Source organism: Aethalodelphis obliquidens, unplaced genomic scaffold (assembly GCF_003676395.1).
Source record: "Aethalodelphis obliquidens isolate GAN/ISIS:26980383/991018 unplaced genomic scaffold, ASM367639v1 scaffold85, whole genome shotgun sequence".
In the NCBI taxonomy this organism is placed as follows: Eukaryota; Metazoa; Chordata; class Mammalia; order Artiodactyla; family Delphinidae; genus Aethalodelphis; species Aethalodelphis obliquidens.
The window spans coordinates 2,448,785-2,520,873 of record NW_020838029.1 but is presented as its reverse complement, the minus strand read 5'-3'; the positions used below and the strand labels follow the sequence as shown (position 1 = coordinate 2,520,873).

Here is a 72,089-nt window from a genome sequence, read left to right as displayed (position 1 = left end):
CTTTCTGTCCTGGCTGATCTCCCCACTGGTAAGGGGACTTCCCATGGTGTGGGAACTTTTCCTCTTTAACAGCTCCCCCCAAGGAGTGAAGGTCTGATCCTGCTTCCTTTTATTTCCCTTTCATCCTACCTGGTTATGTGGAGATCTGTCTTGTCCTTTGAAGAGTTTGAGGTCTTCTGTCAGCATTCAGCACGTACTCTGTGAGAATTGTTTCATATGTAGATGTATTTTTGATGTATTTGTGGGAGGAGGTGAGTTCCACATCTTTCTACTCCACCATCTTGATTCCCTCCCTTGGTGGTCTTTTTGAGGATAGCCATTCAAACAGGTGTGAGGGGATAGTTATTGTAGTTTTGATTTTCATTTCCCTGGTGGTTAGTGTTGTTGAGTATCTTTTCATGTGCCTATTGGCCATCTGCATGATGTCTTTGGAAAAATGTCTATCTGGGTTTTCTGCCTATTTTTAAATTGTTTTTTTTAATGTCAAGTTGTATGAGATATTTATACATGTTGGATATGACCCCCCTAACAGTCATATCATTTGCAAATACTTTCTCCCATTCAGTAGGTCATCTTTCATTTTGTTGATGGTTTCCTTTGCTGTGTAAAAGCTTTTAAATTTAATTAAGTCCATTTGTTTATTTTTGCTTTCTATTTCCTTTGTTTTATGTGACAGATCCAAAAAATAAATTGCTACAATTTATGTCAAAGAGTGTTTCATCTGTTTTCTTCTAGGAATTTTATGGTTTCTGATCTTACACTTAGGTCTTTAATCCATTTATTAAAGTTTATTAATACATGGATTATTAGCTTTTTTTGCTACCCTTGTTTTCTTTTCATTTTCATTTGCGTGGAATACCTTTTTCCATTGCCTCACTTTCAGTCTGTTTGTGTCTTTAGATCTGAAGTGAGTCTCTTGTAGGCAGCGTATATATGGGTCTTGTTTTTGTATACATTCAGCCACACTCTGTCTTTTGATTGGAGCATTTAGCCTATTTTTTTAACATCTTTATTGGAATATATTCAATCTATGATCTTGTTCTCTATTATCTAAAGGGGGGAAATATATGGTAACCACATAGGGCATTTTCATGGTAATGAAATGTGAAAATTCACATAAAGCAATTAGTATAATCTTTAATATTTAGTAAATTTCCAATATGTCTGAGCTTAAAAATATGCATATAACTGTTCTATATTATTATCACATAAACATGGACAAGGAATACATTAAAGGTGTAGATCAGGTTTATAAAGAGAATTATCAGGCTGGTATATGAAGAAAGGAAAGAGGAAAAGGTAACTAAAAAGACAACTATACCAGAAAAACAATAGATACAATATGAAACATTTATGAATTATAAAATTATGATATAGTTATGATTATCAATACTTCTTTGGTTTGTTGAGTCAACCAATCCCTAACTAGTCAGATTATTTTCTGCTTAAGTCAGTCAGAGCTGGGTTTTTTGCTAGCAAGTGAGAATCTTGACTGATATATAAATTCTTGCCTTCTTACACCTATCAAATTTTGCATTATTTTATGATAAATACAATTTTATTCACTATGGACAGTTTTTAAATTCCTAGACTGCAATAGCTAGAGTTTAGATGTCACTTATTAAAATGTGTGTATATATTTATATACATATTTACCTTTTCCTGTTTATTGAGATTTAAGCTTAAGATCTCTTCTAAATACAGTTTAGAAGAATATTCTATCATTTACTTTTTATTTTCCTATCACTTCAGTGAGAGTCAAACAAATTAACAAGACAAGCTTTGACATATATAATCAAGATTTTTAAAAGTTTTTAAACCAGAAGTAATAATTTCCATTAATCAATAAAACAGTTAACTACTCCAAACTAGTAACTTAATTTAGTAATTAACTTAATAGCATAAGAAAAAACTAAAGAGATTTAAAAATTATTTTTAAAATAATCATGTTAAATTTATAACAAAGTTTTCTGAGTAAATGACAAATGTGGACCACCTATCTTATGTGAGCTCAAGAATTATAACAATCTGTGGGTCATGTTATGAGAGATTCTTATTACATAGTGTAATGTGAATTGTTAAAATTCATTTAAAGTGCACTGAATTTAGCCTCTTGTAATTGAAATAATGTCAGAAAGTTTCTATCAAATCCATACCTATCAAGTGATTTTAATAATGGTAACCATAGCTCTATTCCAGGCAATAATTAGATGTCCTTCAGTTTATTTTCTTAATTTCTGGATAAATGATTTCAGCATTGCAACTTCCTTTGAGAGACAATTGTAGATTAAGACATGATTGGGGATGTGAGTGCAGAGAGGCAGTCTCTACAATGTCTAACAATCCACTTCCCATACAACTACACACAAAAATGCAAGCACAGGTTTAAGACAAGTTTTCTAGCCCCATACTTCTTCAAATAGCTTGTTATCACTAATTTATAGGAATTTTAAAGTAGCCATAGTTGAATTTGTGTGGTGAAATATAACATGTATAATGGCAATACATGTTAAACCAAAATTTTCATAAACTTCCAAAATAACTTCATATCATTTCTATTTTTTACAGTTGTTTAACTTTTTATTTTATATTGAAGTATAGCCAATTAGCAATGTGTGATAGTTTCAGGTGCATAGCAAAGCAACTCAGCCATATATGTATATGTAACCATTCTCACCCAGACTCCCCTCCCATGCAGTCTGCCACATAACATTGAGCAGAGTTCCCTGTGCTATACAGAAGGTCCTTTTTGGTTACCCTTTTTAAATATAGCAGTGTGTACATGTCAACCTCAAACTCCCTAACTATCCCTTCCCGCCATTCTTCTGCCCCGGTTACCATAAGTTCATTCTCTAAGTCTGGGAGTCCATTTCTGTTTCATAAATACATTCATTTGTATCATTTCTTTTTAGATTCAGCATATAAGCAATATCATATGATATTTCTCTTTCTCTGTCTGACTTACTTCACTCAGTATGACAATCTCTAGGTCTATCCATGTTGCTGCAAATGGCATTATTTCATTATTTTTTATTGCTGAGTAATATTCCATTGTATATATGTACCACACATTCTTTATCCATTCTCTGTTGATGGACATTTAAGTTGCCTCCATGCCTTGGCTATTGTAAACAGTGCTACAATGCACATTGTGGTGCATGTATCCTTTTAGACCATGTTTTTCTCCAGATATATGGCCAGGAGTGGGACTGCAGGGTCATATGGTAGCTCTATTTATAGTTTTCTAAAGAACCTCATACTGCTCTCCATAGTGGCTGTACCAATTTACATTCCCACCAACAGTGTAGGAAGCTTCACCCTCTCCAGCATTTATTGTTTGTGGATATTTTGATGATAGCCATTTAGACTGGCATGAGGTGATATCTAATTGTAGTTTTGATTTGCATTTCTCTAACCTTTAGCGATGTTGAACATCTTTTCATATGCCTCTTGGCCATCCTTGTGTCTTCCATGGAAAAATGTCTATTGATGTCTTCTGCCCATTTGTTGATTGGGTTGTTTGTTTTAATATTAAGCCACATGAGCTGTTTGTAGAATTTGGATACTAATCCTTTGTCTGTCACATCATTTGTAAATGTTTTCTCCCAATCTGCGGGTTGTCTTTTCCTTTTGTTTATGGTTTCCTTTGCTGTGCAAAAGCTTTTGAATTTAACTAGGTCCCATTTGTTTATTTTTGTTTTTATTTCCATTACACTGGGAGGTGGATCAGAAAAGATATTGCTGGGATTTATGTCAGAAATTGTTCTACCTATGTTTTTCTCTTGGAGTTTTATAGTGTATGGTCTAACATTTAGGTCTTCAATCCATTTTGAGCTTATTTTTGTGTATAGTGTTAAAGAATTATCTAATTTCATTTTTTACATGTAGTTGTCCAGTTATCCCAGCACTATTGGTTGAAGAGACTATCTTTCCACCATTGCATAGTCTTGCCACGTTTTTCATAGGTTAATTAACCATAGGTGCATGGGTTTATTTATGAGCTTTCTACCCTGTTCCATTGACCTATAGTTCTATTTTTGTGCAAGTGCCATACTGTTTGATGAGTATAACTTTGTAGTATAGTCTGAAGTCAGGGAGCCTGATTCATCCATCTCCATTTCTCTTTCTCAAGATGGCTGTGGCTATTCAGAATCTTTTGAGTCTCCATGCAAATTTTAAGATTTTTTGTTCTAGTTCTGTGAAAATATTGATAATTTGACAGGAATTGCATTGAATCTGTAGATTGCCTTGGGTAGTATAGTCATTTTTACAATATTTATTCTTCCAATCCAAAAACATGGTATATCTTTCCATCTGTTTGTGTCTTCTTCTATCATCAGCATCTTATACTTTTGTGCATATATTGAGATGATAATATTGTTTTTATTTTTCAGTTTGTTAATGTGGTGTATCGCATTAATGTATTTACATATATTGAAGAATCTTGAATCCCTGTAATAAATTCCACTTGATCATGGTGTATAATCCTTTTAATGTATTGTTGGATTCCAATTGCTAGTATTTTGTTGAAGATTATTGCATCTATGTTCATCAGTGATATTGGCCTGTAATTTCCTTTTTTATTGGTATCTTTGTCTGGTTTTGGTATCAGGGTGATTGTGGCCTCATAGAATGAGTTTTGGAGTTTTCCTTCCTCTGTAATTTTTGGGAACAGTTTCAGAAGGATTAGTGTTAGCTTTTCTCTAAATGTTTGATAGAATTCGCCTGTGAAGCCAACAGGTCCTGGACTTTTGCTTGTTGGGAATTTTTAAATTACAGTTTCAATTACAATGCTTGTGATTGGTCAGTTCCTATTTTCTAATTCTTCCTTGTTCAGTCTTGGGAGACCATACTTTTCTAAGAATTTGTCCATTTCTTCCATGTTGTCCATTTTATTGGCATACATTTGCATATAGTAGTCTCTCATGATCCTTTGTATTTCTGTGGTGTCAGTTGTCACTTTTCCTTTTTCATTTCTAATTTTATTCATTTGAGTCCTCTCCCTTTTTTCTTGATGAGTCTGGCTAACGGTTTATCAATTTTGTTTATCTTTTCAAAGAACCAACATTTAGTTTCATTGATCTTTGTTATTGTCTTTTTTGTCTCTATTTCATTTATTTCTGCTGTGATTTTTATGATTTATTTCCTTCTACTAAATTTTTGTTTTGTTTGTTCTTCTTTCTCTAGTTTCTTTAGATGTCTGTTTAGGTTCTTTATTTGAGATTTTTCTTGTTTCCTGAGGTAGGAGTGCTATAAACTTTCCTCTTAGAACTTCTTTTGTTGTATCCCATAAGTTTTGAATGATTTTGCTTTCATTTTCATTTGACACTAGGTATTTTTTTTAATTTCCTCTTTGATTTCTTCAGTGATCCATTTGTTGTTTAGTAGCATATTTTTTAGCCTCCACATGTTTTTGTTTTTTATAGTATTTTTTTTCTTGTAGTTTATTTCTAATCTCACAGTGTTGTGGTCAGAAAAGATGCTTGATATCATTTCAATTTTCTAAAAATACAGAGGCTTACTTTTTGGCCAGTATGTGGTTAATCGTGGAGAATGTTCCATGTGCACTTGAGAAGAATGTGTATTCTTCCACTTTTGGATGCAGTGCTCTATAAATATCAATTAAGTCCAGCTGGTCTAATGTGTCATTTAAAGCCTGTGTTTCCTTGTTGATTTTCTCTCTGGATGATCTGTCCATTGATGAAAATGGGGTGTTAAAATCTCCCACTATTATTGTGTTACTATTGATTGCTCACTTTATGGCTGTTAGTATTTGCCTTATATATTGAGGTGCTCCTATGTTGTGTGCATATATGTTTACAATTGTTATATCTTCTTCTTGGATTGATCCCTTGATTCTTATGTAGTATCCTTCTTTGTCTCTAATAGTCTTTATTTTTAAGTCTATTTTGTCTTATATGAGTATGTCTACTCCAGCTTTCTTTTGATTTCCATTTCTATGGAATACCTTCTTCTATCCCCTCACTTTCAGTCTGTATGTCTCCCTAGGTCTGATGTTGGTCTCTTGTACACAGAATATATATGGGTCTTGTTTTGTTATCCTTTCAGCTAGTCTTTGTCTTTTGGTTGGCACATTTAATACATTTAAGGTAATTATCGATATGTGTGTTCCTATTGCCATTTTCTTAATTGTTTTGGGTTTGTTTTTGTAAGTCTTTTTTATTTCCTTCTTCTTTTGTTCTCTTCTCTTTTGGTTTCATGACCATCTTTAATGTTGTGTTTGTGTTGCTTTTTTTCTGTTTGTGTGTGTCTATGCATTATAGTTTTCCGGTTTGCTGTTCCCAGGAGGTTTTGATATAGCAGTCTATATGTGTACTAGGTTGTTTTAAGTTGCTGATCTCTTTCTTGCCTAGAGGAGTTCCTTTATAGTTTGTGGCAACACTGCTGTGGTGGTGCTGAATTTTCTTAGCTTTTGCTTGTCTGTAAATCTTTTGGTTTCTCCATCAAGTCTGAATGAGTACATTTCTGGGTGGAATATTCTTGGTTATAGTTTCTTCCCTTTCATCACTTTAAGTATATCATGCCACTCCCTTCTGGCCTACAGTGTTTCAGCTGCAAAATCAGCTGATAACCTTATGGGAGTTCCTTTGTATGTTATTTGTTGTTTTTCCCTTGTTGCTTTTAATATCTTTCCTTTGCCTTTTATTTTTGTTAATTTGATTACTATGTGTCTTGGCATTTTCCTTCTTGGTTTTATCCTGCCTGGGACTCTCTGTGCTTCCTGGAATTAGGTGGTTATTTCCTTTCCCATGTTAGGGAAGTTTTTGACTATTATATCTTCAAATATTTTCTCCATTCCTTTCTCTCTCTCTTCTCCTTCTGAGACTCCTATAATATGAATGTTGGTGCATTTAATGTTGTCACAGAAGTCTCTTAGGCTGTCTTCATTTCTTCTCATTCTTTTTTCTTTATTCTGTTCCATGGCAGTAATTTCCACCTTTCTGTCTTCCAGGTCACTTATTCGTTCTTCTGCCTCAGTTATTCTGGTATTGATTCCTTCTAGTGTATTTTTCATTTCTGTTGTTGTATTCTTCATCTCTGTTTGTTTGTTTTTTAATTATTCTAGGTGTGTTTAAAACATTTCTTGCATCTTCTTGATCCTTGCCTCCATTCTTTTTCCAAGGTCCTGGATCATCTTCATGATCATTATTCCAAATTCTTTTTCTGGAAGGTTGCTTATCTACACTTCAATTAGTTGTTTTTCTTGGGTTTTATATTGTTCCTTCATCTGGGACATAACCCTCTGCCTTTTCATTTTATCTATCTCTCCGTGATTGTGGTTTTCATTCTGAAGGCTGCAGGATTGTAGCTCTTCTTGCTTCTGCTTTCTGCCCTCTTGTGGATAAGGCTGTTTAAGAGGCTTGTGCAAGCTTCCTGATGGATGGGACTGGTGGTGGGTAGAGCTGAGTGTTGCTCTGTTGAGCAAAGCTGAGTAAAACTGTAATCTGCTTGTCTGCTGATGGATGGGTATGAGTTCCTTCCCTGTTGGTTGTTTAGCCTAAGGTGACCCAGCACTGGAGCCTACAGGCTCTTTGGTGGGGCTATTGTTGGACTCTGGGAGGACTCATGCCAATGAGTACTTCCCAGAACTTCTGCTGCCAGTGTTCTTTTCCCTGCGGTGAGCCACAGCTACCCCACACCTCTGCAGGAGACCCTCCCACACTATTAGGTAGGTCTGGTTCAGTCTCCTATAGGGTAACTGCTCCTTCTTCCTTCCTCCTCTTGCACAAGTCCTTAAATCAAATCCCACTGACATTCAAAGTCCAATTCTCTAGGGATTCCTCCTCCTGTTGCCAGACCTCCAGGTTGGTAAACCTGATGAGAGGCTCAGAACCTTCACTCCAGTAGGTGGACTTCTGTGGTATAATTGTTCTTCAGTTTGTGAGTTTCCCATCCAGTGGTTATAGGATTTGGTTTTATCATGATTGCACTCTTCCTACCATCTCATTGTGGCTTTTCCTTTGTCTTTGGATGTGGGGTTTCTTTTGTGGTGAGTTCCAGTGTCTTCCTGTTAATGATTTTTCAGCAGTCAGTTGTGATTCTGGTGTTCTTACAGAGGAGGCGAACGCATGTTCTTCTACTCTGCCATCTTGAACCAGTCTCCTACAGTTGCTTTTAATTACCACTCAACGTTGATTGCAATTATCATCTCCTTCCACTGGTAATGTCATCCTTCTTGCAGCTCCTCAAAGGCATCCTTCTCTTCTTAGCTGCAGTTCCTTTTCACATGTTCTCTCCAAACTGAAATGCTTTATCACTCTTCACATGTCTCGTTCCTGCTCCTCATCTGGTCCCAGCTGAAATGTTACAACAGGAGAGAGGCACTTCTTGATACCCTGTCTTAATCGGCACAAACTGCTGTAACAAAATAGCACTGGCTGGGCGGCTTAAACAACAGATATTTATTTTCTCAGAGTTCTGGAGATTAGGAGTCTGAGATCAGGGTGCCAGCATGGTTGGGTTCCAGTGAGGGCTCTCTTCCTGTCTTGCAGGCTGCCACCTTCTGGGATGTGCCCTTACGTGGCAAAGAGAGAGAGACCTCTTATTTCTATTTATAGCTTCAGAGGAGGTAATGGAAAGTATTAAAAATGCAAGAGTAAATTCAGAGTATTGTCCAAAGTAATAAAAATAATTCTCGCACATCTGTATTATCTTTCTTCTTTGGGGAGAATTTTATGGCTCAACTATGTCTGTTAGCAAAGAAGTTTAGGGGGATCGAGGGAAGATGGCGGAAGAGTAAGATGCGGAGATCACCTTCCTCCTCACAGATACATCAGAAATACATCTACACGTGGAACAACTCCTACAGAACACCCACTGAACGCTGGCAGAAGACCTCAGATCTCCCAAAAGGTGCAGAGGAGAGGGGATTAAAAGCACTGATTAAAGGAGCTCAAGAGACCGGCATGAGCCACAGCTAACAGCGTGGACCCCAGAGACTGGCATGAGATGTTAAGGCTGTTGCTGCCACCACAAAGAAGCCTGTGTGCAAACACAGGTCACTATACACACTGCCTCTCCCAGGAGCCTGTGCCGCCTGCCACTGCCATGGTCCCTGATCCAGGGACAATTTCCCCAGGAGAACGCACGGCATGCCTCAGGCTGGTGCAATGTCCCGCCGGCCTCTGCCACTGCAGGCTCACCCTGCATCTGTACCCCTCATTCCCCTGGCCTGAGTGAGCCAGAGACCCCGAATCAGCTGTTCTTTAACCCCATCCTGTCTGAAGGAAGAACAGATGCCCCCCGGTGACCTACACGCAGAGGCAGGTCTAAATCCAAAACTGAGTCCCAGGAGCTGTGCGAGCAAAGAAGAGAAAGGGAAATTTCCCCAGCAGCATCAGGAGCAGAGGAAAAAATCTCCACAATCAACTTGAAGTACCCTGAATCAGAGGAATACCAGAATAGACAACGAATCATCCCAGGTTGAAGAGGTGGACTTTGAGAGCAAGATTTATTATTTTTTCCCCTTTTCCTCATTTTGTGAGTGTGTATGTGTATGCTTCTGTGTGAGATTTTGTCTATATAGATTTTCTTTCACCATTTGTCCTAGGGTTCTGTGCATCCTTTTATTATTTTTTTTTTACTTAAAAAATTTCTTTTCTTAGTAATTATTTTTTATTTTAATAACTTTATCTTTCATTATTTTATTTATTTTTTCCTCTTTCTTTCCTTCTTTCTAATTTTCTCCCTTTTATTCTGAGCTGTGTGGATGAAAGACTCTTGTTGCAGCAGCCAGGAGTAAGTGCTGTGCCTCTGAGGTGGGAGAGCCAACTTCAGGACACTGGTCCACAAGAATCCTCCCAGATCCACATAATATGCAAACAACTGGCAAGACAGGAACACAACCCCAATTATTAGCAGAGAGGATGCCTAAAATAATAATAAGGCCACAGACACCGCAAAACACACCACCATACGTGCACCTGCCCAAGAGAAAGACAAGATCCAGCCACATCCACCAGAACACAGGCACTAGTCCCTCAACGAAGAAGACTACACAAACCACTGAACCAATATTAGCCACTGTGGACAGACACCAAACACAACACGAACTACGAACCTCCAGCCTGCCAAAAGGAGACACCAAACACAGTAAGGTAAGCAAAATGAGAAGACAGAAAGACACACAGCAGATGAAGGAGCAAGATAAAAACACACCAGACCAAAAAATGAAGAGGAAATAGGCAGTCTACCTGAAAAAGTATTCAGAATAATGACAGTAAAGATGATCCAAAATCTTGGAAATAGAATCGAGAAAATGCAAGAAACATTTAACAAGGACCTAGAAGAACTAAAGAGGAAACAAACAATGATGAATAACACAATAAATGAAAGTAAAAATATTCTGGAAGGGGGCTTGCCTGGTGGCACAGTGGTTGACAGTCCACCTGCTGATGCAGGGGACACGGGTTCATGCCCAGGTCCGGGAAGAACCCACATACCATGGAGCGGCTGGGCCCATAAGCAATGGCCACTGAGCCTACGCATCCAGAGCCTGTGCTCTGCACTGGGAGAGACCACAACAGTGAGAGGCCGTGTACCGCAAAAAAAAAAAAAAAGGGATCAATAACAGAATAACAGAGGCAGAAGAACGGATAAGTGACCTGAAAGATAAAATAGTGGAAAAAACTACTGCAGAGAAGAATAAAGAAAAAAGAATGAAAAGAACTGAGGACAGTCACAGAGACCTCTGGGACAATATTAAACACACCAACATTCTAATTATAGGGGTCCCAGGAGAAGACGAGAAAAAGAAAGGGACTGAGAAAATATGTGAAAAGACTATAGTTGAAAACTTCCCTAATATGGGAAAGGAAAGAGTTAATCAAGTCCAGGAAGCACAGAGAGTCTCCTACAGGATAAATCCAAAGAGATACATGCCACACACATGTTAATCAAACTGTCAAAAATTAAATACAAAGAAAACATATTAAAAGCAGCAAGGAGAAAACAGCAAATAACACAAAAGGGAATCCCCATGAGGTTAACAGCTGATCTTTCAGCAGAAACTCTGCAAGCGAGAAGGGAGAGGCAGGACGTATTTAAAGTGATGAAGGAGAAAAATCCGCAACCAAGGTTACTCTACCCAGCAAGGGTCTCATTCAGATTTGATGGAAAAATTAAAATCTTCACAAAAAAGCAAAACCTGAGAGTTAAGACCAACAAACCAGCTTTACAACAAATGCTAAAGGAATTTCTCTAGGCAATATACACAAGACAAGGAAAAGACCTACAAAAACAAACTGAAAACAATTAAGAAAATGGAAATAGGAGCATACATACCGATAATTACCTTAAATATAAATGGATTAAATGCTCCCGCCAAAAGACACAGACTGGTCGAATGGATACAAAAACATGACCCACATATATGCTGTCTACAAGAGACCTACTTCAGACCTAGGGACACTTACAAACTGAAAGTGAGGGGATGGAAAAAGATATTCCATGAAAATGGAAACCAAAAGAAAGCAGGAGTAGCAATTCTCATATCAGACATAATAGACTTTAAAATAAAGACTATAACAAGAGAAAAAGAAGAACACTACATAATGATTAAGGGATTGATCCAAGGAGAAGATATAACAATTGTAAATATTTATGTACACATCATAGGAGCACCTCAATACATAAGGCAAATACTATAAGCTATAAAAGGGGAAATAGACGGTAACACATTCATAGTAGGGGACTTTAGCACCCCACTTACACCAATGGACAGCTCATCCAAAATGAAAATAAATAAGGAAACACAAGCTTTAAATGATACATTAAACAAGATGGACTTAATTGATATTTATAGGACATTCCATCCAAAAACAACAGAATACACATTTTTCTCAAGTGCTTATACAACATTCTCCAGGATAGATCATATCTTGGGTCACAAATCAAGCCTTGGTGAATATAAGAAAATTGAAATTGTATCAAGTATCTTTTCCGACCACAATGCTATGAGCCTAGATGTCAGTAACAGGAAAAGATCTGTAAAAAATAAAAACACATGGAGGCTAAACAATACACTACTTGATAACGAAGTGATCACTGAAGAAATCAAAGAGGAAATCAAAAATACCTAGAAACAAATCACAATGGAGACAAGACCACCCAAATCCTATGGGATGCAGCAAAAGCACTGCTATGAGGGAAGTTTATAGCAAAAAAATCCTACCTTAAGAAAGAGGAAACATGTCAAATAAACAACCTAACATTGCACCTAAAGCAATTAGAGAAAGAAGAACAAAAAAAACCCCAAAGTTAGCAGAAGGAAAGAAATCATAAAGATCAGATCAGAAATAAATGAAAAAAAAATGAAGGAAACAATACCAAAGATCAATAAAACTAAAAGTTGGTTCTTTGTGAAGATAAATAAAATAGATAAACCATTAGCCAGACTCATCAAGAAAAGAAGGGAGAAGATTCAAATCAATAGAATTATAAATGAAAAAGGAGAAGTAACAACTGACACTGCAGAAATACAAAAGATCATGAGAGATTACTACAAGCAACTCTATGCCAATAAAATGGACAACTTGGAAGAAATGGACAAATTCTTAGAAATGCACAACCTGCCAAGCATGAAACAGGAAGAAATAGAAAGTATGAAAAGACCAATCACAGGCACTGAAATTGAGACTGTGATTAAAAATCTTCCAACAAACAAAAGCCCAGGACCAGATGGCTTCACAGGCGAAATCTATCAAACATTAGGGAAGAGCTAACACCTATCCTTCTCAAAGTCTTCCAAAATATAGCAGAGGGAGGAACACCCCCAAACTCATTCTCGAGGCCACCATCACCCAGATAGCAAAACCAGACAAGGATGTCCCAAAGAAAGAAAGCTACAGGCCAATATCACTGATGAACAAAGATACAAAAATACTCAACAAAATACTAGCAAACAGAATCCAACAGCAAATTAAGAGGATCATACACCATGATCAAGTGGGGTTTATTCCAGGAATGCAAGGATTCTTCAATATATGCAAATCAATCAACGTGATACACCGTATTAAAAAGTTGAAGGAGAAAAGCCATATGAGCCTCTCAATAGAGGCAGAGAAAGCTTTTGACAAAATTCAACACCCATTTATGATAAAAAAAAAACCCTGCAGAAATTAGGCACAGAGGGAAATTTCCTCAACATAATAAAGGACATATATGACAAACCCACAGCCAACATCATCCTCAATGGTCAAAAACTGAAACCATTTCCACTAATATCAGGAAGAAGATAAAGTTGTCCACTCTCAGCACTCTTATTCAACATAGTTTTGGAAGTCTTAGCTACAGCCATCAGAGAAGAAAAGGAAATAAAAGGAATCCAATCGGAAAAGAAGTAAAGCTGTCACTGTTTGCAGATGACATGATATTATACATAGAAAATCTTAAAGATGCTACAAGAAAACTACTAGAGCTAATCAATGAATTCAGTAAAATAGCAAGATACAAAATTAATGCACAGAAATCTCTGGCATTCCTATACACTCATGATGAAAATCCTGAAAGTGAAATTAAGAAAACACTCCCATTTACCATTGCAAAAAAAAGAATAAAATATCTAGGAATAAACCTACCAAAGGAGACAAAAGACCTGTATGCAGAAAATTATAAGACACTGATGAAAGAAATTAAATATGATACAAATAGATGGAGAGATATACCATGTTCTTGGATTGGAAGAATCAACATTGTGAAAATGACTCTACTACCCAAAGCAATCTACAGATTCAATGCAATCCCTATCAAACTACCACTGACATTTTTCACAGAGCTAGAACAAAAAATTTTGCAATTTGTATGGAAACACAAAAGACCCCGAAGAGCCAAAGCAACCTTGAGAACGAAAAATGGAGCTGGAGTGATCAGGCTCCCTGTCTTCAGAGTTTACTATAAAGTTACAGTAATCAAGACAGTATGGTGCTGGCACAAAAACAGAAATATAGATCAATGGAACCGGATAGAAAGCCCAGAGACAAACCCACGCACATATGGTCACCTTATATTTGATAAAGGAGGCAGGACTGTACAGTGGAGAAAGGACAGCCTCTTCAATAAGTGGTGCTGGAAAAACTGGACACGTACATGTAAATGTATGAGATTAGAACACTCCTTAATACCATACACATAAATAAGCCCAAAATGGATTATAGACCTAAATGTAAGGCCAGAAGCTTTCAAATTCTTAGAGAAAAGCATAGGCAGAACACAAGATCCTTTTTGACCCACCTCCTAGAGAAATGGAAATGAAAACAAAAATAAACAAATGGGACCTAATGAAACTTCAAAGCTTCTGCACAGCTAATGAAACCATAAACAAGACTAAAAGAGAACCCTCAGAATGGGAGAAAATATTTGCAAATGAATCAACTGACAAAGGATTAATCTCCAAAATTTACAAGCAGCTCAATAACAAAAAAACACACAACCGAATCCAAAAATTGGCAGAAGACGTAAATAGACATTTCTCCAAAGAAGATATACAGATTGCCAACAAACGCATGAAAGAATGCTCAACATCATTACTCATTAGAGAAATGCAAATCAAAAATACAATGAGATATCATCTCACACCAGTCAGAGTGGGCATCAACAAAAATCCAGAAACAATAAATGCTGGAGAGGGTGTGGAAAAAAGGGAACACTCTTGCACTGCTGGTGAGAGTGTGAATTGGTAGAGCCACCTTGGAGAACAGTATGGAGGTTCCTTAAAAAACTACAAGTATAACTACCATATGACCCAGCAATCCCACTGCTGGGCATAAACCCTGAGAAAACCATTATTCAAAAACAGTCATGTACCAAATTATTAATTGCAGCTCTTTTTACAATAGCCAGGAGATGGAAGCAACCTAAGTGTCCATCATCAGATGAATGGATAAAGAAGATGTGGCACATATATACAATGGAACATTACTCAGCCATGAAAAGAAATGAAACTGAGTTATTTATAGTGAGGTGGATGGACCTAGAGTCTGTTATACAGAGTGATGTAAGTCAGAAAGAGAGAGACAAATACCGTATGCTAACACATATATATGGAATCTAAGAAAAAAAATGTCATGAAGAACCGAGGGGTAAGACAGTAATAAAGACACAGACCTACTAGAGAATGGACTTGAGGATATGGGGAGGGGGAAGGGTAAGCTGTGACAAAATGAGAGAGTGGCATGGACATATATACACTACCAAACGTAAAATAGATAGCTAGTGGGAAGCAGCCACATAGCACAGGGAGATCAGCTCGGTGCTTTGTGACCACCTAGAGGGGTGGGATAGGGAGGGTGGGAGGGAGGGAGATGCAAGAGGGAAGAGATTTGGGAACATATGTATATGTATAACTGATTCACTTTGTTATAAAGCAGAAACTAGCACACCATTGTAAAGCAATTATACTCCAATAAAGATGTAAAAAAAAAGAAAAGTAGTTTAAATATATGTCCATTTTTAAGAACCTCTTCAGTTGTTGGAAGCAGTTGGAAAGAGACTGAAATATATCAGGGGGTTAAGGGTTGAATGAGGTTTTAGTGTGGGGAACACAGAGTGTTAACATATTACTGAAAATAGTGAATGAACCTGGTGCATTTATTCATTGTTTTATGCCTGGAAATATGAGGGGCCACCTTAAAAATCATAAAATAAATAACATCAAACATAATAAACAACTTAGGAATGAATTTAGCCAATAAAACTTCAAGTCTTGTAAACTGAAATTTACAAAATTGAAAGAAATTAAAGACCAAAACACATAGAAATATATCTTTTGTTCACAGATTAAAACACTTAATATTGTTAAAATTCCAATACTCACCAAATTCTTCTATGGAGTCAATGAATTTCCTATCATAGTCCTAGCTCTTTATTATGATTTTGATTACTCTGGTTATTTTAGTGATTATTTTGGTTATTTAAAAAGATGTCTCTGGGCTTCCCTGGTGGTGTAGCGGTTGAGAGTCCACCTGCCGATGCAGGGGACACGGGTTTGTGCCCCGGTCCGGGAAGATCCCACATGCCGCAGAGCGGCTGGGCCTGTGATCCATGGCCTGCACATCCAGAGCCTGTGCTCGCTCCTCAACGGGAGAGGCCACAACAGTGAGAGGCCTGCATACCGCAAAAAAGAAAAAAAAAAGATATCTATGGACTAGTACAGTACTATAATCACCTAAAATTCTTTTCCAAAATTCAGATGTTCTGACCTCATCCAATATCTACTCTATGAAAATCTGTGAAAATGTATCTCAAGCATAGATATGGAGGTTGTTCTGATATCTTAGCATAACCTATTGTCTATCAGGGAAGACAATCACTGAGGACATAATTATAAGTACATTGAATGTTACAAAAAAGAAGCAATGAGTGAACCTATTCCAGCTGGCATGTATTGGATGTGAAGTTAGAAAACTACAGTTTTGGACTAACAATGTTATTTCTCAGACAATATGATACTTAGCAGCAATATATTCTTCCTCATGTTCATCATTATTATCATTCTTGTCATCTTCCTCAAATCTTTCTTTTCCAATTCAGTCCTTGATTCCACTACTCTCCCCGGTTAAGGCCCTCACTATCTCACTATCCATCATCTTGATGACTGCAACTGTCTCCTTGTTTGGGTCCCTCTAATTCATTTTCCACATCTTCCATGGGATTGTTTTCTATTCTTAAACAAAATTTAGGTCTTATTACTCCTCTGCTTAAACTTCAAAAGTTGTTTCCTATTATTCTTAGGATAGAGGGAGCAAGGTTTCCAACATGATATACAAGAGCCTTCATGAGCTGGGGTTACTGAAAAAGACAAAAATTTCAAAAGCTCAAGTAGCTTGTGAATTCTGAGAATGAGTAAGTGTATTACTTCTTCAGGATGTCTCCTGATATTTCCACCCATCCCCAACACATACCAACTCTGTACTCATTTTAGTACTCAGTACACTTGTAATTACTTGTCTGATATCAATCTTGCTGATAACTGTAAGTTCCATTAAGCCAGAGACCCTGTCTATTTTTTTCCTCCTTTATTCCCAATGCCTACGTTAGTATTTTGTCCTTTAATATTTATTTTTTGCTTAAATTTGTGAATGTGTATATTATCTCATTTAAACACTATGAAGTAATTATCACAATTTATAAGTGAAATAACTGAAGGTTAGAGGAATTAAGTAACTTGGCCAAAGGCTCAAATGCAAGTATTTCTTACTCTGGAGCTCAAGTGCTTAACCCCTAAACTAAAGTTTCTAGCCAGAGTGTCATAAATGAGTTTCAGGTCTAATAAGATATTTCTCTGTATGGCTAAGGATACTTAGCCCTTGGGGAGGCCTAGAGGGTTCTGTGCCAAACAAATACCCTTGGGCTTGTTGCCTCTGGCTTAATTTATTTACTTCAATGTGCCATTCATATATCTTATTTTCTATGAATTCATACTGTTAAAAAGATTGAAGAGGGTTGCCTACTATAATAAAATAAGCAAACTTTAGCAAAAAGTAAAATTTTAGCCTATATAAAAATTTACCTTTCATTTCATTATATATATATATATATATATATATATACTTTGGCCTGTTTATGTTCTAGATTGAGATCCTTAGGGGCAGAGAATATTTGTTATATATTTTAAGATTCCTCTTAGTACCTACAACATAGCCTGGCTATAATTCAATTAGAATACTTGTTGGAAGACATGTTAGAATTACAGACATGAAAAGAGCTTTAGCAATTATGAAGTCCAGTGTTTATCAAGTTTTCAACACACTAATGTGCAATTGGTACAAATAAGAGTCATCTTTGTAAGATAAATTACAGTTTTTAAATTAAAATATAATATAATTTAAAATTAAGAATAAGTAACAGTGAGAAAGGTGAAAATTTTTATAGTCTTAAACCGAAGTGTCTATAGTTGGTTTGATGATGGATAGCTTGATTTATAGGTCAGATTCTACAATTTTTCTTTGTTTCTGACAAATTAGAAAACACAAACTCACCATCACAATTTACCAAGAAAACAGCATCAATTACTTAGTGACTATTTTAGATATTTCTGAAGATTTTATTGAGCATAAACTCAGACTTAACTCTCAGGGACTCAGATGAAAGTTGAATGTTTCAACATAGAACATAGAGGTGAGTGGTGCCCTAATTCATTATTTTCTGAAAATAATTTCTTCATGTTTTATTGTAGCACTTGGAAGGGATTTGACCATACTCATTTATTTTTCTAATAAGTGATGAAAACCATCAAGTAGTATGTGACAGTAAATATCTTGCTGATGGAGCTACTTGGATACTAGTTTACCCTTCTTAAGAAAACCCGATATCTCATCTTCAACACTAAAAGTTGTTATCTTTTGGACTGAAAGTGACACATTTAATCTATTCAAAATACTGGGTATTTTCCTGGGCTATACCAGTTAAGAAATTCACTTGATATCATTAAAATTACCATTATTAATGCCATGTTTTTAATCTCATCTTTAATTGTAAAATTTTTGTGAGAAATTTTTTTTCCTCGGCAGCTAGCGTACTTCAATGTGGAAAATCAGACTCTTCTAACTGCTGTTCATTTATTCACACAGCAAATTGACAAGACATACACTCAATGGTCATAATTTGAACATGTTTACAATTTTCACCATTCACTATGTCATTCAAAGCTGAATCAGAAATAAGAGGTAAGTAGCTGACTACCAAATATTCTCTGTGAATAAAGCAGTTTGCCTACTGGCATTCAAAGGAAACCCTCTTGTGTGCTTCCTTGCTACAAAAAGTTGGCTCTCTATAAATACTAATATCAGCAACATTTTCAGTCTGTACAAGAGCTCACTAAAAACTAACAAACAAAATAAAATCAGTAACTGAATAAACCCCAACAATAAAAAAAATATCTTCTTACTCTGCATTAGGTTTTCAATCACAAACAAAATGTCATACTGCACTTCTGTATCATATATGCATCAACTTATACTAAGAATTGATCCAGACTCTGCACACCAGTAGATTTGTTCAATTATAAAGAAGAATAATGCAAAAGCACACAGAAGATTGTGAGTGATCTTCCATATCACATGCCATCATCCAACAGTGACCAAATTTTAAAGAGGGTTTGCCATGTACTCATTCTGCTTTCTCTTTGAGACTATTATCTTATATTAACATTGCAGCTGTTTTTTTTTTTCCTGGTAATAGTATCATCTATTATTGTTATGTATATTTCATCTTTGAATAATCTCTTTTTACTTTTTTTTTCTTTTTTTTTAACATCCTTATTGGAGTATAATTGCTTTCCAATGGTGTGTTAGTTTCTGCTTTATAAGAAAGTGACTCAGTTATACATATACATATGTTCCCAAATCTCTTCCCTCTTGCATCTCCCTCTCTCCCACCCTCCCTATCCCACCCCTCTAGGTGGTCACAAACCACCGAATTGATCTCCCTGTGCTATGAGGCTGCTTCCCACTAGCTATCTATTTTACGTTTGGTAGTATATATATGTCCATGCCACTCTCTCATTTTGTCACAGCTTCCCCTTCCCCTCCCCCATATCCTCAAGTCCATTCTCTAGTAGGTCTGTGTCTTTATTCCCATCTTACCTCTAGGTTCTTCACGACCTTTTTTTTTATTATTAGATTCCATATATATGTGTTAGCATACAGTATTTGTTTTTCTCTTTCTGACTTACTTCACGCTGTATGACAGACTCTAGGTACATCCACCTCACTACAAATAATACTCAGCCATAAAAAGAAACTAAATTGAGTGTCCTTTACCTTATGATCTCTAAATTTACAGAAAAAATGTACTTCAAGGTAATGTTTTGCATGTGTTTTGGGAATATGTGATTGGTTTACTAGGGAGATTATAGTGCTTTATTTGAAAATTGTGCAAAATCTTGTATGGCTTCATGCCACCACTTTACAAAATTTTATAACTACACACTGAGAAATGAGAAAGAATGTATTACCAGTTCAATAAAATACAATTTTTGGATATCCATATAGTTTTCTGGTCACACTTTTCTTTTACAACTGCTTGAGTGGTATCAATACACATATACTTTTTCCAAACAGTACAGTTTTCAGTTTTAGATTTATATTGTAGTCCTGTTTATTATTTACACTCAAGTCATTATACTGAGTTGTAAATTTATGTTACTATCTGTGTTCTTACTTGTATAATTTTCCTATTGCTATTGTAACAAATTATCACAAAATTGTTAGATTAAAAGAACACAAATGTTTGTTTGGAGAGATATGTTTTGGAGATCAAAAGTCTGAACTGAGTCTTACGAGGCTAAAATCAAGATGCTGGCAGTGTTAAATTTCTTTCTGGAGTATCTAGGGGAAAATCTGTTCCCTTGCCCTTTGCAGTTTCTAGAAGTCACTCACATTCCTTGGCTCATAACTGTCCATTTTCAGAGCCAGCAGCATCAGGCCAAGTCCTTCTCACACTACCAACTCTCTTGTTCTACTTCTGCCTCCATCTTCCACTTATAAGAGCCCTTGTGATTACATTGGATCCACATAGATGATTTAGGATAATCTCTCAAAGTCAGCGAATTAACAACTTTAAGTCCAACTGGGACTTAAACTTAATTTGACCTTGAAACATTAGGAAGGAAATATTGAGTTCTAAGTGTAGAACAGAATTTTTTTTCATTGAGGAAGGACTGTTCCAGTCCTAAGAAATAGTATTTTCTGTCTCAAGACTAACAGTGGGAAAACATTAAAGAGTTTTTAGCAGGGAGGCAGGGAGGTGACATGACCATCTTTGTGCTATGCAACAATTGTTCTGGCAGCAGTGTGAAGAATGTTTTGGAAGGGGCCAAAGGTAGAAGCAAGGAGACCAGGCAAGAGATGACAATAGCTTAGACTAGGGTGCTGGTGAAGGTGAGAAGTGGAGGACACAGTAGTGGAGTCTAGAAATAAACCCATATTTGACAACTCATATTTTACAGCTAATATTTGACAAGAATACTCAGTGGGATAAAAATTGTTGCTTCAGTAAATGGTGTTGGGAAAACTGGGCATGCAAAAGAATGAAACTGGACATTACACCACTCACTCAAACTACCTTGAAATGGATCAAAGACTTAAATATAATACCAGAAACCATTAAAATCATGGAAGAAACATAGGGAAAAAGCTTCCTGACATTGCTCTTGGCAATGACTTTATGAATGTGACACTGAAAGCACAAGAAAAGGAAAACTAAACAAGTGTGTCGACATTAAATGGAAAATCTCCTGCACAACAAAAGAAACAATCAACAAAATGAAAAGGCAACCTACAGAATGGGAGAAAATATTTGCCATCTATCTATCTGATAAGGAATTTATATTCAAAATATAAAATAACTCATGCAACTCAATAGTCAATAAATAATCTGATTAAAAACTAGACAGAAGACCTGAATAGACATTTTTTTCCCATAGAACATCTACAAATAGCTACCAAGTACATGAAAAGGTACTCAACATTACTAATCATCAGGGAAATGCAAATCAAAACTGTAATGATATATCCCTTCACACTTGTTAGAATGGTTATTATCAAAAAGAGAGTAGTTAACAAGTGTTGGCAAGGATGTGGAGAAAAGAGTACCCTTGTACACTCTTGGTGAGAATGTAAATTGGTACAGACATTATGGAAAAGAGTACAGATGTTCATCAAGAACTTAAAAATAGAATTGCCATATGATTCAGCAATTCCACATCTGGGTATATATCCAAAGGAAATAAAACCACTATCTTGAAGAGATATCTGCAACCACATGTTCACTGCAGCATTATTTATAATAGTCAAGACATAGAAATGACCTATGTCTGTTATGAATTAATGGATAAAGGATATGTGAGATATATATATAAAAAACACTAATTAAATACATATTAATATAAATTATATATTTAATATAAATTAAATATATATTTAAATTTAATAAACAAAACTCCATTAGAGTTGGGAGACCAGAAAGGGAAGCTCTCATACACTGAAAAGATAAAAGAACCCAACAGGAAGAAGAAAGACTTTTTTTTCCTGGCAAGGACTCAGCCAAAGAAAAGCCACAGACTTTTTGTTTACTACAGCCCTCCCAACATTTCTTCCTCTCTATAAAAATGTTCTCCATTCCTTTGGGGTTTTTTTGTTTTGTTTTTTTTACATCTTTATTGGAGTATAATTGCTTTACAATGGTGTGCTAGTTTCTGCTTTATAACAAAGTGAATCAGTTATACATATACATATGTTCCCATATCTCTTCCCTCTTCTGTCTCCCACCCTCCCACCCTCCCTATCCCACCCCTGTAGGTGGTCACAAAGCACCGAGTTGATCTCCCTGTGCTATGCGGCTTCTTCCCACTAGCTACCTATTTTAAGTTTGGAAGTGTATATATGTCCATGCCACTCTCTCACTTTGTCACAGCTTATCCTTTCCCCTCCCCATATCCTCAGGTCCATTCTCTGGTAGGTCTTTGTCTTTATTCCTGTCTTACCCCTAGGTTCTTCATGACATTTTTTTTCTTAGATTCCATATATATGTGTTAGCATATGGTATTTGTCTTTCTCTTTCTGACTTACTTCACTCTGTATGACAGACTCTAGGTCCATCCACCTAATTACAAATAACTCAATTTCGTTTCTTTTTATGGCTGAGTAATATTCCATTGTATATATGTGCCACATCTTCTTTATCCATTCATCTGATGATGGACACTTAGGTTGTATCCATCTCCTGGATATTGTAAATAGAGCTGCAATGAACATTTTGTTACATAACTCTTTTTTTTTTAACATCTTTATTGGGGTATAATTGCTTTACAATGGTGTGTTAGTTTCTGCTTTATAACAAAGTGAATCAGTTATACATATACATATGTTCCCATATGTCTTCCCTCTTGTGTCTCCCTCCCTCCCACCCTCCCTATCCCACCCCTCCAGGCTGTCACAAAGCACCGAGCCAATATCCCTGTGCCATGCGGCTGCTTCCCACTAGCTATCTACCCTACGTTTGTTAGCGTATATATGTCCATGACTCTCTCTCGCCCCGTCACAGCTCACCCTTCCCCCTCCCCATATCCTCAAGTCCGTTCTCCAGTAGATCTGCGTCTTTATTCCTGTCTTAACCCTAGGTTCTTCCTGACATTTTTTTTCTTATATTCCATATATATGTGTTAGCATACGGTATTTGTCTTTCTCTTCCTGACTTACTTCACTCTGTATGAAAGACTCTAGGTCTATCCACCTCATTACAAATAGCGCAATTTCGTTTCCTTTTATGGCTGAGTAATATTCCATTGTATATATGTGCCACATCTTCTTTATCCATTCATCCGATGATGGACACTTAGGTTGTTTCCATCTCCGGGCTATTGTAAATAGAGCTGCAATGAACATTTTGGTACATGACTCTTTTTGAATTTTGGTTTTCTCAGGGTATATGCCCAGTAGTGGGATTTCTGGGTCATATGGTAGTTCTATTTGTAGTTTTTTAAGGAACTTCCATACTGTTCTCCACAGTGGCTGTATCAATTTACATTCCCACCAACAGTGTAAGAGGCTTCCCTTTTCTCCACACCCTCTCCAGCATTTATTGTTTCTACCTTCAAATCACCCATACTAATTTTCTCACGAAACTTCCACTTTTCTCTCAAACTCTCCCCATTCCCTTTTCCTCTGAACTTGTCGAAACCTAGTCCTTTAAAATTAAAACTTTGGAGGATCCAGAGGCTAAACCCTTCATTTCTTATACTCTCTCTCCCAGTAGTGGGATTGCTGGGTCATATGGTAGTTCTATTTGTAGTTTTTTAAGGAACCTCCATACTGTTCTCCATAGTGGCTCTACCAATTCACACTCCCACCAGCAGTGCAAGAGTGTTCCCTTTTCTCTACACTGTCTCCAGCATTTATTGTTTCTAGATTTTTTGATGATGGCCATTCTGACTGGTGTGAGATGATATCTCATTGAAGTTTTCATTTGCATTTCTCTAATGATTAATGATATTGAGCTTTCTTTCATGTGTTTGTTGGCACTCTGTATATCTTCGTTGGAGAAATGTCTATTTAGGTCTTCTGCCCATTTTCGGACTGGGTTGTTTGTTTTTTTGTTATTGAGCTGCATGAGCTGCTTGTAAATTTTGGAGATTAATCCTTTGTCAGTTGCTTCATTTGCAAATATTTTATCTCATTCTGAGGGTTGTGTTTTGGTCTTGCTTATGGTTTCCTTTGCTGTGCATAAGCTTTTAAGATTCATTAGGTCCCATTTGTTTATTTTTGTTTTTATTTCCATTTCTCTAAGAGGTGGGTCAAAAAGGACATTGCTGTGATTTATGTCATAGAGTGCTCTGCTTAGGTTTTCCTCTAAGAGTTTGACAGTGTCTGGTCTTACATTTAGGTCTTTAATCTGCTTTGAGTTTACTTTTGTTTATGGTGTTAGGGAGTGCTCTAATTTCATACTTTTACATGTAGCTGTCCAGTTTTCCCAGCACCACTTATTGAAGAGGCTGTCCTTTCTCCACTGTACAGTCCTGCCTCCTTTATCGAAGATAAGGTGACCATATGTGCGTGGGTTTGTCTCTGGGCTTTCTATACCATTCCGATGATCTATTTTTCTGTTTTTGTGCCAGTACCATACTGTCTTGATTACTGTAGCTTTGTAGTATAGTCTGCAGTCAGGGAGCCTGATCCCTCCAGCTCCATTTTTCATTATCAAGATTGCTTTGGCTATTCAGGCTCTTTTGTGTTTCCATACAAATTGTGAATATTTTTGTTCTAGTTCTGTGAAAAATGTCAGTGGTAGTTTGATAGGGATTGCATTGAATCTGTAGATTGCTTTGGGTAGTAGAGTCATTTTCACAATGTTAATTCTTCCAATCCAAGAACATGGTATATCTCTCCATCTATTTGTATCATCTTTAATTTCTTTCATCAGTGTCTTATAATTTTCTACATACAGGTCTTTTGTCTCCTTAGGTAGGTTTATTCCTAGATATTTTATTCTTTTTGTTGCAATGGTAAATGGGAGTGTTTTCTTAATTTCACTTTCAGATTTTTCATCATGAGTGTATAGGAATGCCAGAGATTTCTGTGCATTAATTTTGTAGGACTTGTGCATGACTCACCATGGTTGCAGACTCCCCAATTGAAATTCTCTGCTGATCCCAAATATCTGAGAAATATCTGGCATTCTGTTTCAGGTTAACATATTTGGTGGCCTGTACAGAGACCAGAGAAAACTCCTGAGAGCTCTGGGTCTGTTGAGCAAACAGGTGCTGTACCCACACTCTGGAGTTTAAAGGTGTGTCTTTGTCCTGGATGTGAGTTCATGACCTCTTTGTGTTTGAAGCTCTCCAGGCTTTATTTGGGATCTATTTAAATGTTTTGGCTTTCTTATCAAGGCCTTGTTTTCTGTATGCAACTATTCATTTGGCACTTTGGTCTGATTTGAGATCAGACTATTTCACTGAAACTGGCTAGTCTTCATCCTATTCCCTTTGGAACAGGGGATGCTTCTCCTGAAGCTGGCTAACTTTGTACCCATTTGTTTAAAAACAGTGTTTGTTTCTCTGAAATGGTGCCAAGTTTTTCAGCCTTCAGCCTATTTCTTGGGAAAGGCTATTCTCCGGAGACTGGCTAAAAAACAAAGCCTTCTCTCTGGCTCTTCTGGTACCAAGCTATCTCCTTAAAACTGGCTGAGATTGGCTTGCAAGCTGTTTGAATTAAGCTATTTGTGCTATAAGCTGTTAAAGTTGCTTGAAAATTGTTCTTTAGAGGAAAAACCTCTAGGAAGTGGGTTCCCAGTTATCTAAGTATCTTGAGGGTGTCCCCTACAGGAACTCTAGCCAATTTTATGTTTAAAAAAAGATCCTTCCTTATGCCCACTTCTAACTAAATAGACTGACTTGACGAACATCAATTTAGAGTATCAATGACCTTTATGGGGAAATTTTGAAATCCCCAATTTACTTTTCTTAAAACTGAATTGGACTAGAATGGCTCAAAAATTTCCAGAACTGAGAGGAATATATTTTTTGATTGGTATTTTAGAGATTTCCCAGCATTATTAGGAATCGAAAATTGGTTGTCTGCAAAATAAGTTTTAAGATTACCTGAGGAAACAAACGATTAACGAAAGGTAAAATGGCCCCCAAAGCCTCAGGTTCTCCTTCCTTTGCTGATTTGTCCCAGGCTCTGCCTCCAACTCAACTTGACTCTCTCCTTTAGCTTCTTCTGACCAGACTCCTCCTCCCCATCTTCCTCCTTTCCTTCTACACTGTCTATGCCTCCGCTATACCTTCAAATCACCCATACTAATTTTCTCACGAAACTTCCACTTTTCTCTCAAACTCTCCCCATTCCCTTTTCCTCTGAACTTGTCGAAACCTAGTCCTTTAAAATTAAAACTTTGGAGGATCCAGAGGCTAAACCCTTCATTTCTTATACTCTCTATACTGAACTGAGAGCTGTAGACAACCAAAGATCCTGACAGATTTGCTGAGGAATTTAATAGAGTCATTCAAACTTATCCACCTTGTTTCTCTGACTTAGATAGTTCATATGCTTGTTGGCAAATGCCAGGCCCAGCATTGGATGAAAACCACTAATTGAGAAAATCTTAAAAGGACTCTAGAATTACAACTGGGAAACCAGTCTGCTGACTTATATGATCAGGCCCAGACAATCACTATGTGACACTATCAAGCAATTCCTAGGGCTTTTCAAAGCCTCTTGAATGGAACAAAATTCAGGGTTGCACACAAAAATATGACAAACCTGTACATGAATTTTGTGTTTGACTTCAGATTGTTTTTATTTAAAAAAAATTTTGACAACCTCCTTTTTTAAAAATTTCATACAATTTTTAAAGGTTACACTGCATTTATAGTTATTACAAAATATTGGCCATATTCCCAGTGTTGTACAATACATACTTGTAGCCTAGCTTACACCCAATAGTTTGTACCTCCCAATCCTGCACCCAGTTATTGCCTTATGCAAAGTGAAATAAGTCAGAGAAAGATAAATACTGTATGATATCACTTATATGTAGAATCTATAAAATACAATAAACTAGTGAACATAACAAAAGAAGAAGCAGACTCACAGATATAGAGAACAAACTAGTGTTCACCGGGGGGAGATTTCAGATTTTTTTTTTACTGAAGTTTTATTTTATTTTTTAACATCTTTATTGGAGTATAATTGCTTTACATTGTTGTGTTAGTTTCTGCTGTACAACAAAGTGAATCCGCTATACGTATACATATATCCCCATAAAACTTCCCTCTTGCGTCTCCCTCTCTCCCTCCCTATCTCACCTCTCTAGGTGGTCACAAAGCACCGAGCTGATCTCCCTGTGCTATGTGGCTGCTTCCCACTAGCTATCTATTTTACATTTGGCAGTGTATATATGTCCATGCCACTCTCTCAATTCGCCCACCTTACACTTCCCCCTCCCTGTGCCCTCAAGTCCATTCTGAAGACGTGAGAATAATGTTTGCTTTGGGTTTGTCATATATGGCCTTTATTATGTTGAGGTAGGTTCTCTCTATGCCCAGTTTCTGGAGAAGTTTTTTTTTCATCATAAATGTGTGTTCAATTTTGTTGAGAGCTTTTTCTGCATCTATTGAGATGATCATATGGTTTTTGTTCTTCAATTAGTTGATGTGGTGTATCACACTGATTGATTTGAAAATATTGAAAATTCCTTGCAACCCTGGGATAAATTCGACTTGATGATGGTGTATGATCCTTTTAATGTGTCGTTGGATACTGTTCACTAGTGTTATGTCAAGGATTTTTGCATCTACATTCATCAGAGAAATTGGCCTGTAATTTTTTTTTTTTTTGGTGACATCTTTATCTGGTTTTGTTATCAGGGTAATAGTGGCCTCAAGAGTGTTTCTCTCTCTGAAATTTTTTGGAAGAGCTTGAGGAGAATAGGTGATAGCTCTTCTCTAAACGTTTGATAAAATTTACTGGTAAAGCCATCTGATCCTGGACTTTTATTTGTTGGAAGATTTTTAATCACAGTTTCAATTTCAGTACTTGTGATTTGTCTGTTCATATTTTCTATTTCTTCCTGGTTCAGTATTGGAAGGTTGTACTTTTCTAAGAATTTGTCCATTTCTTCCAGGTTGTCCAATTGATTGGTGTGTAGTTGCCTGTAAGAGTCTCTTATAATCCTTTGTATTTCTGTGGTGTCAGTTGTAATTTCTTTTTCGTTTCTAATTTTATTGATTTGAGTCCTCTCCCTTTTTTTCTTGATGATTCTGGCTAAAGGTGTATCAATTTTTTTTTTATCTTCTCAAAGAACCAGCTTTTAGTTTTATTGAACTTTGCTATTGTTTTCTTTGTTTCTATTTCATTTATTTCTGCTCTGATCTTTATGACTTCTTTCCTTCTACTAACTTTGGGTTTTGTTTGTTCTTATTTCTCTAGTTCCTTTTGGTGTAAGGATAGGTTGTTTATTTGAGATTTTTCTTGTTTCTCGAGGTAAGATTGTATTGCTATAAACTTCCCTCTTAGAATGGCATTTGCTGCATCCCATAGGTCTTGGGTTGTTGTGTTTTCATTGTCAGTTGTTTCTAGTTATTTTTTTATTTCCTCTTTGATTCCTTCAGTGATCTCTTGCTTATTGGGTAATGTATTGTTTAGCCTCCATGTGTTTATATTTTTTATAGATTTTTTCCTGTAATTGATATCTAGTCTCATAGCACTGTGGTCGGAAAAGATATTTGATACAATTTCAATTTTTTAAAAATTTACCAAGGATTGGTTTGTGACCTAAGATATGACCTATGCTGGAGAATGTTCCATGAGCATTTGAGAATAAATTATATTCTGTTGTTTTTGGATGGAATGTTCTACATATCAATTAAGTCCTTCTTCTTTAATGTATCATTTAAAGCTTGTGTTTACTTATTTATTTTCATTTTGGATGATCTGTCCATTGGTAAAAGTCGGGTATTAAAGTCCCCTACTATTATTGTGTTACTGTCGATTTCCCCTTTTATGGCTGTTAGCATTTTCCTTATGTATTGAGGTGTTCCTACGTTGGGTGTATAAATATTTACAATTGTTATATCTTCTTCTTGGATTGATCCCTTGATCATTATGTAGTGTCCTTCTTTGTCTCTTGTAATAGTCTTCATTTGAAAATCTATTTTTCTGATATGAGAATTACTACTCCATCTTTCTTTTGATTTCCTTTTGCATGGAATATCTTTTCCATCCCCTCACTTTTAGTTTGTATGTCCCTAGGTGTGATCTTTTCGGGTCTTTTGTAGACAGCATATATACAGGTCTTGCTTTTGTATCCATTCAGCCGTCTATGTCCTTTGGTTGGAGCATTTAATCCATTTACATTTAAGGTAATTATCAATATATATGCTCCTATTACCATTTTCTTAATTGTTTAGGGTGTGTTATTGTAGGTCTTTTCCTTCTGTTGTGTTTTCTGCCTGGAGAAGTTCCTTTAGCATGTTGTAAAGCTGGTTTGGTGGTGCTGAATTCTCTTAGCTTTTGCTTGCCTGTAAAGGTTTTAATTTCTCCATCAAATAGCCCCGGAGATGGAAACAACCTAAGTGCCCGTCATCGGATGAATGGATAAAGAAGATGTGGCACATATATACAATGGAATATTACTCAGCCATAAAAAGAAACGAAATTGAGCTATTTGTAATGAGGTGGATAGACCTAGAGTCTGTCATACAGAGTGAAGTAAGTCAGAAAGAAAAAGACAAATACCATATGCTAACACATATATATGGAATTTAAGAAAAAAATGTCATGAGGAATAAAGACGCAGACCTCTTAGAGAACGGACTTGAGGTTATGGGGAGGGGGAAGGGTGAGCTGTGACAGGGCGAGAGAGAGTCATGGGCATATACACACTAACAAACGCAGTAAGGTCGATAGCTAGTGGGAAGCAGCCGCATGGCACAGGGATATTGGCTTGGTGCTTTGTGACAGCCTGGAGGGGTGGGATGGGGAGGGTGGGAGCGAGGGAGACGCAACAGGGAAGACATATGGGAACATATGTTTATGTATGACTGATTCACTTTGTTATAAAGCAGAAACTAACACACCATTGTAAAGCAATTATACCCCAATAAAGATGTTAAAAAAAATAAAATAAAATAACATATTTATAAGTTCCCCCCAAAAAAAAAATCTGAATGAGATCCTTGCTGGGTAGAGTAATCTTGGTTGTAGATTTTTCTCTTTCATCACTTAAAAAATGTCCTACCACTTCCATCTGGTTTGAAGAGTTTTTGCTGAAAGGTCAGCTGTTAACCTTATGGGGATTCCCTTGTGTGTTATTTGTTCTTTTTCCCTTGCTGCTTTTAATATTTTTTCTTTGTATTTAATTTTTGATAGTTTGATTAATATGTGTCTTGGTGTGTCTCTCCTTGGATTTATCCTTTATGGTACTCTCTTTGCTTCCTGAACTTGATTAACTATTTCCTTTCCCATATTAGGAAATTTTTCAACTATAATTTCTTCAAGTATTTTCACAGTCCGGCTCTTTTCCTCTTCTTCTTCTGAGACCCCTATAATTCGAATGTTGATGCATGTAATGTTGTCCCAGAGTCTTTGAGATTTTCCTCAATCTTTTCATTCTTTTTTCTTTATTCTGCTCTGTGTTAGTTATTTCTATTATTTTATCTTCCAGGTCACTTATCCATTCTTCTGCCTTAGTTATTCTGCTATTGATTCCTTCTAGAAAATTTCTAATTTCATTTATTGTGTTGTTCATCATTGTTCCTTTGCTTTTTCGTTCTTCTAGTTCATCGTTAAATGTTTCTTGTATTTTATCCATTCTATTTCCAAGGTTTTGGATCATGTTTACTATCATTACTCTGAGTTTTCTTTCAGTTAGACTACCTATTTCCTCTTCATTTGTTTGGTCTGGTGGGTTTTTATCTTGCTCCTTCATCTGCTGCATATTTCTCTGTCTCCTCATGTTGTTTGACTTACTGTGTTTGGGGTCTCCTTTTCCGAGGCTGCAAGTTCTTACTTCCCATTGTTTTTGGTGTCTGCCTCCAGTGGGTAAAGTTGGTTCAGTGGGTTGTGTATGCTTCCTGGTGGAGAGGACTGGTGCCTGTGTTCTGGAGGATGAGGCTGGATCTTGTCTTTCTGGTGGGCAGGACCACGTCTGGTCATTTGTTTTGTGGTGTCTGTGAGCTTAGTATGATTTGAGGCAGCCTCTCTTCTAATGGGTGGGGTTGTGTTCCTGTCTCGCTAGTTGCTTGCTATGGGTTGTCCAGCATTGGAGGTTGTTGGTCGTTATGTGGATATGAGTCTTAATGTTGAGACAGAGACCTCTGGGAGAGCTCTTGCTGCTTGATATTACATGAGGCCAGGAGGTCTCTGGTGGCCCAGTGTCCTGACTCAACTCTCCCACCTCAGAGGCTCAGGCCTGACACCTGGCTGGAGGACCAAGACCCTCTCAGCCACACAGGCAAATTCTCAAACCTGGACAAGAGAAGTGCTGGAAGTAATTCATATGCCTGTAGCTTTGCTTAACCAGGTTAATACATCCTGTGTGGAGGCCATTCTCCGAAACGATGGACAACTGAGGAGAAGAGGAAAGTCACTCACCCAACAGATAATAAGTCCTGAATACATACTTGTTGGCAAAGTTCTTAGTCTTCAACTCCAGCAAGCAAAAGCTAAACAAAACCAAAACTTCCTAGTTTCTGCTATTATTGGAAAAGCGATTGTCACAAATGTAAACACTTTGGGTACCTTTGTCACTCTAACCAGCCTTTCCAAAGTTCTCCCACTTCTCAACAATGCGACTCCAAGGAACTACAGTGGTTTATCCCAATTCTCCCTGTTAATTAGTTTAGGAAATATTGGGTTGGTCAAAAAGTTCATTTGGATTTTTCCATATGATGTTATAGAAATATGTATACCTGAAACAAATAGACTGCTATATATTTTTCCAGCAAAGATGAATTTTTTCAGGATTAGAAGAGAATTAATTGCACTTCAGGAATCTGCAACAATGGCAAGCAGTGTGCAAGTCTCTGAATGGCAAGGGAAAGAGAATGATTTTACAGATAGGAAAATGAGGTTGGGGAGGGCTATAGTAAACAAAAGAGTCCATGGCTTTTCATTGGCTTAGTCCTTGCTAAGAAAGAAAGGGAATCTTTCCTCTTCCTGTTGGGCTTTTTTATCTTAGCAGGGTGTGAGAGCTCCCCTTTCTCTTCCTCCAACTCTATTTAATGGAGGCACTTTTAATTAATTTTTGTTACGTTTTCCTCTTTTGATCAATATCTTTCTTTGAAAGCACCACTTTTTTTGGTTTCAGCAGTTTTCTCTTCCTCAGGGTCAGGAAAGTCCTTTTCTGGGTGTAGTGTCTCATGTCAGAGGGAAAATGCACAAATTGGTAACCTAGTAATATTATACTCGAATAACAAACAGGGGTAGGAGGGAAAACTCTCAGGAACTTTTATCTAAAATTCATGTTATCAAGATCATAGACATTGTAGATCATTTGAAGTATTATGTCACCATCAAAGTTTTGGTGACCAACTCCAACAGGCCTGGTCCCAGATATCCTGGGAAAACTGTCTCATCAGATATTGTCTGCCTCTATTCTGGGAAATCTTTACTTTCAGGTCACCAGATGATGTGCAGGTCCAGACAGCGTTCAACACTTTCTTTACGTGTGTCAGTTGAGTCCAAGAGTTTATTCCTTGGAGTTTGGCAGCAAAAGGGTTGGTTAGCAATACTTGATAGAGGCCTTTCCAGTGAGGTTGAAGATAATTCTTCTGAAGGAGTCCTTTCCAATAGATAAAATCTCCAGGTTGCAAGGTGTGATGCTTAAGGTGCTTGTCTCCCAAGGATGAACAGTAAGAATATTTATCTCACTATTTTTAATAGAAGAAATTAGGCCTTTGCAATATTAGAGTATCTTTCCTTTTATAAGTTGTGGGTCAAAAGAAGCAGGAGCCAAATGCATTTGGCACCCTTTAACTATCTCAAAGAGGGAGAATTAATGAGTTCCAAAAGGAGTGGATCCGAGATTTAGAAGGAATGGCAATGATTTTTGCTAAGGTATTTGGAGGGCCTCTGTAAATTTTGCCAATTGAGTCTTAATAATACTGTTAGTTCATTCAACTAAACCAGAGGATTTAGGGTGTAAGCACAGTGAAAGTTTTGTAAAACCAGCCAAACAACACTGACTTGCCAAAGCACCTGGCCAGTAAAATGTGTCTCAATTTGAATTTTGAGAGGAGTTCCCCAGGTAAGTATAATCTTTTTCAAAGCATTTAAGCCACGGAAGAGGTAGTAACCTGTCGGTAAGGGAAAGCATCAGCACAGTGTGAAAATGTACAGACCATGACTAAAACATATTTATATACATTACATGGAAGAAGTTGTATGATATACATTCGCCAGAACTCAACTTGTCCATTCAGCAGTTTAACATGTCTGGGAGAAGTACAAACAGGCTTCTCTCGATTCTGCTATATATATACACATATATATATGTACACACACACACACACACACACACATATATATATATAGTATATATGTTTGTTTCAGGTATGCATGTAATTCAGCCATAAAAGAGAGTGAAATCCTGCCTTTTTTTAACAACATGGATAAAATTTGTTGGCCTTATGCTACATGAAATAATTCAGACAGAGGAAGACAAATACTGTATGATTTCACTTACATATGGAATTTTTAAAAGCTTAATTTAAAGAAACATAAAGTAGATTGTTTGTTGTCATGGGAAAGGGTTGGAGGGTAAGGAATATGGCGATATGTCTGTCAAAGGATACAAACTTCCAGTTATAAGATGAATAAGTTCTGGGGATCTGATGTACAGCATGGTGACTATAGCCCACCCTAAGGAAGGCAACCTTAAGTATTTGTCCTGAAAAGAGAAAACAAATGTTACATTAGGTCTGTACCATTGAAGTTAGTATCTCCAAGTGTCTAATGGAAAAACTGGAAGTAAACTAGTGAGGGGAGAGGTGGCATATAAGGGCTCAATAGGGACTTAGAGATGACAACCATGCCTCCCTTTCTCCCACTGCAGGCAGTAGCCTAAAGCAGACAACAGCTGGAGGAAAGGAGAACTTAATTTTGAATGAAGTCACAGCTCTTTATTATTATGCTGGAAAGAGCATATTAAATATTAAATGAGACTATTATTGTAACTAAAATTGAATGAGGCTTTTTATTACCTAAGAATCAGCAGATAAGCTATGGAACCTGCACAAGGTTTCAATACCAGAGAAAGAACTACCCTGACACAATAGGTTCAAATGGGCAGAGGGAATAAAGACTTGGTTTGTTTTCAGATTGCACTGTGAGAATTCCTCTTGTCCAATATAACAGAAATTTCTGTGAATTATGGGTATCATGAAACACAAAAATAGCTGCAAAAATGTAAATTTAACAAACATAAATGATATGGTTGTTTAAAGATATTGGCAGATTTGTTAATACTCCTTCCATGAAGAGGTTGAGTCTGTCCCTTCTCATTGAATATGAAAGGGAACTCTGTAACCAAAATGTCCAAAGGAATATGTTGGAAATGACACTGTACATGTATCCAGTCCCAACTCTTAAGAGAGTAGCAGGTTCCACTTACTGTCTCTTGGATTGCTTGGACTGGAACCCTGAGCTGCCTTGTGTATTAGTTTTCTAGGTTTGCCATAGCAAAGTACGACAAACTGGGTGGTTTTAAAGAAACAGAAATTTATCATTTCACTGTTCTGAAGAGCAAAAGTCCCCAGTCAAGGTTTTGACAAGCCCATGCTCTCTCTAAAGGTTTTAGGGTAGAATAGGTTCCATGACTTTTTCTTAGTTTCTGGGGTTGCCAGAAATCTTTGGTGTTCCTTGGCCTGTAGACGCATCATTCCAATCTCTGCCTCCTTCATCACATGGAGATTATACCCGTGTGTCTGAGTTTCTGTGCCTCTTCTTCTCTTCTTATAAAGACACCAGCCATTAGATTAGGGTCCACTCAATTCCAGAATGTCTTTTTCTTAACTAATTACATCTGAAACTACCTTATTTCCAATTAAAGTTGCATTCTGAGGGCCTTGAGATTAGGACTTCAATATAACTTTTGGGGGTACAGAATTCAACTCATAATACCACAATCATTTCTTTTTTAACATCTTTACTGAAGTATAGTTGCTTTACAATTGTGTGTTCATTTCTGCTTTATAACAAAGTGAATCAGCTATACATATACTTATATCCCCATATTTCCTCCCTCTTGCATCTCCCTCCCACCCTCCCTATCCAACCCCTCTATGTGGTCACAAAGCACTGAGCTGATCTCCCTGTGCTATGTGGCTGCTTCCCACTAACTATCAGTTTTACATTTGGTAGTGTATATATGTCCATGCCACTCTTTCACTTTGTCCCAGCTCACCCTCCCCCCGTCCTGTGTCCTCAAGTCCATTCTTTAGTAGGTCTGTGGCTTTATTCTCATCCTGCCCTTAGGTTCTTCATAATCATTCATCTGTACCATTTTTCTAGATTCCACATATATGCATTAATATACGATATTTGTTTTTCTCTTTCTGACTTACTTCACTCTTTATGACAGTCTCTAGGTCCATCCATGTCTCTACAAATGACCCAATTTCATTTCTTTTTATGGCTGAGTAATATTCCATTGTATATATGTGCCACATCTTCTTTATCCATTTCTCTGTTGATGGACATTTAGGTTCCTTCCATGTCCTGGCTATTGTAAATAGTGTTGCAATGAACATTGTGGTGCATGTATCCTTTCGAATTATGGTTTTATCTAGATATATGCCCAAGAGTGAGATTGCCAGATCATATGGTAGCCCTATTTTCAGTTTTTTAAGGAATCTCCATACTGTTCCAAAACATGGAAAACTTTAAATCTGAGGGCACTTTCAAGAAGAGTGGAGATTGGGGTGAAAGGCAATTAAGAGGATTCATGGACATAATTAAGATACAGACTAGAATGTAGGTCAGATAGCTTATGGTAGAGAACCAGGGAATAAAGCAGGTGGGAGAAATCCTGCCAAGATCAAGGCAAACATCAAACTCTGGCCTCAGAAAACAATTCCAAGAAAGGAACTACAATTTGAATTGTTTAGTTTGTAGAAAAATTTATGCCCCAAGATAGTGTCAGAAACAATAGGGCAATCCTCCAGCAACTAGTGCAGCATAGCTGCAGGAGGTGGTCAGGGTAAGAGTAGAAAAGAACCCTACAAGTACCACTGTCATCCCAGACTGACAGTGCACATACTCAAAGCTGTGTAACTCTGAGGAGCAACATCAGAGACTTAATACTGTGGGGAGAAATAGAGCTCACTTAAATAACTCAGTCACTGAATTAATAACAAAGAAGATAATGAAAACAAATCCTAGAAGGAGGAGCAGTGCCCAGAGGTGCTACAATATATTGTTTAAAATGTCCAATTTCTGAACAAAAAGTATAAAGTATGAAGAGAAACAGAAAGTATGTGCTACACTCCAGTAAAAAGCAGGCAACAAAAACTACCTGGGAGAGAAATCCAATGTTGGATTTAACGTGAAAAGATTTTAAAGCAGTCATTATAAATATATTCACAGAACTAAAGAAAAGCATCATTAAAGAAGTTAAGAAAGGTCACATGACAATGTTGCATAAAATAGAGAATATCACTAAGTGAAATTTTGAAGAAGAACCCAGTGGAAATTCTGGAGTGAAAACTAAAATAACTGCAACAACAACAACAACAAACTAGTTCAATGGAGTAGATTTGAACTAGCAGAAGAAAGAATCAGGAAACTTGAAGATATATCAATAGAGATTACATGATCTAAATAATAAAGAGAAAAACAATGAAGAAAAAACTGAACAAAGCCTCAGATAAATGTGGGACACCATTACAGAAACCAACATATGTGCAATGGGTATACGAGAATGAGAAAAAAGATAGAAAGGAAAAGAAAACATATCAAAAAACAATAATTCTAGTGGTAGAGGCCTTTCTCAAGAAACAAGAAAAATCTCAAATAAACAACCTAACCTACCACCTAAAAGAATTAAGAAAAAGAAGAAGAAACAAAATACAAAGTCAGCAGAAGGAAGGAAATAGTAAAGATCAGAGAGAAGATAAATAAAATTGAGATTAAAAACATAGAAAACATCAATTAAAAAATAGTTGTTTTTTTTTAAGGATAAAGTGAACAAACCTCTAGCCAGGCTCATCAAGAAGAAAAGAGAGAAGAGCCAAATAAACAAAATAAGAAATTAAATGGGAGAAATAACAAGTGATACCACAGAAATACAAAAAATTATAAGAAAATATTATGAACAGTTAACAAATTGGAAAACATAGAGGAAATGGACACATTTCTAGAAACATGCAGCCTGCCAAAATTGAGTCAAGAAAAAACAGATAATTTGAACAGAGTGATCACTAGAAGTGAAACGAAGTCTGTAATAAAAAAAAAAATTCCCTGCAAAAAAAAGTCCAGGACCAAATGACTTCACTGGGGATTTCTACCAAACATACAATGAAGAACTTATACCTATTTTCTCAGAACATTCCACAATATTGAAGAGGAGAGAACACTCCTAAAGTAATTATATGAAGCCACCATAACCCTGATAACAAAACCAGACAAAGACAAAAAATAAAGATTACAGGTCAATACCTTTCATGAATATGGATGCAAAAATTATTGACAAAATATTAGCAAACCAAATCCAATAATACATAAAAAAAGATCATACACCATGATCAAGTTGGATTCATTCCAGGGTCATGAGGATGGTTCAACATACGTAAATCAAACAATGTGATACTTCGCATTAACAGAAGAAAAGACAAAAAACACATGACCATCTCAATAGATGCAGAAAAAGCATTTGATAAAATTCAATATCCATTCATGATAATAACTCTCACCAAAGTGGGTATAGAAGGAACATATCTCAACACAACAAAAGTCATTTATGACAAACCCACAGCCAATAAAATACTCAACAGTGAAAAGCTGAAAGTCTTCCTGCTAAATTCTGGAACAAGACAAGGGTGTCCACTCTCACCACTTCTTTCAACATAGTATTAGAAGTTCTAGCAATAGCAACCAGACAAGAAAAAGGAATAAGAGGTATCCAAATCAGAAAGGAAAAGGTAAAACAATCATTATATGCAAACGACATGATACTCTATATAGAAAACCCTAAGATTCCACACAAAAACTATTAGAACTAATAAATGACTTCAGCAAGGTAGCAGGGTAAAAATGTAATTTACAGAAATCTGTTGCAGTTTTTACACTAACAATGAAATATCAGAAAGAGAAAAAAATTTTTTAAATCAATCCCATATAAAATTATGTCAAAAAATAAAATAGCTAGGAATAAACCAAACCAAGGATGTGAAAGACTTATACCTTGAGAACTATAAAATATTGATAAAGGAAATTGAAGATGATTCAAAGAAATGGAAAGATATCCCATGCCCTTGGATGGGAAGAATTGATATTGTTAAAATGGCCATACTACACAAAGCAATCCGCAGATTAAATGCAATCCTTATCAAATTACCCATGACACTTTTCACATAACTAGAACAAACAATCCTAAAATTTATATGGAACCACAAAATACACAGAATTGCCAAAGCCATTTTGAGGAAAAAAGAAAAAAAAGCTAGAGGCATAAACATCCCAGACTTCTTACAATACTACAAAGATACAGTAATAGAAACAGCATGGTATTGTCTCAAAAACAGAAATATAGACCAATGGAAAAGAATAGAGAGGCCATAAATAAACCCATATGCCTACAGTCAATTAATCTTAGACAAAGGAGGCAAGAATATAAAATGGAGAAAATACAGTCTCTTCAACAAGTGGTGTTGGGAAAGCTGGACAACCACATGGTAAATCAATGAAATCAGAACACTCCCTCACCATATACAAAAATAAACTCAAAATAGTTTATAGATATAAATATAAGACATGACATTATAAAACTCCTAGAAGAGAACATAGGCAAGACATTCTCTGATATAAATGGAAGCAATATTTTTTAGATTAGTCTCCTAAGGCAAAAGAAATAAAAGCAAACATAAACAAATGGGACATAGTCAAACCTAAAAGCTTTTGCACAGCAAAGAAAGCCATAAACAAAATGAAAAGACAAGATATGTACTGGGAGAAAATATTTGCCAATGATGCAACTGACAAGTGATTAATATCCAAAATATACAAACAGTTCATACAACTCAATATCAAAAGAAAATTTAATAAATTACCCAATTGAAAAATGGGCAGAAGACCAAAATAAACATTTCGCCAAAGAAGACATACAGATGACCAACAGGCACAAGGAGAGATGCTCAACATTGCTAATTATTAGAGAAATGAAAATCAAAACTACAATGAGGTATCACTTCACACCAGTCAGAATGGTTATCTTCAAAAGGCCTACAAATAATAAATGCTGGAGAGGGTGTGGAGAAAAGGGAACCCTTATACACTGTTTGTGGGAATGTAAATTTGTGCAGCCACTATGGAAGAAAGTATGGAGGTTCTTTAAAATATTAAAAATAGAGCTACCTTATGATCCATCAATCCCATTCCTGAGCATATATGTAGAAAATATGAAAACTCTGATTTGAAAAGATAGATGCACACCGATGTTCATATCAGCATTATTTATAATAGTCATGACATGGAAACAACCTTCATGTTCATCAAGAGATGAATGGATAAAGAAGATATGGTATACATATATACCATATACATATACAATGGAATATTACTCAGCCTTAAATAAGAATGAAATATGGCCATTTGTAGCAACATGGATGGACATATAGAATATCATACTAAGTGAAGTAAGTCAGACAAAGACAAATATTAATCACTTATATGTGAATCTGAAAAAATAATACAAATGAATTTATTTACACAATAAAAACAAACATAGAAAACAAACATATTTACCAAAGGGGAAAGGTTGGGGAGGGATAAATTAGAAGTATGGGATTAACAGATACACACTACTATATATAAAATAGATAGAAGTTGAGCTCTCAGCAGAAACAATGAAGGCCAGAAGACAGTGAGATAACATATCCTTTGAGCAGTGTTTAAAGAAATAAACTATCAACCAAAAATCCTATATCCAGCAAAACTATTCTTCAAAAATTAAGGCAAAATTCAGACTTCCACAGATAAACAAAAACTGAGATAATTTGTTGCTTGCAGACCTGCCTTACATGAAATACTAAAGAATGTTCCAAAGGCTGAAAACTAGTGACCCTAGATGGTAATTTGAATCCATATGAATAAAAATTAACAGTAGGGCTTCCCTGGTGGCGCAGTGGTTGAGAGTCTGCCTGCTGATGCAGGGGACATGGGTTCGTGCCCCAGTCTGGGAGGATCCCACATGCTATGGAGTGGGTGGGCCCGTGACCCATGGCTGCTGAGCCTGCACATCTGGAGCCTGTGCTCCACAATGGGACAGGCCACAACAGTGAGAAGACCGCATGCTGTAAAAACAAACAAAAAAAATTAACAGTAAAAGTAATCATATAATCATAAAAAACACTACAAATGCATATTCTTCTCTCATTTTTCTCTCTTCACTGATTTTAAAAAGCAATTGTATAAAATATGTATAGAACACATTCTTGGACCTATAACTATAGAAAAGTAATGTATGGGTAATGCATTTGCCAATAATAGAATAAAGGAAGTATATGGAAGAAAAACTGTAGTGGGCTAAAAAAGTGACAACAGATATAATAAAATAATAATTACAGAATATACTGTTGGGTTTGTTACATTAATAGATGCAAAAATTATAAAAATAATACTCTAAAACTGGTTAAGAAAGATTAGAGCAGTGCAGGAATTACATTTCTATATATGTATTACTAGAATTATACAAGTATAAATCTGAAGCTGATTCTGATAAGTTAAGATGTATATGATAAACCCTAGGGCAATAACTAAAAGTAAACTTGAAAATGTAGTGAGAATTATTAATGTAATTAACATGCTACTTTAGAAAATATTATTCAATGCAAAACAAAGCAGTAAGGAAGGAATAAAGGAACAAATAAGACATAAACAACAAAAAGTAAAATGTCACACAGAATTCCAAATATATTAAAAATAAATATGAATGTATTAAACAATCCAAACAAAAGATAAAGACTGTCAGACTGGAAAAAAAAGTTTCAACTATGTATTGTATACAGAACACTTACTTTAGATTCAAAGGCAAACAAACTGAAATTAAAAGAATAGGAATATATGTACCATACAAACAGCAACCATGGAAAAGTTGGAGAGACTATGTTAATGTCAGATGAAATAAAATTTAAAAAAATGTTACTAGAGATAAATTAAGCTATTTTATAATGATGAGTGTCAACCTATCAGGAATATATACAATTATAAACATATATGCACTAAATAAGAGCACACCAAAATACATGAAACAATAATTGACAGAAATGAAGAGAGGAATAGACAATCTAGCTATAATATTTGGAAACTTCAGTACTCTACTTTCAATAAATTATAAAACAGCTAGACAAGGTGAACAAGAAAATAGAATACTTGAATAACACTATAAAGCAATTAGACCTAACACATCTCTAGAATACTCCACCCAGGAGCCCAACTACAACGGAGTACACATTCTTTTTAAGTGCACATGAAACACTCTCAGAAATAGAGCGTATGCTAGACAATAAGCCCTCAATAAATTTGAAAGCATAACATAATACAAAGTATCTTCTCTGATCCAAATGGAAAGAAATTAGAAGTCAATAATTGGGAAAAACTGGGGAAATTCACAAAGGTTTGGGAAACTAAATAACAAACACCTAAACAACAAATGGGTTAAAGAACAAATCAAAAAGAAAATGAGAAAATACTTCGAGATGAATGAAAAAGAAAGCACTACATACCAAAACTTACGGGATATAGTTAAAGCAGTGATGAGAGGGAAAATTATATCTGCAACTGCCTATATTAAGAAAGAAGAAAGACCCCAAATTAATAAGCTAACCTTCCACCTTAAGTCATTGGAAAAATAACAGCAAACTAAACCTAAAGCAAGCAGAAGGAATGAAATAACAATGATTTAAGTGGAAATTGATAAGATTAAAAAATGGAAAAACAATAGAGAAAATCAATGAAACCAAAAGGTGCTACTTTTTTTAAACATCTTTATTGGAGTATAATTGCTTTAAAATGGAGTGTTAGTTTCTGCTTTATAACAAAGTGAATCAGTTATACATATACATATGTCCCCCTACTTCTTCCCTCTTGCATCTCCCTTCCTCCCACCCTCCCTATCCCACCCCTCTACGTGGTCACAAAGCACCGAGCTGATCTCCCTGTGCTACGTGGCTGCTTCCCACTAGCTATCCAGTTTATGTTTGGTAGTGTATATATGTCCATGCCACTCTCTCACTTTGTCCCAGCTTACCCTTCCCCCTCCCCGTATCCTGAAGTAAATTCTCTAGTAGGTCTGCAACTTTATTCCCGTCTTGCCCCTAGGTTTTTTATGACCATTATTTTTTTTTAGATTCCATATATATGTGTTAGCATACGGTATTTGTTTTTGTCCTTCTGACTTACTTCACTCTGTATGACAGACTCTAGGTCCATCCACCTCACTACAAATAACTCAGTTTCATTCCTTTTTATGGCTGAGTAATATTCCATTGTATATATGTGACACATCTTCTTTATTCATTCATCTGTTGATGGACACTTCAGTTGTTTCCATGTCCTGGCTATTGTAAATAGAGCTTCAATGAACATTTTGGTACATGACTCTTTTTGAATTATGGTTTTCTCAGGGTATACGCCCAGTAGTGGGATTGCTGGGTCATATGGTAGTTCTATTTTTAGTTTCTTAAGGAACGTCCATACTGTTCTCCATAGTGGCTGTATCAATTTACTTTCCCGCCAACAGTGCATGATGGTTCCCTTTTCTCCACACCCTCTCCAGCATGTATTGTTTCTAGATTTTTTGATGATGGCCATTCTGACTGGTGTGAGATGATATCTCATTGTAGTTTTGATTTGCATTTCTCTAATGATTAATGATGTTGAGCATTCTTTCATGTGTCTGTTGGAAATCTGTATATCTTCTTTGGAGAAATGTCTATTTATGTCTTCTGCCCATTTTTGGATTGGATTGTTTGTTTTTTTGTTATTGAGCTGCATGAGCTGCTTGTAAATTTTGGAGATTAATCCTTTGTCAGTTGCTTCATTTTCAAATATTTTCTACCATTCTGAGGGTTGTCTTTTCATCTTCTTTATGGTTTCCTTTGCTATGCAAAAGCTTTTAAGTTTCATTAGGTCACATTTTTTTATTTTTGTTTTTATTTCCATTTCTCTAGGAGGTGGGTCAAAAAGGATCTTGCTATGATTCATATCATCAAGTTTTCTGCCTATGTTTTCCTCTAAGATTTTGATGGTGTCTGGCCTTACATTTAGGTCTTTAATCCATTTTGAGTTTATTTTTGTGTATGGTGTTTGGGAGTGTTCTAATTTCTTTATTTTACATGTAGCTGTCCAGTTTTCCCAGCACCACTTATTGAAGTGGCTGTCTTTTCTCCACTGTATATTCTTGCCTCCTTTATCAAAAATAAGGTGATAATATGTGTGTGGGTTTATCTCTGGGGTTTAAAAAACTGACAAAACTTTTTACCAACAAAATTTACAAACCTTTAGTTAGTCTGATCAAGGAAAAAAGAACATTCAAATGGCTGGAATCAGAAATGAAAGAGGGAAATTACTACCAATGTTATAGAAATAAAAAGGATTTTAAAGGAATAATATGAACAAATATCTGCCAACAAATCATATAACTTATATGAAATGCAGAAATTCCTAGAAAGACCCAACTACTAAAACTGACTCAGGAAGATGTAGACAATCTGAATAGACCTATATGAGTGAGTATATTAAAGCAGTAATTTTAAAAAGTACCCACAAAGAAAAGTTATGGCCCAGATGTTTTAACCTCTGAATTATTCCATATTTATTCAATGAAGAATTAATATCAATATTTACAAGTTCTTCCAAGAAATAGCAGATGAAAGGTTACTTCTCAACTCATTTTATGAGGCTAGTATTACTCTCATACCAAAAGCAGACAAAGACATCACAACAAAAGAAAACTATTAGCCAGTATCTCTTATAAAGATAGATTCAAAAATCCTCAACAAAGTGCTATCCAGTTGAATCTAGCAACATAAGAAGTGAATTATACACCATGATCAAATGGGATTTATCCCAGGATGCAAGTTTATTTTAACATCTGAAAATCAATTAAAGCAATCATCATATCAATAGAACAAAAACCAAAAATCTAATGATAATCTCGGGACTTCCCTTGTGGTCCAGTGCATAAGATTCCACACTCCCAAAGCAAGGGGTCTGGCTTCCATCCCTTGTCGGGGAGCTAGATTCCACATGCATGCCACTACTAGGAGTGCACATGCTACAACTACACATGCCACAACAAAAATCCCGCATGCTGCAACTGAGACCCAGCACAGCCAAAATAAATAAATAAATAAATAAATAAATAAATAAATATTTAAATAAAATGATAATCTCAATAGACACATTAATGCATTTGACAAAATCCAACATCCTTTCATGATAAAAACACTCATCAAAATAGGAGTAGAAGAGAGCTTCCTCAAGCTTGTAAAGAACATCTACAAAAGCCCACAAGTAACATTATACTTAATGATAAAAATAAACTGGATGCTTTTTTCCTTAAGATCAGAATATTTACTCTTGCTACTTCTATTCAACATTGTACTGGAAGTTCTAGCCAGGCAAATTAAGCAAAAGAAAGAAATAAAACATACAAATTGGAAAGGAAGAATTAAACTATATTTTCAGAAACATGATTGTATATATAGAAAAATTTAAGGAATCAACTAAAAATAATATTAGAACTAATAAACAAGTTCAGAAAGTTTCAGGATACAAGATCAATAAACAAAATTTGGTTATATTTATATTGCAATAGAACATCCAAACATAAAAGAAAAAGAAAAATATTACTCACGATGGTGTCAAAAAGAATAAAATACTTAGGAATAAATTTAAAATTATAAATTTATTAATTTCAGAGCATTACTCTGAAAACTACAAAACATTCTTGAAAGAAATTAAATAATATCAAATAAATGGAAAAATAATGTGTGTCCATAGAACAGAAGACTTAACATTGTTAAGATGGCAACATTTCCTAAACTAATCTACAGTTTCAACACAATCATTATCAGATTCACAGCTGAGTTATTTGTATAAATTGACAAGGTGATTCTAAAATTCATATGGAATTGCAGGAACTCGAAATAGCCAAAATAGTCTTGAAAATGAGAATGAAGTAAAAGCAATCACACGTCCTGATTTCACAACTTACTACAAGGCAATTATAATCAAGACAGTGTGGAAGTGACAAACGGATAGACATATTGATTGATGGAATAGAATTGAGAGTCCAGAAATAAATTGATACATCTATGGTCAACTGATTTTCAACAAGGGTGCCAAGACGGGAAAGAATCTTTTCAACAAATGGTGGTGGGAAAAATGGGCAGTCACATGTAAACAGATGACATTGGAACTCAAAATGGATCAAAGACCTAAATGTAAATTCAAAACCTATAAGACTCTTAGAAGAAAAAATAGGGGTAAATCTTCATGACTTCGGATTTGGCAAAGGGTTCTTAGATACGACACCAAAGCATGATGATACCAAAGCACTAGTCACAAAAGAAAAAAGAGATTAATTGAATTTTTTATTGGCGTACATTTGATTTAAAATGTTGTGTTAGTTTCAGGTATACGGCAAAGAGATTCAGTTATACATGTACATATATTCATTCTTTTTGGATTCTTTTCCCATATAGGTTATCAGAGATAATTTAATTGTATCAAAATTTAAAACTTTTGTGTTTCAAAACACATCATCAAGAAAATGAAAAGACAACCCAAAGAATGGAAGAAAATATTTTTAAACCATATATCTGATAAGGAACTTGTGTCTATAATATATAAATATTTTAGGTTGATTTCAGCCTATTGATAGTGATACTACCTACTAGAAATTCCTGGGGGCACTCACCTGGGCCCATACTACTTGTGGGCAAGACCTCACAGACACTTCCCAGATCAAAACCAATGTTGTGGCTGGACCTGCCCTTGTGGTTCTTATGACTGCTAAACACACCTCAGCACAAACCATCAGGAAACTTTGAAAAAAATGAGGTTTATTACTCACAGGTTCTGCAAGGTACACAGCACACATGGGGCCACACAGCATGGTCATGGGGAGAGAGAGAGAGAGAGAAACCTGGCATTCTGCCTTTATTAGGGTCAGGAGTGAGGTGAGTAGGGTTTTACAGGTTCACTCTTGGTGCATTTAAAACATTAGAGTGGGAATTAAAGCATGACAAGAGAAAAGCAAGCAGACAGTCAAACAGTCAGTTATCTAGATCAACTAGAGAATTCTAAAATGGGGGGAATGTCTTGGGTAGGGTGGAACTGATTTTCAATAAGTTGTGTAGACAATGTGTTTATTCAAGATGGATGTCTTTGAAGTGGATGCCTAGACAATCAAAAGCTTAATGTCAGGCACTTACAATAAAAAAGCTAATTGTCACATGTTTACAAATACAATAAGGAACTCTTACAACTCAGTAATAGAAAGATAAATAACCAAATTAAAAAATGGGTGAAAGATCTGAATATACATTTCTCCAAAGATATATCAGTGGCCAATAAATACACGAATAGATGCACAACATCATTAGTCACCTGGTAAATACAAATTAAACTGTAACAAGATACCACTTCACACCCACTAGAATGAATAGAATAATCAAAAACTCAGAAATAAGAAATGTTGGCTAGGTTGTAGAGAAATTGGAACTCTCATACACTGTTGGTGGAAATATAAATAGTACAGCCACTTTGGAAAATAGTCTGGCAGCCCCTCAAATGGTTAAACATAGAGATACCACATGACTCATTAATTCCACTCCTAGGTCTATAACCAAAAGAAATGAAAATATATGTCCAGACAGAAATTTGTTAGTAGCAAAATTATTCATAATAGACAACAGGTGGAAACAACCCAAATGACCATCAACTAATGAATAAAGAAAATGTGGCATATCTGTACAATGGAATATTATTCAGTCATAAAAAGGAATGGAGTACTAATACATGCTATAACATAGATAAATCTTAAAAACATGTTAAGTGAAAGAAGTCAGTCACAGAAGAGCTCATACTGTATAATTTCATTCATATGAAACTCTAAAATAAGGAAATCTATAGAGACAGAAAATAGATTAGTGGTTGCTTATGGATGTAGGCTGTAAGTGTAGGTGCCAATTGAGCAACAGTTAAAGAGTGCAGCATTTCTTCTTGAGATGATGAAAATGTTCTAAAATTGACTGTGGTGATGGTTGTATATATCTGTGAATATATTAAAAAAACATTGAATTGTATATTTTAAATGGATGAATTGTATGGTATGTAAATTATGTTTCTACAAAGATGTTTAAAATAAATAATTAATTAATAATTGAATAGATTTAGATAATTGGAGATGAATATAAGTTCAACCCCTCACCAAATAACACAAAATCTGAATTAATATGTTATGCATGAATGAGGTATTTTATTATCATTATAAAGCTATGAATCAACAAATACCAACTAATTTAACATTAACTACCTAAGTGCCTAGAGATAAGAGTCCTAAAAATGGATCTGAGCCCAGTTGGAGTGGTTAGGAGACCTAGTTTCAAGAACTAATCACTGTTAAAACAATAAGCCCATGGGTAGAAAACACATTATAAGTGTATGGTTTGTGAATGATCAAAGGACCACAGAACAAATGTGAAGACAATAACAAATGAGGCAAGAAACCAAGATTGAAGAAGTTAGGGCTGTTTACATCAAGTCCACTAGATAGTTTGTCTAAGCTAGTGGTTCTTTACCCTGGCTGCACATGGGAATCATCAGGGGAGCTTTTAAGTCAGAATCTCTGGAATGGGGCCTGAGCCTTGGCCTTTTTAAAGTTTCCTGTGTGAGTCTAATGGACTTCCAGAGTGGAAAACTACTGGGTTAGGCCAAGAAAAACTGAATATGACCAAGAGAGAAGAGACCAAGGGAGGAATGCCCACCTGGAGGATTGATCCATTTAGGTCCTTTGGTGAGTTCTGGAGGTTGTAGGGAGTCAAACACCTGGGTGTGGAAAGTAGGGTTATTCTAAAACCTAAGATGTCAGATCTAAAATGCCCCTTAAATGATTCTCAAATCTAACTCCTGCTCCCTCTTCTCCACGCAGTATATATGTGATACATATATACAGAGAAGGGAAAGGACTTGCCTGTGGAGACAGTGAATCACTGACAGATCCCAGGTCTTCTGACCCTAAATTAGTGTCCTTTAACATGCCCCACTGCCTTCCCGCTTTGTAGTCTGAAACTAGGTTTAAAAGGAAGGCAGTTCTTAAATGGCCTATTAATGCATTCAGTCCTTTCCCCAACTCTCTTTCCAAACCTGCCTAAGGGCTTCAAATCTTTATCTTAAATACTGCTCTTTCGAAGCTATGTTACATAATCAGTTCAGCAATAAACCTTTCAAGTTATACGACTTTTAGTCAAAGCAAATCTTTTGGCCTTGATTTCCTGCCAAGATTCATGACTCCTGCCTGTCTCATCCTATGAACATAATAATAAATATCTTTTGCTGAATGCCAACAAGCTGGGCACTCTAAGGCACTTGGGACTTGGGAGCTGGTGAAAGAGTTGTAGCTTGAGCCTAATGCCATCCTTTTCTTATCCTGAGTTTTCACACCTCTGAAGACCATAAACACTTTCCACTCACACCTAATCATCTCCCGAAAGTCTACTATCGCCATGCTTGATGTAGGAAATTTGTTCTATTTTATAGCCAGCTGAAATTCTCTCTTTGCTTGCCCAATGTTATTCCTTCCTGTTTTCCCAGTGTGCTGTTATATGTATGTGTTGGTGCCTATTATAAGTATAACTTAACTCCTTGGTGAGCTGGCCAAAGTCTTCCTGCTTGAATCACAACTTCCTCATTATCCATGTCTCAGTCTTCCCTTTCCCAAGCTAGACTACTGTTTCCCAGTTCACAGTTGCCTCTACCAGCTCAGTTTACAATTTCCTCTCCCAGCCCATGAGCTGACACTGACCTACAAAGAAAGAGTAATGGGTCTATTTATCTTGACACTATTTCCTCACTAATGGAAGCAGAATACATATTTCAGATTACAGGTAAAGTTGCATAGCCAGCCCTGGGTTTTCTCCTGCCCAGAAGTAGTGCTTCAGGGTAGAATGGTCAAGAGATAAAGGGAACTATGGACTTACTCTGCCACAACCTTAGCTCTGGTGGTTTTATATCATATCCCCCAAAAGTTTTTCTGGCTTTACTCCAATTCCCTTTTTCTGGGGTTTTGTGTGGTAGTCAATTGCCCAATGAAGTTTCAGAGGAATCAGTTCTAACACTTGAGAATGTCCTGAGCCCACTGCACACAAGTGCTCTTCAGGGGTGTCATAAATGATAGACTGTACCAGTGTCTTCCATCCTGAGTACACAGAAAACAGAGAAGAAGGAACTGGGCATGGTCATCAGATGCCATTGGAAGAAGGCCAGAATAGTTGAGATGCTAAAACAGGATGCAAGGGATTCCCATAATCTTCCTTTTGCTTTGAGTATTTCCCAGTGTTTTTGAGGCACAGCCAAAATGGCACCACCTCTAATTCATTGCTTTCATATTTCCAATGATAATTCTGTCATCTGAGTTCCCCATCAGCTCCACCTGGCCATAAGTATAAATAACATGCATGGGACTTGGCAAACAGATGTGTGGGTTTGACTCTTGATTCTAGGTAAACTTTTGCAGATTATTAAACTTTTCTAAGCCACAGTTTCCTCATATGAAAAAAAGGTAATATAATACATAGCTTACAGAGCTGTTTTGAGAATTCAATGATATAACTTTGATGTGAGAATAAAATATCTGCCATAGAGCAGGGATAAAAGATAAATAATAATTTTCTTATTTTTGTCTTCTCCTCCCTCTCAGGAACTGTTTCTGTGGCATCTGCATCCTGAATAGGTTGTAACCTGGCTGGGTCCTTGCCCCCAAGACTCTGAGTTGTGTCCAAGAGCTGAGGAAGTAGTGATAATAGCTACATTTTACAAAGAGTTAGCTTACTATAGCCTTAGACACTGAGCTATGTGTTTTACATGTATCATCTCATTTAATCCTCACAACTACCCTATGATAAAGGTTATTACTCCCATTTTATATATAGGACAACTGAGGTATAGAAAGTTTCAATCACTTTCCCAAGGCATACAGATAATAAGTGATAGAACCAGAATTTGAACCAAAGCTGTCTAAATTTAGAGAGTCTTTACACCTAACTGCTACATCAGATGTCTGGTAACACTAGACTTGGCTTGAGTGGAGCAAGAACCAACTTAAAACTCCCATTCTTTCACATCAGAGCCTGACCAGAGAAGCAGAGACCAGAGCCATCCTAAGGGCTGCAAATACCCACTGCTGCAACTTTTTCCCTTTACCTTTGTGTCCAATGACTTAGGCCTGTGAAGAGAGCAACATTGTGTAATTCTCTGGCAGGGGAGCGTGATCTGTAAGAATTCCTCAATGTACTTTGCTCCAAACACAAGCTGCAGCTACCACTTTCCTACTGTAGCAGCCAAAATCCCTCCTTGGCCTGGAAGATAGCACCATTTCTCTAGCTGTCACTATGTAGGTTGAAGCTTGTGTTCCAAGTTGAAAATGTATTTGATTGGGTAGAAACCTCTTTAGTGGACTAAGGGCTTTGAGTGCAGAAGGTGTGAATGCCAGGCCAGACAGTGGCCTTGCACAATTCAGTCCTAGGTACAGAAAGCAACAACCCATGGGGGAGTGGGTGGTGGGTAGGGGAACTCCTCTCTGCAGGCACCATGAGCACCCAGGTAGTAGCACCCCTTTCACAGTCGTATCCTCTAGGGATAATGTGTTGGTTCCTGCCCCTATCCACCCCAAGGCTGCTGGCAGGGAAGGCTGTGAGGTTGACGTCATGTAGTGAGAATCTTCATTAGACCTGGTCTGACTGAATGTGCTACTGACTGATTTACTGTGTGATCTTGAACAAATCAATTTTCCTCTCTGAGCCTCTGTTTTTCTCATCTGTACAACAAAGGAGCTGGAATAAATCAGTGGTTTTCTAATTATTTTAAGCAGCAATTACTTTTTTTCCCCAAATATAACAGTAAATCAAAGCCTGATATATAAAGCAGAAAAACAGCAGAGTTGCTCTTGTGGACTGAGGATAGTAGGAATGACAGGGATGTTAGGGACAGCAGTGGTTAAGGGAAGGGGATTCTGCCCTGGAGCCCTACCTGCTTATATGCACCTTTACATCCCCATGGTAGCCCCTGAATCACCTTGGGGGTACACAATTTGAAAACTTCTGATCTAAATAGTCTTGAGGTCCCCACCTAAGTAGGATGGTGGTAGGGAAAAATGGGGTAACTGGGAACAGGGAAGAGGAAAGAGGCTTAGGTAATACTAAAACCACCCTTCTTGATACTTCACAGAAAATAAAGAATCCAGGAACATTGGTGGATTGTCACTTAAGTGAAGTTAATAGAATGGCTCCCCTCCCCACAACACCTACTTCTATGGATAAGAATGAGAGAGGGGAATTGAGAGTCACAAATTCTAACTGGGAACGGCATAGCCAGCTTTAGGAATCGAGAGTTGCTGAGTCCTCATCAGATCCCAACCTTGACTTGCTGTGCAACCTTTGTCAAGTAAATCTCCCTCTTTTTCTGCATCTGTTTCTGTCTTTCTAACACTAAAAGGGCAACACCAATCAACATGGGCAGGCTCAGGCAATTCTGATGGAAATGTTGGCTGTGGGAGCAGAAAGCCTTTCCTTTGTCTTTACTCCATGTCCCATTTTTGAACCCCTCAGCATCCTCCCTCCCTCAAGTAGCCCTGTGAAGTATCATCAATTTTTTTTTTCTGGGCTATTCCCAGGGCTGGTAGGAAAAAAAATATGTCTCCTTCCAATTTGGGATGCAAGCCTTAGGCCTTGAAGTAGGGAGCAAGTTGTAATGACAGAAAATGACACACTTCTACAATGGGTGGAGCTATGCCCTCTTGAAATGGGCTTGTGGCTTAGAAGAGCCCTCAGACAAATATGAGGACTGCTTAAGGGCCTGTGTGAGAGGGTCCCCAAGGTAACAAGGACAGGACATTTTAAGGCACCCTAGGCAGCACAGGAAAATCAAACCTGGTTCCTCTTCTCTCTAACTGGAGCTCAGAGGGAGTATAACAAACCTGTTTCCCATAGATTTCCCTTGTATTGGATTGGCCAAAAAATTTGTTTGGGTTTTTCCATAAAATGTTATAGAATAACCGAACAAACTTTTTGGCCAACCTAATACTTTGGTCCCAGAAGGAAATAGTACATGCATACAAATTAGGATACAGGGAAGATTTATAAAGAGACTATTTACAAAGGTGTGAGTAGAGTGTAGGGAAACCCCAAGGCCTAATACAGTACTCACAGTGGGGCTTTGTCCCACTCTTAAGCCTGAAAGAGTGAGTTACTGAAATTTGGAAGGTAAGTGTCTCGTGGAGAGGGTTGTCAGGAAAAGAGCTGTTCTCTTCAGTTGAGAGGTACAGCCAGCTCAAGGTGACACAGCAGGGAGGGAGCTGGGAGAATAAAGACCCTGACTCCATTTTTCTCCCTCTTTCCAATCTTCAGCCAGGTTTCCCCTTAACCAAACACAGTTGCAAACCAGAGGGCACTTAAACTTGTTAATGTACATGTCAGCCTCCTGGGCCAGAGGCAGGTTGGAGGAGCATGAAGAGTGCATGTGGATAAAAAAAAAAAAGAGTGCATGTGGAGAGGCAGAAGTTTGATGAGTGCAGCTCCCCACACCAATTTTCCCCTGCTACAAAATCTATTCTAGTTCTCTCTTTATCTCCATTCTTACATCATTTCAGATCCCAATACTCTGATTTCAGAGACTTCCTGCTCCAACATCCAATCTAGAACTTTCTAGTCTCAGAGGGGTTTGGAATCAGAAATATCCTGGCAGAAAACTTTGACTCCAGAACTCCACTGCTTCAGAACCTTTTTAGAAATCTTTGTCCTGAAAACCAACTTGACCCTGAAATACACTTTCCTATTAATTTATCTGGAGTATAAGCAGCTTGGCTGAATTATTTCAGCTTCAGGGCTGGTACTGGGTCTCTTGCTCCTCTGTGTACCACGCGGGCAAGCTGTTGTCACTCTATAAAAAGGAAAGATGAGTGCATAAAGTAGAGGTTGGCATTGCTCACTGGCCAGATCAGCAAGGCAGGGTAGGAGATGCCTGGAGGATTAGGGAGGCAGAATTAGAACCAAGTGATAGAGAAATGCTGATATGGCTAAATGGAATTACCTCTATCTACTTCATTGCTAGGTGAGATAGGAAAGGGGCCAGAGACATCATCTAAAGCCTAGCCTCAACCTCCCAGATGGTTCTCAGAAGCAGAGGTTTACAGTTTCAATCCCTCATGCAGACTGTTTTCACCCAAAATGTGTCCACTCTACTGTGGTGGCAGATAGTCACAGGGGCAATAGCACTGAATTTGACCTCAAAATGTCTAGGTTCAAGTCTCTGCATATTAATTGCTATGTGAAATTGGGTCACTTTTCTCTCTCTGTCCTTTAGTTCATGTGTCTAATAGGGATAAAAATCCCTTTCCTGCCTCCTTTCCCAGGGTTTCTCCTGAGAACCCAGAGAGATCAATGGCTGGAAAATCAGCTGTTAATACACTGTAAAATTCTCGGTCCAGGGTGCCTCTACAGTGAGTGTGTATGAGTGAGTGAGTGATATAATATCTATGAGTGACAGACTTTCAGCATGTCAGAGTGTGAAATTGTGTATGCCTGATTGGGTGTGAGAAAGTAGAGGAAGAAATAATGAGAATGTGTGAAGAGATATATGTGAGAGAATAGGTGAAAATGAATGTGTGTATACTTGTGTGAGAGCTATCTTGTTTGGAAACACATGAAAGAGAACGTGAGAGAGAAAATATGAATATTTGTGGGTTTGTGAGATTCTGAGAGTTTCTGAGAGAGTGAATGTGGATGCTAGTGTACATGTATACATGGATGTGAATGTATAGGTTGAGCTATATGATATTGCCATTTTTATAGGTTCACAATATTTTAACATTGGCAATCTCATATGGTTCAGCCTACTGTGTAAGTAAGATTACATGTGTATTTGGGGATATATGAGTGAATTGTGTGTGAACAAGCCAAGGTTCATATATGTGAGCGAATGAATGTGTATATTCAACCAAATGTGTATTTGTGTGTAAATGAATTGTGTCTGCAATCTAATGTGTATGATTTTTAGCAGAGCATTGTGAATGTGAATATACATGCATGCATGTGAATGTAAGTGTTTGGAAGGACGGATGAGATTTAATATTATTGTGCATATGAGTTCAAGTGTGTATGTGTGTGTGAGAGAGAGAGAGAGACAGAGAGAGAGGTTGAACACAGAGAACATACCTAGATTTTGGACTCTGTACTAGTGAATAAATATCCTCCCCTCAACTCATAACTTTCCAGAAAAACAAGCTTTCTAATCTGAAATTTTCCACACAGACTTTCCACTCCAAAAGGGTACATTTTACTTTTTTTTTTCTCTCTTTGCTTCAAGCCTTGCTCCTAGCCATTTTGGGCCGAAGAGAAGAGTAAGTGCCCAGCTCTACTCAGAGAATAATTGGGAACATTTTGCTATACACAAAAAACTGGAGAATGACTGGCGTGTGGGACTGAAACTTGGTACGGATTGTAGACTGCAAGACAAAGGGCCCCTCAGCTACTTTATTTGTTCTGTTTAAAAGTAGCCCTAAGTGACTGAAATATTGTTCGCCACCACAAGCAGTATGAAATTTCAGCACCAGCTGGAGTTACGTAACCATCTCCATGGCAACCGAAGCCCATAAACTTGCAATATCACTGTTGGCTGGTTACATAGCAGTAGTTTTAGTTCTCCCAACACCCCTCCCTTTCAGCCCTTTCTTGGTTGTTTTCTCTTTTAATCCCCCTCCTCCTATTTTTCTTTCCTGTCAAAAGCAAGAAAATTAAATGTCGAATAAAATGAGGGAAAGCTGAAACTTCTTAAGCAGTGGGTGCACATGAGGCAAGTCTTCTTCTCTAAAGAACATATAGGTGCTCAGCTCGCCTGCAGATCAGCTTACACCAGGGAAATTACTGCCTCCCACTGCTATACCACAGCCCACAGACACACACACTCTATAGTGGCTACTGTTCAAAGGAAATCAGGCAAGCTAAAGAGACAGAAGTCAGTGAGTCTAAAAGAACCCCTGAAAACTCAACCTCTCAGGACTCCTTCTTTTGAGTATTCCTAGGAGTCCAGGGGTAATGACAGCATGGTGGAGATAGTGGTAGTAGATGTTCTGAGATGAGAGAATGAGGTTTGGGAGAATGGGGATACAATCTTACTTAGGCAGTATCACTGCTTTTCCCAGAGCTTGGGGCTGGACTGTGTTCTCACCCTGATCAAGAGACAGGCTCTGATGTCAAAAGTGCAACACTAGACATCAGGATTTATGTGTTCCAAGACCTAGCTCCATCTCTTAGTATCTGCATGATCACAAAAACCTAACAGAATCTCAGGATCGGCGGATATTTGAAGAAGTGCGATATTATCCTCTATTTGAACACTTACAGTGATGGGAATATATTTACCTACTCACTCTTTCTTGACAGTGGTGGTTGCAGAATTTTAATATAAAGAGGAATTAAGGGAGGTGTTGTCTGGACAACTGTATTGATTTTATACACAGTCTATGTGTATTTGGGGTGTCTTTTAAAGGCTAATGGAGATTATAGCAGGGGGGAGGGCCAAAGTCCTCTCCAAACTTATCCTTTGGCAAGCAACTCTTTCTGTTCAGATTTTATTTCTGTTCAGAGCTCTGTGTATATGTGTCCATACATGTGTGTCCAGCTGTCAAAAGTCCCTGGTGTGGGGAGATAATATTAAACCTTGAGGAAGCCTGAATTTGGGCCAGTGTCACCAAGACTGGACTGCTCTTATGAGCAAGCTGGAAGGACTGATCAAAAAGTAGAGAATGGGGGGCTTCCCTGGTGGTGCAGTGATTGAGAGTCCACCAGCCAATGCAGGGGACACTGCTTCATGCCCCGGTCTGGGAAGATCCCACATGCAGCAGAGCAGCTAGGCCCATGAGCCATGGCCACTGAGCCTGCACGTCCAGAGCCTGTGCTCCACAATGGGAGAGTCCACAACAGTGAGAAGCCCGCTTACTGCAAAAAAAAAAAAAAAAGTAGAGAATAGGGACTTCCCTGGTGGTACAGTGGTTGAGAATCTGCCTGCCAATACAGGGGACACGGGTTTCCATCCCTGGTCCAGGAAGATCCCACATGCCGTAGAGCAATTAAGCCCATGCACAACAACTACTGAGCCCACGTGCCACAACCACTGAAGCCCGCATGCCCTAGAGCCCACGGGCCACAACTACTAAGCTCATGCTCTGCAACTACTAAGCCCACGTGCCACAACTACTGAGCCTGCACGCCTAGAGCCTGTGTTCTGCAATAAAAGAAACCACCACAATGAGAAGCCTGTGCATCACAATGAAGAGTAGTTCCCGCCCACCACGACTAGAGAAAACCCACACGCAGCAAAGAAGACTCAACGTAGCCAAAAATAAAATAAAATAATAAATTAAATTAAATTACATTTTTAAAAAAGTAGAGAATGATGATAAAATATCAAGGCCATCAGCCTCAGCAAGAATAGAGTTGGACCAATCAAAGAGTGATGAATAAGAAAACTGTCATTTCTTGAGTATCTAAACTGTGTGCCAGACATGGTGTTAAATGATTTCATACACATTTATCTCATTTAATCCTCACAACACACTGTCCACCCCTTCCATATCCCCTACCCAATGTAGGTGCTATAATCCTTTTTCACAGAGAGTAAAATGCAGAGTAGGAGCAATTTGCTCAAGTCCACATGACTGTAAGTGACAGAGCTGGGATTCAGTCCCAAGAAAGTCTGCCTCTAAAGGGGACTGTCTTCTGTTTTTTGAGACAGTAAGCTTTACTTGAGTCTAAGCAATGACCCCAGGTTCCACCCCTCACATCTGAGACCAATCTTGCTGAAGTGTGCTCTTGGGCATAGGAGTTGATGCTGGGCTAGCAAGTGAGTGAAGTACATTTCCACTACTGTGGGTCCATAGCATCAACAACACCTATTGCCTTGCCATTAACTCACTGTGTGATGATAGGTAAGTCCCTTCCTACACACTAGGTCTCAATCTTCCCATCTGTAAAAGTAATTGTGGTGAAAGCTAAATGATATCATTTTAGCACCATGCCTGGCACCTAATAAGAACTCAATAGGTAGTAGATTAGGAAAGAGTTGGGCTGGGTAATCTTCCTTTTGGAATAATTTCTGAATTTGTAACTCTTCTCCTCTTGCCAGGAAAGGAGGGTAACCGGCACTGACTAGCATAGCATATCATTTTAGAGCACTTTCAGCCTTGATGTAGCAAAATAGTTTCCTTCAACACACATTAGCTAAATACCTCCTCTCAGCCACAGATTTTGTTAACAATGGGCTAGATGTTGGGGCCTCAATGATGCATAATGTATGGGCCTTTCTTTGTAGGGGTTTCCTGAGAGAATGAGGATGGAGAGAATGTTCAAGAATAGATCAGGGGAGCAGGGCAGCCACAGCAGCTCTAATTGACCCAAGAGGATAATGCCTGAATCAGGGCACTATGGGAGAGAACAGAGGCAGCTTGAGGAGGCATTAGAAGTGTATGGTGCTAGCATACGGTATTTGTCTTTCTCTTTCTGACTTACTTCACTCTGTATGACAGACTCTAGGTCTATCCACCTCATTGCAAATAGCTCAATTTCGTTTCTTTTTATGGCTGAGTAATATTTCATTGTATATGTGCCACATCTTCTTTATCCATTCACCCGATGATGGACACTTAGGTTGCTTCCATCTCCGGGCTATATGGAATTTAAGAAAAAAAATGTCATGAAGGACCTAGGGGTAAGACAGGAATAAAGACACAGACGTACTAGAGAATGGACTTGAGGATATGGGGAGGGGAAAGGGTAAGCTGTGACAAAGTGAGAGAGAAGCATGGACATATATACACTACCAAACGTAAGGTAGATAGCTAGTGGGAAGCAGCCCCATAGCACAGGGAGATCAGCTTGGTGCTTTGTGACCACCTGGAGGGGTAGGATATGGAGGGTGGGAGGGAGAGAGATGCAAGAGGGAAGAGATATGGGAACATATGTATATGTATATTCACATTGTTATAAAGCAGAAACTAGCACACCATTGTAAAGCAATTATACCCCAATAAAGATGTAAAAAAAAAAAAAAAAAAAGAAGTGTATGCTGGAAACCAGGCGTGATTTAAGGAGTAGCAGCAACAGAACTTATTACAATGGTCTGCAAGACCCCTTATTATCTCTCCCCCTCCACCTCTCTTGGCCTCATTTCCCACTACTCTTCACCTTGCTCACTCCAGCCACTCTGGCTTCTTTGCTGTTCCTTGAACAATTCAGATACACTATGATCTTTGCACTTGCACTTGCCATTTTCTCTTCCCTCATATATTCACGTGGCTCACTCTTACCTACTTCTGGTCTACACTTAAATCTCACTTTCTCAGGGAAACTTTCATTGGCCATCTTACCTATCTAAGTTTATATCCACCCTCTCCTTTTTTCTTATCTATCTGTCCTTTTTTTCCTTCCTGCTTAGCACTTATCACTATGTAACATATTATATATTTTACTTATTCTCCTTGTTTCTGTCATCCTCACTAGTGTGTAAGTGCCAGGGATTACTGTCTGATTTCTTCACCATGTTATTCCTAGTGCCTAAGACAGTGCCATGTACATGGTAGGTGCTCAATAAATAGTGATTGAACGAATGAATAGTAAGATTTACTAAATGTGGAATGAACTATTAATTCCATTTTAAGGAGTCAAGTATCCCTTTGAGACTCTAATAAAAATACGGATCCTCTCTGCAAAATAGTGCATATAATCCTTCCCCTTGTTTAATTACCAGCTCTTTGGAATCCACAATCTCATTGCATTCCCACAAATACCCTATGAGGCAGGCACTTTATCTCTATTTTGCTCATAAGGGCAGTGCAACTCAGAGAAGTGAGCTAAGTTACAAAAGACTATGGAGTAAGTGATAGATCAGGGACTGTGACCAAATTCTCCAGTGCTCTGGTTACTGCCATTTGCTACGTAGGTTCATAATGTGCTTATCTTGTACAAAGCTTGGGCTAGGAAAAGCCACTGTGGTAGATAGCTTCTAAGATGGCATGCCATGATCCTGCCTCCTGGTATTTATACCCTTCTGTAGTTCCCTCCCCTTGAGTATGGACTGAAGCTAGTGATTTACTTCTAATTAAGAACACAGCAAAAGTGATGGGATGTCACTTCTGAGGTCAGGTTATGAAAGACCATAATTTCCATCTTGCTACCCCTCTCTTGCTCTCTTGCTTGCTTTATCTTTTGAAGCAGGCTCCTATTTTGGGAGGTGCTTTATGGAGAGGCCTATGTGGCAAGGAACTGAGGAAGGCCTCTGTTCAACAGCTAACAAGGAACTGAGGCCCTCAGTCCAACTGCTCATAAGGAACTAAATCCTTCCAACAGCCACATGAGTAAGCTTAGAAGCTGATCCTCTCCAAGTTGACCCTTAAGCTGACTGCAACCCCAGCTGACCCTTTGACTATAGACTGTGAGAGACCCAGAGCCAGATGCACCCAGATAAGGCATGCCTGGTTTCCTGACCCACAGTGAAATAATCGCTGTGCATTTTTTAAGATGTTCAGTTTTTATATAACTTGTTATGCAGCAACAGATAACTAACAAAACGTGAAACACAAAGTGGTCTATACCACATTGTTTTCACTGCCTTAGCTGCCACACCTTCCTCCCTGGTTCTCACTCCCAAACCCTTTCTTTCATCCAACTCATTGGTAGTAATAACATATTTGGAGCTATAAGGGGCTAGAGCTTGAAGAGTAACACCAAGATTGTGAAGACTGTGGTAGTTGGAAGAGTTTGGTATTTTTTAGCTGAAAGAAAAATTGTCTTATTCACAGCTTGATTTCTTTCAGACCCTGGGCATCTATGACCATGCTAATTTGTAAGATTGATTAAAATTGTGGTTTACTGATAAGACTTCTCATCTGGAGGTCAGGACACCTAGGTTATGCCAATCAGGCAGTCCACAATGTTTCTCAACTGCAATCTTTGAGCCTGGCGTTATGCTTGGTATTGAGGAAACTGTGGCAAAGAAATTAGACCGAGTCCCTGTCTTCCCAAGACTTCCAGTGTACTAGTTATGTTCCTGGATTGGCCACTCACAGTGGACCCATAGGCAATTCCTTTCTCTCTGCCCTGTTTTCTCGTTGGTAAAATGGGTGGCAGCTGGTATACATGGGATGTCTCTTTCAGCTCTACAATACTGTGTTTTTGTAAAAAGGCAAGGCCAGTGATCAAGGGAGCTGCTTCCTGGCTTGTTGGTCACCCAGGATCATCAAGGTTAAACGATGTGTCCAGGGTCATATGGGAAAATGGTAGCAGTGTTCAGAGCTGCCTCTCAAAGTTACATAAACATTTATAGCACAAAGAAGAAAATCTGTTCAATAATGCTTGCTTAATGACACTCTGTTCCCAGTAAACAAAAAGGATCAAAGGCAAGAAATTGTTAATGTTTTTAATAACCCAATAATATTTAAATAACATACAGTAATTATCTTATTAAATCTAAATTGAAGAACAGCAAAGTGAACTCCCCTGGAGCTCTACTCTTGCTGAGGCATCTAGAGGCTCTAAGAAGTCAAAGATTATCTGCTCCAGTGGAATCCAGTTTATGCTAAAAGAGCATTATTTCCTAGAGGTGATAAGTCTGGTTGGGCTGCGTGTAGGGGTGAGAGAATAAAACCAAAGCTGTTGCTTGAGAAAATGTCTCTAGAATGGAGAAAGGAATTCTGGGCTTTTAGAGGACCAGAAGTAGGCAAAAGAAAGGAAATCTCTTTGTACAGATAAGAAGGTGCATAAAGGAGAATGACATACCCAAGATCACTAACATCTTTTTAGTGACAAAGCTTATATTATAATCTGTGCCTTTCCATGACACAAGCCTTCGCATAACCAATTTCATCTGAATAGATGGTTTCCAACAGTTAGGAGCACAGATTCTCAAGGCAAATGACCTGGGTTCAAATTTATTCTCTGTCACTTACTAGCTGTGTGACCCTGAGTAGGTTAATTTACTTCTTTGCACCTCTATTTCTTCATGTGTAAAGGATGATAATATAGCCCACCTTATAAGGTTCTCAGGAGGATTAACTGAGTTAATATTTGTAAAACACTTGGAGCAGTGCTTGCCATAAAGTAAACACTATGAAAGTATTTGTTAAATAAAACAAGGTTTTCGCTTAATTTCAGACAAATCCAATAGCCCAAACAATCCAGTAGCAAGAGGAAGGCTTTCTTAGTGGTACCCATCTCTCTTTTCTGAGGCTTTCCATGTATGGCTTCCCTTCAAGCTCCCACTCCCCATCAGGCACCACACTTCTCAGGTTCCCAGTACTCTGGTGCTCTCTCCATAACTTCTCTGATGGCAAGAAGTGATCAGTCCAAAGAATTCTCACATTCATTGCTTCATCAGATGAGCATAACAACTCAGGGATAGAGCAATGATTTTATTTTCATTTTAGAGATGAGGGCACAGAGGGCCAGGAACTTGATGTGAGTGGTATGACTCTCTAGGTTTAACAGGGTGCTATGGTTCTAATCCAAAGCTCATTACTTTTTTTTTATGGCTGTGTGTGGGGTTTTTTTAACATTTTTATTGGAGTATAATTGCTTTACAATGGTGTGTTAGTTTCTGCTTTATAACAAAGTGAATCAGCTATACATATACCTATATCCTCATATCTTCTCCCTCTTGTGTCTCCCTCCCACCCTCCCTATCCCACCCCTCTAGGTGGTCACAGAGCACCAAGCTGGTCTCCCTGTGTTATGTGGCTGCTTCCCACTAGCTATCTATTTTACCTTTGGTAGTGTATATATATCCATGCCACTCTCTCACTTCGTCCCAGCTTACCCTTCCCCTCCCCATGTCCTCAAGTCCATTCTCTGCGTCTGTGTATCCATTCCTGTCCTGCCCTTAGGTTCTTCATTACTTACTATTATGTGACCTCAGGTAAACACCTTCCCATCTCTGTGCCTCAGTTTCCTCAACCATTCAATGAGGTGGTTAAATGAAATGATCTTACACACAGTCTGGTTCAAAGGTCACACAACTTGTTTGCAGTAGAGCAGGAACTGACTTCTTGCTAAGCCACTCCTTGACATTCCCTTGATGCCACTTTTTATCAAATGAGTAAAGAATTTGAGAAAGTTTATAGAATACACTCAGCCCATTTGCCCTTCTACCTCCCTTTCCTAACACTATGGGGTTAAGCATATTCTAAGATTGTAAATTGTCAGAGCAGAGAGAGCCTTTGGAGACATCTTCAGATCACTGGCTCTGAAACCAGAATGCACATACCTCAAAGGTCCTCCCCAGTGCACTGGAGGTAAATTGACTTTAGGGCCACTCTATCCTGGTGAATTGACTTTACTAGAAGATTTGGAATAATTACAGTAAAACAAAGACATATATTTTATGGAATGGAATGCAAAAAATACAGATGAGCTTTTTAAGGTATAATAAATCTGTGAAGAATTTGTACTTTGACTTTGACTGGAAAAAGTGTGAGTTGAATTCTTCTAAATCATCATTTTGCAGTTGGTGAAACTGATATCCAAAGAGAGGAAGAATCTTCCTCCCCAGGATCACAAAGAGACTTAATAACAAAGAAATGACTTGAATCCAAATTACCGGCATCCCAGACAATTCTATTTTCTTCCATCTGGCCCCTGCTGTTGCTTTAGACCCTAGAAGACAGGAGAGAACCAAGGAATAGCTGAAGACTGTTCCTTGGTGGGTTAAGAAACACCTCATTAATATGGACAAGTTGCTTTCAATACCACAGTTTCTTCATCTGCAAGAAGCTGACAAGAGAATACAATGTATGGATAATAACTTGGGCTCTGAAATCAGGATTCCTAGGTTTAAATCCTAGCCCTGTGACTATCTAGCGGTCTGACCCTGGACAAGTTTCTTAACTTCTCTGTGCCTCAATCTCAAAGAAAAATGAGGAGAAAAACAGCACCTATCTCATAAGGTTCTTATGAGAATTTAGTGAGTTAATAGAGGAAAAGCACTTAGAACAGTGCTAATTATTTAATTTTTATTGTTAAAATTGAAAAACCATGGGGCTAGGCTTACAGCATTACTGCATCCTGAATACCTCTGTGAAACCTCAAATGTATAGAGCATAGTTTATAACCCACAGGCCACTGCAAATGTATTCCAGATTTGGGTTGTTGGATATAGGATGTGTGACAAGCTGAGAACCTTTCAGAAAAAAAAAAAAAAAAAAAAAACATCCAGAGTGTCCTGATATCTAAATGAACTGTAGGCCTTGTATGAGTTCCTCAAAGGGCTGAAGTGGTGTCTTACATGGGCATTGAATTATGTGCTCATATTTGCTTAAAAAAGACTGAATTCCCTCAGGGAAAACGCCTGACTCTTTGGGACTCTTTTGATGCCATAAACAGAGAAAAACACAGTAAGATGACTATTGGAAATTGTTCTAAATGTAGGATATGGACCTTGAGAGAGGCAGGTTCTCATACAAGGGATTTGTTACCCTAGACAGTGGAGAGGCTTAGACCGAGTAGTAGGGGAATTGCTGAAGGCAGGGCCTGGGGTCCTGGTCTTCCCTAGGGAAGAGGGCTCCACACCAGTCTGGGGTTTAGCTATCTGGTTGTCCCATTTCTATGGCCTCACCAAGGCCTTTTGGAGCTTTCCCTATTTCTCTCTGTAGGTGCTTATTATAACCCTTACCCCCTTTTATAAGGCAAACTTTGAATAGGTTGCATAAGCCATGGCCCCACAGCCCCCCTCAGGTCCCTTGGGTCTCTGAATTATGACATTCACCAGGTAAGTATGTCACCAAGTATGTATCTTAATTTTAACTTATCCTGGCCCATTGGCCATTTGAGACAGTTGCTTTAAGGTTGTACTTCATGAACCCTAAAATATTCTATGGAGGTATCCTAGGAATTACATAGAAGGGATGATTCCCCCACTGCACCCGGAACAGCTCCACTTTGATCTGTTTTCTATACTGTGTGTCCCTGTTGAATTTTATTTGTGGTAAAAAAAAAAAGTTCTATTGTTAATAACAGGTTGAAAACCCCTATCATAAACTGCTGAAATTATTTCAATAGTCCAGAAATGTCAATATGTTGGCAAACAAAGGACATTTCTTTGAGTTTTACTTCAACTAGTATTAGACTGCAGATCTTGATCTTTGAGGCAAGAAAAAAAAAAACAGCCATCATGCATGGAGGGGAGCTGATTCCTGCCTTCAGGGAGCTGAGGTTCAAATTAAGAAGGCAGAGCAAACAGCCTGGAATCACCTGAGCCTTTAATATTTCAGATTGGTTCTGATTTTAGGAACTCAGAGGAGATAGATCCTAAGGAAGAAAAAGTGAAATTGTACTGGTATCTGAAAGGTGAGAAAGTACGCTGGCTATAGGCAAAAACATGAGAGACAAGTAAAGAGGCAGAGATTGGAGTGAGGATAGTATTGGGCATATGAGAGATCATGGAGGGAGTGAGCTCTGTAAGGAACCAGGACTGAGGATCAAGGGTGGTTCATACTGGGGACCAATGAGAGAGAAGGTCACTGGAGCCAGGATGGGGAGGCCCAGAAATGCCAAACAGAAGAATTTGGAATCAATGCACCTTCTGACCATTTACAGGGTAGGTAGGATAGGAAAGGAGGCATTGAAGGAAACAGCACTAGCAGGAGGACTTAAATGGTGATCCAGGTGAGGACTAATCAAAGACTGCCTTGGAGACAGACGCCCACTTGCTACAAGCTCAGTGCTTATAGCTCTAGTCATCATTCTTTTGCCTTTTCTTATTCCTGGGCAAGGCCCATATCTCCATCTCTCATAGCACTTAGCATGGCATTGTACATATAGTAACTGTTCAAGTAATGTTTGTGGGCACAAAATGAAAGCTATTTAAAAGGCAAAACCAAAAGCTTTTCATGGCTAATGAATGTAGGGAGGTGTCTGTATTTACTGTCCCTACCATCTCTCTAGAGCTTTCCCATACCTCAGACAGTCTGCACAATCCCTCCTGCCATAAGCTCACTAGACATGTTTCATTCTCCTCATTTTGTAGATGGAAAAATTAAGTTTCAGAAAATAAAGGGACTTGCCCAAGATAACTGAGGTAATGGCATAGGTGTGAATGAAGCCTAGGGTTTCTGATGGCAAATCCATCGCTCTTCCTGAACCTTTGGTCTATTTGGAAACACAGGTACTAAGAACCACCTCCAATTCTCTGTGTACTGTCTGGTCAAATATCTAGACCCTCTCTTCCCTCAGCTAAGAGATGATGAATAAATAAAGTTAACTAAGGTGAAGTGATAGAAACAATGGAATTGGAGTCAAATGTCCTGGATTCTAGTATGAGTTCTGCCCTAGCCCCAGGTTCCCAATCTGTAAATTAGGCACCCTGGAGAGCTTTCCTGCATGGTTCATGCTCTGAGACCAAGAAGCATGCATCTATCTCCCTAGTCTCCTAAGGTAAGCCAAGATTGAAATGCCCTCGAGCCTGATTGTTTCCACCTATTCCCCTATCTCTCAATGAGTTAGATCAACTTGTCAGAAGGAGGTGTGGAGACCTAGGATTATGGCAGCTTTTTTAATGATTGAGTGATGCCTCGAATCACTGGGCTTGGCTCGCTCTGGTATATTCATCACACACTTTTATCAAAGGTGTCCCTTTTCCTACTTATCAAGTTCTCTCCTAACCAGTAAGCTCTGAAATTATACCCTTTGCCTTGCTCCCTGTGTTTATGCATTATTCTTAGATACCTGGAGACAATTCTGATTGACACACCCTTGCTCATAAATCTGGGAGATCAGATGATATATTTTTTTTATGAGTGCTGATCCAAAGATGGGCAACTTAAAATGACTGCAGCAAATAATTAAAATCAAAATGATGAGCTCCCTTGTCCTTTCCTGTTAAATAAATACCTGCTTAGGGATATTATCACTGGGTAAGAAGAAGATGAAAACACCACCTTGCTGAAAGCTTGCTTGATGGGGCCTCATTTCTGTAATTGATTTTTCCTCAACCCAATTTCCTACTGTGTCTACCTCCCCTTCATCATCAGTGTAGATAATATGTGCTCATCACACATCTGTGAGGACAGAAGACAGGCCATGAACTTCAGTCTACTTCTCCTCTCTTCTATCCCTTCAAAAATCTACACCATGAGGAGTCATGTTCCTCACATCTCAAGCTGAGTAACTGAACTCCCAACTTCCCAGAAGTGTCTTCCCCCAACAGAGTTTTTACCTTTTGGACCACTAATGCAGCCACATGTTATGATGGAAAGAGAAGATCTTCAGAGGTACTAGGACCTGGGTTCAAAATTCCATTCACTAGTAGTTGAATCTTGAAGTGACTTTTCTCTAAGTCTCAGCTGAGAATTAGTAGATGATTACAGCTAAAAGCTCTTGCTATAAATTTACACTGGGTTCAAATTCTTTGTGAGTTTGGGCAAATTGCTTCACCTCTCCATGCCTCAATTTCCTCATTTGTAAATGAGTATCATAATGGGATAAGCCTTATAGCATTGTTGAGATGATTAAATGAGATAATCTGTGGTATGGGCTCAGCCTAGTGCTTTGAATAAAGCAAGTAATTGATAAATGTTATCCATTATTACTAATAATAAAATCAGGCAGACAACAAAAGCATTGCTGTGGAAAGATCACTGTGTTTAAAAAGGTCTGGCACTAAGTCCCAGCTCTGTTATTCATTAGCTAGTTGAGACCTTGATGTACCCTTAACCTCTCTCGACCTCAAATTCCTCGTCCATAAAATAGGGCTAATAATAGTGTCTATTTTACCAGGTTATTGCAAGAATGGCACAAGATCAGTAGTTATTAAAAATGCTTTGCATTTAAGTCTTGTCAGCCACCATTCTTGGAACTTCTACTGTGTAACAAACTATAGGTTCAGGGTCAGGAGAAAAACAGTAACATTATGGTCACTGAATTTAAGATCTCATGGTCTAACTGTGGCAAACAGTCCCATAAACAATAACTGAAGTACAAAATGTGAGCCATCATTATAGAAATGTGTACAAGTTCCAAAACTTGTGAAAATAAGTGAATGCCTAGATCAACGAAATGGGAAAGTTAGGTGGCAGTAGTTAGAAAAGGCTTCCTGGAGGAGGTAATGCTTGAGATAGTTTTTGAAAAGAGAAGAGGAATTTTCTTAATGAACATGATAGGAAGGGCATTCCAGACCAAGGCTAAGGCAAAGAGATATACAATCACCTGGCATAATTTGGCAATGCCGCACCTATTTCATTCTTTCAGAATGCAATTTTAAGAGGAAGCAGTAAAAAGTGAGGCTGGAGAAATACATAGGGGCCTGATTAAGAAGAAAAATAAATAAAACCTTAAATAATGCCCTAAAAAAGAAAGTTTGTGCTTTTTAATTAATATTTTAAAATAACATTTATGTAACACTTGTTATGCACTAGCTACTATTCTAAGCACATTACAAATATTAATTCATTTAATCCTCAAAAGAATACTGTTAGGGCTTCCCTGGTGGCGCAGTGGTTGAGAGTCCACCTGCCGATGCAGGGGACACGGGTTCGTGCCCCGGTCCGGGAAGATCCCACATGCCGCGGAGTGGCTGGGCCCGTGAGCCATGGCTGCTGAGCCTGCGCGTCCGGAGCCTGTGCTCCGCAACGGGAGAGGCCACAACAGTGAGAGGCCCGCGTACCACACACACACAAAAAAAATACTGTTAGATAAATACTATTACTGATGCACACAGAGATTAATTAACTTGTCTAACATCTCATAGATAGTAAGCAGCAGAGCCAGGATTTCTACCCAGGAATTCTAGTTCCACAGTCCATACAGAGGTGAGGGCTAAAAAATAATCTCTTTGTTGTACCCCCACCCAGGCCACTTACTCCCATACTCTCAGCCAGATCCAAGATTGTATATTTATGTGCTCTTGTTCCATATGGGCTTGTCCATTTGTCTCTCAGGGCTCAGACCTTCTTGATGATATCTCTGTGGATCTCCTGGAGCTCCAGGAATTGGTCTCTTCTTTAGCACTTGTGATGATAACATGACACACTTTCTGCTTGGTTTTATCAACTGAATTAATAATTGTCTGATGATACTAGACATCACCTCATTGATGTTTCAAAAAGCTGTGACATTCACCCCATGAGTTGCATGGATGAAGGGCAATTATGATACTAGCAGCAGGTAAGCTCCGAAAGCTTCAGTATCTTCTCTGATCCCATCCAGCCACGTATACATAGCCACTTCTCTCCCACCCCAAATGGTCTGCAGGTGCCATGGGTAAGGGAAAGCTACTACACAGTATGCCTTTTTTGACTTCGGGTTGTTTATCTGCCTAACCTGGCATCATAGTAATCACCTATATTTTTACTGGCCTTTACATTCCCTGAAGCCCTTCACATACATCAGTCATCTGATTTCTTCTTCCTTGAAAAACCTTTAAAATCAGTATTAACCTCCTTTTTTTCAAATGATGAAACTCAATTCAGAGAGGGAAAATGACTTGCCCAAGGTCACACAGCTAGTGAGTGTCAAGTATTCACTGCACAACTGTAAGTGTCCAAAAGCTTCTGCTTATTCTACTGCCAAAGTGATCATTAAAATAACCTAGACCAAGGACATCTGGTCCAGGAGCCTGAAATGGGGAGTGAGGTTGGAAAGCTTTGATGGATTCCATGAGGTACTTAAGATTGTAAAACTTCTGACCACAGTCAGAGGAAACCCTCAGAGACTCCTAGAGGCTATCTTGCTAGAAGGGTCATGGCTTCAAGACTATCTGATTGCCTGAATTACCCCCACCATTGACCCATCACTGTCAGTATTTCAGTTTATTAGCTAAAGAGTTGGGTTTGTCTGAGGAAAGTTGTTCTTCCAGCCCTTTACTCTCACTTACACAATGAGTCACTCTTTATCACTACTCTTCCCCAGACAGGCGTTCTTCCATTACTTGCTAGTTCTGGGTGCAACCCCCAGCTACAGGTCAAACTGCGCTCCCTATAGCTACTTAAATGCTAATCTGATACTTCTTTTTCTTCACCTGGATTCTGCCTTTCTTCAACATGCTCCCACACCTAAGCCTTTCCTATGCCTGGAGAGAGAAACTTTAAAAGCCTTAACATTTTTTTCCGCAATATAGTCAAACATGCCTATCTTTTCCCTCATAGCATCTGAGTTTTCTGTCTTGTTTAAATACCTTCTTCTTAAGAAGGTCTCCGTCACTCCAAGATTATGCAAATATTCTCTCTGACAAAAGATAGAAAAATCAAATTCAAAAATCAAAGAATAAACTAGGAAAAATATTTGCAACTCATATAACAGCTGAAGGGTTAGTGTCCTTATTAGACTTAACTCTTTTCAATCCAGAAGATTTTTATTTTCATGTCATTGAGTCTATTGGTTTTTGCCTAATGGTTATTGACCTATAGTAAAGTCCACGATCTTTTAACCATTCAATGAACAAAGCAAGTTGCTTTTATCCATGAGTGTAAAATTAGATAATGTTTGTAAAAACTTATGCATGATATGAGTCTTTTGGTCTAGGGAAAAAAGAGCTGTTTATATGTGTATATTTGTTTAAACAAGTAGTAAGAGTATGGAAAAAGCTGTGGAAGGAATTATGCCAAACTGATAATATCAGATACCTTCTGAAAATGGGATAGCAAGGGACTTGAAGGAAATAATTAACTTTTTTGTTATATGTCTGTGTTTATCACTTGTTACAATGATATGGAATTGCTTGTTAATAAAAAACAGTAACGGACACTCTACCCCTTCATACTTCCTTTGATGCCATTTAGCCCTGAATTTTGTGTGTGTGGCGGGGTGTTAGGAGTAGAGAACTGAAAAGGAACAGACTAGCTTCTAGAAACTCAGAGAAGTTAAATAACTTGCACATCTAATAAGCAGAGTTAGGGTAAGACCTAAAAAAAAAATAAAGTAGGGAAATAAAGTAAGAACCCCTGGAAACTTCTAAAGGCCAGGTGATTTAGCAGTCAGCCTCCAGACAACTGCAGTAAGATCATCTGGGATTTTTCCTGAAAGTCAAAACCCTGTGTCATCTTCCTATATCAGCACCTCACCAAGACCGGTTATCATGACCTCAAGAAAGGTAATTGGCCCCAAGAAAATCCATTTTGCTTCCTGTTTTCTTGGTTGGATCACACAAACCAGGGTAGTAAACACACAGATAATTGGTCCAAGGGTGCTGCCTCTTCTCTCTAGAAATCCGTCTCCCAAAAGCACCACTTTCTACTGTTCCCCTGCTCAAGAAATGTCAGTGGATCCCAATGCCTTCCATATTAATTCTAAACACATTCTGGTCTTTGGCATCTTCAATAAGGTGCTTTAGCTCCACTCAACATTGAATGGTGGCTTGACTTTAATCTAGAAATGTGTAGTAGTTATGACTAGGATCCCAGACAAAAGAATTTTGCATTGTAATCCTGTTTCTACCACTTACGAGCTGTACAACCTCGAGCAAATGATTTAATCTCTCTGGCTCTCAGTTTCCTCATCTATAAAATGGTGGTGAAATAATGCCTCCTTTACAGGATTGTTCTGAGAAGGAAATTATTATTATTATTATTATTATTATTATTATTATTATTATTATTATTATTATTATTATTATTATTCTACTTGTCAGAAAATAATTTCCATGAAGACAAGCATCTCAGCTAGCAAAATTTACTCATGACCTCTTTCTCCATGAAGTTAAAGGAAAGACAATTTTATGGAACTCAGCTCCTTAGGAAATTTTCAAGAAGTTTTCCAGACATCTAAACCAACACAAGTTCACACACACAGAAATGCTTACAAACACACTCAGTTTCCTGCATATAGCCATATACAAAAGCCCCCCCTTCCCTACATACCCATGTGTATATACTTAGACACACATTCTTGCTGAGGGTTAGAGTACTTGATAAAAAAAATGTCCGGAATATTTAAAAAATCTCATTGCTGTGCTAAGCAGACAGACTATCAGACACTGCTTATACCATTGTAATAAATATGAATATAATGAAAAGAAAGAAAATCGCTGTAGACAAAACTTCCTGGCAAGAGCTGTCTGAAGGTACTCCCCATGGAGACAATGAGCCAGGCACTGCAGTGATATGCCAGTCTTTCTTTTTATTTAGGCATCTTGCAGGATGTTTTTAAGGCAAACCAGATAGACAGATTGTACCTATTGCCAGGGTGAGGGGAATTGAGAGGGAGGCTTCTGGGGATGAATGCTCTGACCTGCCTGTGGTCAGAAAGCCCCTCAAGCTTGTCTTGCCCTAAAAAATTAACTGTGAGCTTCCTGGGGCTAGAGAGATGGAGCGTGAGGGACCTGGCTCTTTTGTTGGGAAAGAGGAGCCTAGGCTGGTCTCTTTTAAATACCTGAGGGGCAACAATTGCCCAAAGGATCACCTTTTCCAGGAATTCTTATAAGAATCCACCTGCCACTCCCCAGGCTGAGATCTCATAACCCCCATGCTTACCTCTGCCATGGCACTTGTCACTCTGCTGTAACACTGTATCTGCTTTCTTTATCATTTAAACTCAGGGCTTAGCATAGTTCCTGACATATAATAGGCACTTCACATATAACTATATATATATATATATATAT

The 72,089-nt window shown here is 37.7% G+C and overlaps 1 long non-coding RNA gene across 1 annotated transcript; it reads left to right on the top strand.

Moving 5' to 3' along the window:
* The first annotated feature begins 18,765 nt into the window (after positions 1 to 18,765).
* On the top strand, positions 18,766 to 37,639 carry LOC113613140 (uncharacterized). The gene is made up of 3 exons (XR_003430092.1): positions 18,766 to 18,778; positions 36,635 to 36,638; positions 37,494 to 37,639. It is a non-coding gene; the product is annotated as an uncharacterized LOC113613140 (long non-coding RNA).
* Positions 37,640 to 72,089: the final 34,450 nt, after the last annotated feature.